Source organism: Silurus aristotelis (assembly GCF_946808225.1).
Source record: "Silurus aristotelis genome assembly, chromosome: 10".
Classification (NCBI taxonomy): Eukaryota; Metazoa; Chordata; class Actinopteri; order Siluriformes; family Siluridae; genus Silurus; species Silurus aristotelis.
In genome coordinates this window covers 19,188,041-19,260,129 of record NC_139583.1, presented here as the reverse complement: position 1 = coordinate 19,260,129, position 72,089 = coordinate 19,188,041, and the positions used below count along the sequence as shown (strand labels likewise).

The window sequence follows — 72,089 nt, the reverse complement described above, 5'->3', positions numbered from 1 at the left end:
ATGTCTAAACAGGAATATCATTAGAGAGAGAAGTTTTGAGAAACTTTGGGCCAGAAAAACCCATCACTTTTTGTGAAGTTATTTAGTATTCAGCAGAGCATCCAATGTATGATTGATTCTGCTTCAGAGGCACTACTGTGGTTTGTATCAATTTTATTTTCCCTACCATCTTTTTAAATATACATCAAAGACCCAAAGTGACCTCTGACCCTCTCACTTGTGTCTCATGACAATGTGCTTTCCAGATGTAAAAACTCTGAGGTGTGTGACCACCGCACTCACCCCCAGGTGGCAGCACTGAAAGTCTTTAAAATGTATATAAAAAAATATAATCGTATGGTTTAAAAAAAAAAAGTATTTTAATGCTTTTAGTATTTCTAAAGGTCCATAAAGTGTAAATGTGTTTTAGTTTTAAGTTTTAGTAACACCAGACAGCACTGTAATATCTTTGAAAGCAAAGTAAGAAATTCTCAAATGCATCTTTCCCATAAAATATAAAGATTATCTGCATTTTCCACAGCCATCAAATTAAGAGAAGAACAGCAGCTATGTTCCTTAAAACTTCATGATTTATTTGCCATCAATTAAAAAAAAGGAAAAAAAAAAGATGACCAACGGTGTCCAGTTCCTGGCCATGAATTTCATTACAGACAAGTGACAATAAATTACATGTTACTTCTCTTCTTTGCCCCTTCATCTCTCTCTCTCTCTCTCTCTCTCTCTCTCTCTCTCTCTCTCTCTCTCTCTCTCTCTCTCCCTCCCCATCTCTCATGTGCACATGCAGTCTGACCACATGTTCAGCATTTGTTTTGTTTTTAAAGATGTAGAAAAAAATAGGAATTCATACCAGTATTCAGAGTGTCTGGCTGTGAGCCAGTCAGCAGCTACTCAAGAAAATATTACATAAATGTTCTTTTTACTAATGTGTTAAAATAAACTTTTTCCACATGGGAACTTCAGATGACTGCTTAGTGATAATAATCACTTTAGCGGCTGACTGTGAATGAAACAGAATACACACACACACACACACACACACACACACACACGCGCACACACACACACACACACACACACACACACACACACACACACACACACACACACACTAGTTTCCCCATACACTGTACACCTATACAGCAGCTACATATAGGAGAGGGGAAATTCTTCTTTATACATTTAGCCTAGTCAACCCCTAAATCAGCTTACATAAGAAGTGCAATTAGAAAGTCTGAATAGTTACATTTTCGACATCTGTGAGAAATACAAATGAGAAAAGAAAAGAAAAGAAAAGAAAAGAAAAGAAAAGAAAAGAAAAGAAAAGAAAAGAAAAGAAAAGAAAAGAAAAGTAAAAGGCTACCTGTATGAATTTCTGTGCATCAAGCTAGCATCTAACTGTGAAGAGTGATACATTTACATCCTCAAAACAGCAAACTGTTAAGTCACTATGGATTTAGCTGTTTAGATGTTAATTAAACAAAAAACGAAAATAATGTTTATATATTATAAAATACAGTATAAATACAGTGCTACTTTGTTTATTTCTTATGCTGTGTGCACAGACATGTGTCCTTGAACTGAGAGGAGCTACTAGATGAGATTATCTAAAGCTCCTGAGTTGGTATTTTGAGTTGAGAGGATGTTTTGGCTGGCTTTTCATGGGTAGATATTGAGAATTACATGATGCTTATTGTAAAGATTTGATGCCACAATCCTGCACATTAAATTGCATGAGTAGGCTGGGGTTGAAAATTCCCAACTGAAATATATTTACTTCTCAGTCACAGTTCAGCTCTCTTTCTACTCATTTAACTGTGACTCTGACTCCAGTCCTAGAGAAAATGAGCTAAAGGAAAGATGGAGCAAGCGATTGATAGAGAAAGAGTCCTCTTCATGAAGCAGGACAAAGCTATGAACAAATCTCATGGAGAAAGAAAACCATTGTAGGGGGCTGGCCTACAGACAAGCTGCCCATTGAGCTTCATCCAGCCGTGTACAATGCCTAAACTAACATCATTGACATTTGGAGCTGCCCAGGCTTTAGAGCATGAGGGCAGGGGGCAGGGAGGTTGGCAAAAGAAAGAATGTTGGAAAGGTGCCTCTGGTAGCTCCAACTACTGATCAGATATTCATCGTGCATGGTCTGAGAAAAGCGACATCTGAACTAGTGTGGCCTTCTGCCATGAGAGAAGAGGCAAGGAATGGAAAAAAGGTGCTCAAGTGCTCAAAAGAGAACAAATGATGCACCGAAGAAAAGAAAATAGAATTAAGCAAAATAGGACGAAACAAAAACAAAGACCACCCCAACATTATGTAGAATTGGAGCCATTTGAACTGGTGACATCTGAGAATGTCAGCCATTCAAAGATCATCCCTAGTATAAGAAGAGTCTAACAAAGCTATAAAAAAGAAACTAGAATTAGTTTAGTGTCACTGTGGCTACTCACTCCGTACTGGAAATAAGATTTGTTTTGCGTATGCATGAAAACGGTAAAGAAACAATAGCACTAGCACTAGCCGCTAACCAGAAAGTGGCTAGCAGCTAACGTTAGAGCTATGGATTCAAGATTTTTTATTTTCACAAACATTAATATGCAGGATACAACTTGCAGTTACATGAAAAGTAAAAAAAGACAAAAAATCTTAAAACTACAACAACTATTCTATAAAAATCAATACTAATCGATAATGACATTCGTTGACGTTATCAATTTGTTGGGCTGCTCAATTTACGTGTTAGCGTGACAGCAAGATAACAGTGACAGTGTAATGCGGGAGAGTACAGGTCAACCAACAGTAGGAAAATGTGTGTCCTATGTCATCCAAGGCATGGGAGTATTTTATATTAAATGCAGCAAAGAAGCCTGGGCACAGAAGTACCACAGTAATGCAAGAACACATAAAAAGAAAACACACTGGTGTCAGGGATGAAGGTGAAACATTAGCACATTAAGCAAAAACTGTATAATTCTCATCATGTAAAAATGGTGTAGTTTAATGAAGTGCTATTGTGTAAACTGTTTGTTTGTAACTTCGGGACAGTCGCACTGGATCTGTTCTGTTGTGACTCGCAAGCATCAGGTTGTGCAATCAGCTCGCTCGCGACACATTGATGGATTCAGTTAAACCGGTGTGAACAAACGCTAAATCTAATGACAGCAAATAACAGGAGCAGTAAACAATAAAAAAAATTGTCACTGATGTGGTTTTCAGCAAATGCTTATGTATTTGTACACCAATGCATATTTTTTTGTTTTTTTTTAATTAAGCCTGTTAGCTTGCTGCGTTTCACCGTTCCATTCTCTTTTTATAGCATTTGTCTAATACAACAGTTAACTATCTGTTTTAAAATGTGATGTACTTTCAAAATAATGTTGGATTATATTTTATATGATTGTAAGCATGCTGTCAACTTGCCATCTGCAATATCATTAAAAACAATACAACACAAATAATTTGTATCCAATCAATCGAGAGAAAATATCATTAGAATAATAGATTATCAAAATAACAGCGCTTTAAATTTTTTGCGTTTGATGTCTAGCTTCAAGAATTTCTCTTAAAAGGAGAAAATCCTGACAATCCTGCTGATCCAGGGAGTGAATGAATGAAGGATGGAAGGAATGAAGACATCTGTTAAAGTATTAGTTGAAGTAAATGTTAAGTAGAACATATCTTTAGAAAATTTTATATTTAAATGTAAAACACACACACACACAAACACACACACACATTTACATACACATCTGTATTAACCAAATGGGGTCTAACAAATGTAAATTATTTCATTTAATTTTTTAATTTATTTAATTTTATTTAATCAATTTAATTTATGCCGATTTCATTGATTACTTAATTTAATCAATATAATAAAAAAGTGTAATGCATTAATTCGATTTATTCTATTATTATAAAATATAATTTTATATATATTTTTAAAAGCATGCATTCTAAAATGATTTTAAAAAGGTGAACTGTTCAAATGTTGAATATCTCAAAATGTTAATGATAATAAACTGCATTAATAAAATATTAATATAATATAATGTAATTTTTATGTTTTGCATTTTTTTCCCCCATAACTGTACCAAAATTAAACCAAAATTAAACCAAAATGTGACTTAAAAACCAAAGTAAGTACCGAACCATAAATATTGTGTACAGGTACACTCATTATATATATATATATATATATATATATATATATATATATATATATATATATATATATATATATATATATATATATATATATATATATATATATATATATACACTACTCTGGTGCCTGCACTACTGCACAGCACCACACACTACCTGATGTACCACACCAGCTCTGCATCACCCCTTCAATTTCAACTTCAGAGCTCCTGGTGTGTGTGAGTGTGTGTGTGTGTGTGTGTGTGTGTGTGTGTGTGTGTGTGTGTGTGTGTGTGTGTGTGTGTGTGTGTGTGTGTGTGTGTCAAAGAGAGAGAGAAAGAGAGAAAGAGAGAGAGGAGGGGATGAAGGGTGTACTTGGGCACTTAACAGCTCCTTGAAGAAACAAACTGAGAACTTGATATATACAAGCAACCAAAAAGAAAGAGACAGAGAGAAGGGGGATAACACATAAGGACGCCGTCTGAAAAGACGAACTTCAGTAATGATCACAGGCACTGAACACATCTGACTCACACTTACACATACACCCTGCTGAGGCCAAGCTCAGGTCACAGGATTTAGACATGCAGAATCTCAGGCTGTTATGTTTGATCTTGTGCCAGGGGTCATGTAGGAATGGCAGTGCTGTCACATATAGGAAATAATAATTTAGTCAAAAGTCTTAGTGTAAAAAAAGTTCTAACACAGCAGAGACACATTAAATAAATAGTATTCAGTAATGTTTATGCTACAGTTATCTATATACTTATACTGTATTCATATATATGCTAAATATTATACTACATTATACAAGTAGTTGCATAGCAATTATACTGTAACAATCAGTTTTCATGTGCATCTGATTCAAGTGATCTGGGTACTTAAGAAATCAGATATTTACCCTCAGACCAAATTCCAAACTATTATTACACTAAACAGGCTGCATACAGAAGATGTTACAATCTTGATTTTATTTGGGTTACTATATTCCACATGACATCTGTTACAATAATGACAAAAATTGTGACAACATAGCAAGAAGTGCAGCTACTCATCATCAACACACAAGCAATATATTTAAGCAAGTAACTTGTATAGTGTTAGCACAGTTGCAAAAATATCATTTTATTATAACAATTTTATTTTAATGCCAGGTAGAATACATATCATGTGCAGGGTTTATATGTATTTATTCCGCATCTGCAACCTTTAAAGCAATTCTGGCAGCACTCATGCGTCTGCACCTGACGAACAGCATGAGAACTCAACTTCTATGATCAACCCTTGCGAGGCCTGTTCTGAGTGGAACCCATCTGGGAAAAGCTCTGTATGACCCTGGATACTCCACTGTAACTCAGTTTCAGGGTGTTACCGATTTTCTTATAGCCTTATAGAGAGTTCTTTGCCATGTTGAACATCCAGTGGTCAGTATGAGAGAATTGTACTCAAAGCACCAAATTTTAAGTACAAGATACACAAATTTCTATGGTCCTGTCAAGCAGACAAAAACATAAACATGATGAATAGGACGTGTGGCTTTGCACGGTTATGTACAGCTGTTATCACTTATGAAGTTCTCACTTTTGTTGCCAGCTATTTTGACAATAATGGCTATATATTGAGTTATTTTTAAAGGCAGTAAATCTATACTGCTATACAAACTGCACACTGACTACTCAAAAATATATCCAAGTTTTATTTTTTTAGTATTGTCCCTTGAGAAGGTTGCCGAAATGTGAAGAGCGTCCTCACTTTTGTGGGATACTGTCACAGATACGCACATCTGCTTTTTTTGTTTTTGCTAATTTATATATATTATTTTAATGCATTGTGAATATTAAAGGCCCTTACCACATTAATGTATTAAAAGCTTTAATTTGAAGACTGCATAAATGAATTTTTGATGCGATAAAAGCATACAGTTCACTTACTGGATTTTGAAATGTAAACACACTATACCATATCTTCTAATCAAATACGTTTACTATGATAAAATGTGAATGTACAGAGGTTACAACTTAATATTATTAGTTGTAATATCTGTTATTACATTTTCTATAAAGAAAAAAAAAATACCATTAAATAAACTTATGGTCACCTGGTGTTGGCTTTCAGATTGCATTGGTCTATTTACACGACCAAGACTGAATATCTATAGCACAGCACATTAGTGTACAACGACTAAAACATAAGCATAAAAAATCCTTGTGTCCCATTTTGTAGCTGATGTTGCATGTTGTTTGGTCACGTTGTGTGACAAAAAGATGCTTGGTGAATATACAATAAAAAGTCTGTATCTATCATAAAAAAATCTACTACGGAAAATGAAATGAGATTTAAGTAACTTTGTGGAATACTGCTATAATTAGAAAAAGAAACAATTTATTAACATTTTAATTCATTTTTTTTAGCTGACTCTGTTGATTTATTTGTGTTTAGATTTATTTGTGAATGATGAATAATGGAAGAAATCTTATTGTAAACTGTCCAATAACTGTATTATATAAAGACAAATGATCTGTCGCAAATAAAAATTTTTTTTTTAAATGCTCAGTATAAATTAGGCAAATAGGATAGATTATAAGAATCCGTCATAAAAAGGGACAGTTTCCACAACAGCATTCCTGTAAACCATTAGCATAAAACATAAAACAGACCCATGAGTTATCTGACTTCAGATTATTTTATTATGAAAGAGAATTTGCCTGGGGAAAAGGAGGAAAATGCCTGATGCATTATTCATTATTTAAACTGGGAGTGCTATATTTCCTTCTTATAATTCTATCCTTATGATGGGTATTGGGAAGGCAGAACCGAGCATAACTACTTTTAATGCCCAGAGGTAATGCCTGTTGTACACAGCAAAATGAGAAAATGAGAAAAGAATAGAAACAGGTATACAGAGGAGGACTTGATCCTCTCTTAGGAGTAACATATGTCTGACCATAATTACATTCTTGAAGCCTTTCTTTGACCTCTGACTTCTACCCTTCATTCCAAAGATGACTGCTTTGAGTGTGTCACATTCAATCACACACACACACACACACACACACACACACACACACACACACACACACACACACGCCCCCCCACACACACACACACACACACACACACACACACACACACACACACACACACACACACACACACACACAAACCCCTCCCAAACTAGTCAAAACCCATTAATTTCATTCCTCCTTCTGCCAGTTCATTCCCTCTAGACCTAAATTTATTTCAATAGTTGCATAATAGATCTGTCTTTTTATACATTGGCAATAAATAACTTTCGAAAACACATCTAAACCACATTATCTTTGTATTTGTTTTCTGCTCTTCTGGATAGGGGTTGAGGCAAGAAAAAAAAGAATTGAAGAGTCCTTGGGGTTTGTTAAAGAGAAAAGAACAGCAAAATTCCCTTAAAGGGATATCCTCTCCTTTTTGCTTTCTACACTGTCACATCAAATAAGAGTCCTCTTCCTGTATAGGCACTGATGAGAACCAAATCAGCTCTCAGTAGAAAAAAGTTTCTTTATTTTGTGCAACAGTTCTCCATACTTGTTAGATCTGCTCTCCCTTCTCACCAATGATGGTCAACTCAGGGTAACTGTCAAATATTTGATCTAAGTCAGCCTTGTTAGAGCATAGAAAATGTAAATAAATAAATAAATAAATAAATAAATAAATAAATAAATAAATAAAAACATAATTAAAAAAAAAAATCTTTCATATGAGGCTTGTTTCTTGTTTTAATATGTATGCTGTAATTCTGCACTTAGTAAATTTCTAGAACACAAATAGACTTTTTTGTCCCTGTTTATGACTTGTGATTAATCCCTAACTACCAGCAATGGAGCAAAATATTGTGTTCATGATTCATATTTTCCGAGAGTCTACAATAAGCTACACTGCATTTTAGTGCTGGGTGTGAATGCTAACTACATTACAGTACACAATTTCACTCCACAAATGTTTAGGAAAATATCCTTGCCTATTTTGAGTTGTGGTTCTAATAGATTCTAGAAATAAGATTTTTGTCAAGTACAGGAACTGGTCTGTTACATGATGCAATTAAATTGTTACATTGTTAATCCTCCTAGAAACCTATTACATATTTTATAAAGGACATAAGATATGGGCTGCGTGTAAACAGAGGATACACCTTCAAAATGTACCTGTTAACTTACTGTATTCTAAATAGTTTTATTATGGGGGCGCTATACTGTTTTTAATACTCCAGCTCTATGAGCTTTTAATAACTGACATTCTCCCAAAGCAACTTTACAGAATCAAAAAAAAAGAAAATATAATTTTCAGCACCCTAAATTTGTCTCTATATTTTGGCTTGCTTATTAGGGATACATTTATAGAGACATAATTAATATGAGAAAGAACCCTTTGAAAGGAACCAGATTTAAAAGAGAGCACTCTCACCCAAATAATAGTGGGAGATGTCAAAGTACTTTATAATTCAGATGTTTCTTTAAAAACTGATATACCTCCAAGGTCAGTCTACAGGTGTAGGTGCTAGAAATGTAGGAAATATGTTCCTGTACTCACTGTTTAATATGTACAGTCCCTATAATATTTCTAGTAGGCAAATTTGTACATATACGATTTTGTGGTAGATCATTGTGGCAATTTATCCCTAAAGCAATGATTGAGTTTACTCTTAAATGCCTTTCAGAGCACACAGACACTACATCATAATAATAATCTCTGGCCAAAGCACCTTGAAGATTCTGAATTGTGTTGACAATCAATAGACTAAATAGACGGGACACACTTGTGCCCAGAATTCAAAAGTTACCTCATGTGTAGAGCTGCCAAGCTAAAGAAGTTTTAAAGTTAAGTCATAATAGAAAAACTGTTTAACCACAATTTTATTTCATTCCTCCTATATTCAACCTTAGCAAAATACTTTGACATATTGTAGCAGTGCATAATGTGAAAGTAGAGAACCACTGAATTTTTCTAAAAAACAAATATCACCAGAGCAATATGTCATAGACAAAGCAATCATGGAAATGAAGAAAGTAAAGACTTCAACTTTTTGACAAGCAGCCTATAAGAGGTTTATCTTTGATCTTCAAGACATAATCTGCTGTTAAGCATAATAACATAATTGTTAAACATAATTACCAATAACAATTGACTGATAATTTATTTCATTTGCATTTACTTTTATTAATATATATTAGAATTATATTTAAAGATTTCCCAATATGACTTTAAGCCAGTGTGAGAGCAGCCCTTTTTAAACTGAATACACAAAACTTAATAAAAAATATTAAAAGTTAATAATTTCGCAACCCACATCAAGACATAAATTAACCAAGCTTGTGAATGTTTGGTTAAGTGAATCCAGCTACCATACTGAAAGCCCAAGTTTGTTGAGCTTTCTTTGTGGTACAGCCCTCAGGCCTTCTCTACCACACATGGTGCTGTGTTTTTAACAGAATAATTTTGTGGGAATTTTCATGAGCTGTACAAGCCCACAGCTGCGGTACAGGTGGAGAGGGGAAGAAAGGAAAAGAAGGATTTGGAATAGCAAAAGAATGATTGGCAAAGGGAGGGATAGAGCGGAACTCTGCACTCCAGGGGAGGAACAGAAGGACAAAGTGACAAAGCACAGCATCAACTATAAGACAATGTAGAGACATTACAAGACACTATAAGGGTGGGAGAAAGCGAGAGAGAGAGAGAGAGAGAGAGAGAGAGAGAGAGAGAGAGAGAGAGAGAGAGAGAGAGAAAGAGAGACAGAGAGAGAATGAGAATGAGAGAGAGAGAGAGAGAGAGAGAGAAAGAGAGAGAGAGAGAGAGAGAGAGAGAGAGAGAGAGAGAGAGAGAGAGATAGAGAGAGAGAGAGGAAAAGAGGGAGAGAGGAAGAACAAGGTCTTACATTCAGTGACTTCAAAATCCAGACATGCACCTGGCACTGGAGGGTTTTTTTCCTTCAGTTTGTACTGGAAAGAAAAAAATAATAATAAATGCCCTGAGTGGCGATTACCTCAGCTCTTGGCAGGGATTCTAATTAAAACCAAATTTGTTTCCTTCAGTGAACAAACATGACAAGCAATGGGCCGCATGGTGTGGAGTGAGGCAAAGATGTCTTCCTTTAGCCAAAACATTAAGTGACTGCAGGTGCCTTAGAAATGCCCAAGAGGGAGGGAGAAAAACCAAAATGATCTTTCTCATTCTGCTGTTCACTTTCTCACTGTTTTCATCATTTCATTCTCTGTCTTTTATTAGCTCTCACCTCACTATTTCTGTTATTCCCACACTTAGCTTTTAATTGTGCCTTTCTATTGAACAGTGTCTTATTTTCTGTTGTGATCAGATTATTATCACATATTTGATGAATAAGGCTAAACTAGTTTCTGTGGGTTTTGTAGTACAAATGATAAGGATCTTTTAAAAATAAATTTTTAGTATACTGGTCACACTCTTTTTAAGCTGAAACTATTAAATAACCGCAGTATAAGACTGTAAACACAATCAAGTTTATTGTATTAGAAATAAAGTTAAAAAAACCCTCTGATGGTTTTTGACAAAGGCTTGGGGGTAAGGATAAGCAAGAACAGATGCAGAACCTCAGACCAAGAGAACCTGACAGTAGAATCAAGAACCCGGTTCAGGCCTCTCTTCTATTCAATACAGGATCCAAAAAGAAGTTAATTTCCTCTCTCATCTCTCAAGACGGACGTACACAGAAAAACAAAAACAGTTTTGTTGGCAAATCTAACTTACTGCTCATGTTCAGGATCCATTGGAATGCATGTTCACTGCAAAGCATATATAGCTCCTTCAGCAAGCTGAGAGAGGAGGGAATGAACGAAAGGTCAACCCAGTCAGGAATTACCTAAGGCTGTCCGCACAACTGGAAAAAAGGCGTATGTGGAGGATATGAGCATGCCTGAGTCATGGCTTGAACTAAAGATTGTAAGGTAAAAGAGTTGTTCACCTTTTCACACATTATCTAATAAGACCCTGCTTTCGGCTTCTGCTGAATTCTTAAAATTTCTGCTTTAAAATTACAATTAATAACATTTAAATATACTGTACTTTAAATTAGGTTGCAGTTCAAATTCCAATTTTGCCCATCGAATATACTAATTTACACAGTACAACATGTAATAAAATTAAATAAAAATTAAGAGTAAAATAATTAAATAGTACATTTTAAAATACCAAAACGTGAAAAAAATCTGGCAGTGATCTGACTGAAGTTAAGCATTATATTTAATGACACTTGAAATAATGCACATGCTATACTGCTGCATTTTATTAGGAAATACGTCTGTGGTGAGACCTGAGATGTTGTATGGATTGGAGACAGTGGCATTGAGTAAAAGACAGGCGGTGGAGCTGGAGGTAGCAGAGAAACATTTTAGTGTCCCTTTAAAGGATGTGGATTCAAAAAAAATAATTGCATGACCTTCAGCTCGCACAGAAGGAGAAATTACAGAAATCGTACATTAAAGGACTTTTGAACTATACTACAAATAATCTCGGAGCGTGCTGATAAAGTATTGTCCACCTCACAGGGCACTTTAGAAAGTGAATTTGGTAATGATGATAGAATAGAGTCTGTTGATGTAAATATATTTAGACGCTTGAACAGCAGATTGGTTCATTTTTTTGTGTATGCAAACTGTGTTGCATGTCTCAAAAAAATTCTACATAGTTGAAGAACTTAAAAGTATTTTGTTATTTTCCAAATTTATGCCCTTCATAATATAGAAAAAAATCTATTAATATTAACATTAAAAGTACCATAATTAAAGAAATTGACTACTGACTATAGATGAAATCTATATTTTAAAGAGAACTTTTATTGTTATTAAACCTACAGAACATCTTTATGAACATTTGCTTGCTTGAAATCTTGTTAAATAATGTAAATAATGATGGTTTTTGTTAGATAAAATCTAATTTACACTAACATTTACATGAACAGTACAGTTCATTTCAAGATGGAAAGTACTACAAGGAGTGTGAATTTGTTTTAGTAAATGAGGGTAAACAAAGTTTGGCCTTTTATCTTCTTCTTCTTCTTTCGGCTGCTCCCATTAGGGGTCGCCACAGCGGATCATCCGTCTCCATACCACCCTGTCCTCTACATCTGCCTCTTTCACACCAACTACCTGCATGTCTTCCCTCACCACATCCATGAACCTCCTCCTTGGCCTTCCTTTTTTTCTCCTACCTGGTGGCTCCATCCTCAGCATTCTTCTACCAATATAATTAATGTCCCTCCTTTGCACATGTCCAAACCATCCCAATCTCGCCTCCCTCACCTTGTCACCAAAACATCCTATATGCGCTGTCCCTCTTATAAACTCATTTCTAATCTTGTCCATCCTCGTCACTCCCAACGAAAACCTTAACATCTTCAGCTCATTCACACACATGTACTCTGTCTTACTCCTACTGATTCTCATTCCCCTTCTCTCCAACGCATATCTCCACCTCTCCAGGCTCTTCTCAACCTGCTCCCTACTCTCACCACAAATGACAATATCATCCGCAAACATCATAGTCCAGGGAGACTCCTGTCTGACCTCGTCCGTCAACCTGTCCATCACCACTGCAAACAGGAAAGGGCTCAGGGCCGATCCTTGATGCAGTCCAACCTTCACCCTGAACCAGTCTGTCGTACCTACTGCACACTTCACTGCCGTCACACTGTCCACATACATGTCCTGCACCACCCTCACATACTTCTCTGACACACCTGACTTCCTCATACAATACCACAACTCCTCTCTTGGCACTCTGTCGTAAGCTTTCTCTAAATCCACAAATACACAATGCAATTTCTTCTGTCGTTCTCTATACTTCTCCATCAACATCCTCAAAGCAAATAAGGCATCTGTGGTGCTCTTCCTCGGCATGAAACCATACTGTTGCTCACAGATTGTCACCTCTTCTCTCAGCCTGGCTTCCACTACTCTTTCCCATAACTTCATGGTTTGACTGATCAACTTAATTCCCCTGTAGTTACTGCAAGACTGCACATCTCCTTTATGCTTAAAGATCGGTACCAGCACACTTCTTCTCCATTCCTCAGGCATCTTCTCACCTTGCAAAATCCTGTTAAACAACCTGGTCAAAAACTCCACTGCCATCTCTCCTAAACATCTCCATGCTTCTACCGGTATGTCATCTGGTCCAACCGACTTTCCACTCTGTATCCTCTTAATCGCTTCTCTCACTTCCTCCTTACTAATCCTATCTACATCCTGCTTCACCAACTCCACATCGTCCAACCTTCTCTCTCTCTCTGATTTTCCTCATTCATCAGCTGCTCAAAATACTCCCTCCACCTTCTCAACACACTCTCCTCACTAGTCAAGACATTTCCCTCTCCATCCTTTACTGCTCTAACTTGCAGTACATCCTTCCCAGCTCGGTCCCTCTGCCTGGCCAATTGGTATAAATCCTTTTCTCCTTCCTTAGTGTCCAACCTCTCATACAGCTCCTCATATGCCTTTTCCTTGGCTTTCGCCACATCCCTCTTTACCTGCTGCCGCATCTCCTTGTACTCCTGTTTACTTTGCTCATCACTCTGTCTATCCCACTTCTGTTTTGCCAATCTCTTTCTCGTTATGCTTTCCTGCACTTCCTCATTCCACCACCACGTCTCCTTGTCTTGTTTTTTATTTCCAGATGTTACACCAAGTACTTTTCTAGCTGCCTCCCTCATCACTCCTGCAGTAGTTGCCCAATCATCCAACACCTCTTCAACACCACCGAGCCTCTGTCTGACCTCTTCCCTGAACCTCACACTACACTCTTCCTCCTTAAGTTTCCACCATCTTATTCTTCTTTCAGTCCTCACTCTCCTCCTCTTCTTCTTCGCCTCCAAAACCATCCTACAGACCACCATCCGATGCTGTCTAGCTACACTGTCCCCTGCCAACACCTTACAGTCTCCAATCTCCTTCAGGTTGCATCTCCTGCATAGAACATAGTCCACCTGTGTGCACCTTCCTCCACTCTTATACGTCACCCTATGATCTTCCTTCTTCTTAAAATAAGTGTTCACCACTGCCATTTCCATCCTTTTAGCAAAATCTACCGCCATTTGCCCTTCCACATTCCTCTCCTTAAAACCATACCTACCCATCACCTCCTCATCACCTCTGTTCCCTTCACCTACATGCCCATTAAAGTCTGCCCCAATCACCAATCGTTCTTTCCTAGGTACACCATCTACTACTTCATCTAACTTACTCCAGAATCTTTCCTTCTCCTCAATCTCACAGCCCACTTGTGGAGCATTAGCACTGATGACATTTATCATCATTCCTTTAACGTCCACCTTCACGATCATCACCCTATCAGAAACTCTCCTCACCTCCACTACACTCTTACTGTACTCTTCCTTCAGAATCACTCCTACACCATTTCTCTTTCCATCCACACCATGATAAAACAGTTTAAACCCACCTCCAATGTTCCTGGCCTTACTCCCTTTCCACTTGGTCTCCTGAACACACAACATATCTACCTTTCTCCTCTCCATCATGTCAGCTACCTCTCTCCCTTTACCAGTCATAGTACCAACATTTAAAGTACCAACCCGAACCTCCACTCTCCTACACTGCTCCTTTCCCTGCCGTCTCCGTAAACGTCTTCCTCCTCTCCTCCTCCTCCTCCTCCTTCAGCCAACAGTAGCCCAATTTCCACCGGTACCCTGTTGGCTAACGATACCTGTGGTGGTCGTTGTTAACCCGGGCCTCGACCGATCCGGTATTGTGATCCGCATATTTGATTTGGCACATGTTTTACGCTGGATGCCCTTCCTAACGCAACCCTCCCCATTTACCCAGGCTTGGGACCGGCATTAAGAGTGCACTGGCTTGTGCATCCATAATGGCTGGGTTAAAGTTTGGCCTTTTATATAGTTTGAAAATTGCAACCCTTTAGGCACCTCTCGAAAAATCACTAAATTTGCTGTTAACTGGGGAATCTTCAATGTACCTGCAAAATATGGATCTTCTTTAACATCAATCCAGTTAGCTGTTTTAGAAAAAAAATTTTGATGTTAAGAAATTTGGTTATGACAAATTTTTGACTTAGAGATTTTATTGTCATTGTAGTGAAACCATTAAATTTGTGTGGTAGCTCTCAGAGACCAGCATCATTAAGAAAGAAAATGTAAGAGTACCAAAAATAAATAAACAAAAGATAAAAGCACTACAATATAATAATATGAAATATGTGATAATGTGTACAATTAAATAATCTGGAACCTTTGATAAAAGAGTTAAAAGCACTGGAATAAGATGGTTTGTTTGTACAAGCTTTAGGCAATTACATAAAGCCAACTGTCTTTTGTGTATGTAATGCAGATAATCTTGAAGCACACAGTCTTGCAGGGTACTAGGTACATTTTAAAATAGATAAGTTCTGTCAGTTCTGTTTAATAATTTGTGATCCGATCGCAACTGTGAAAGCTAGTGACTTTCTTTGGAGAACATTTGATCAGTAGGATTTATTTGTGGACCACCAAAAGCAAAGTGATACTCTCTTGAGTGTTAATGGTATAAAAAGTAAGTGTTCATTGAGATTTTCCGCAGACATTGTAGATGATTTCTTTAAAGGGGTGATACCTGTGGAATAATATTTTTGCCTCAGAGATTTGATTTCAAAAAGTTCATTACTCTTGATGGATTAAATAATTCCATTAAAAGTTTCCTTACAAGTATTCTGACAAGGTCAACAAAGCAAAGTTAATTCTAAAAACATGCCTTGCGTAAAAGATCAATTAGAGAAAATGGGCATGAAAGTTTGACTTTACTACATTTACTTCCTGTCATGATATGGGATTGTATTGCAGAACATGAGCCTTAATGGTATATAATAATTGATCTAAAAGAAATGTTTGAAATTGTTTTGCCAAACAGTCTCTCTGGGGATACTCTGTGTTACTTGGCATTTTACCTGGCTGAACACCGCTTTCTTCTTACTTATACTTTTGAGAATTTATATTAAAGCCAAAGCATCACTTTATCAAGAACTACACAGAGCTAGAACTTTGGAACTTTGGTGACTTTATGGACCATGCGATTTGAGTCTAAGTACTCTTTCTTTAAGAAGGTTGTGCTTAATGTTCAAAACATGAAAAATGTGCTTCTTATCCTTTCTATGAAACACAGGCAAATTATTGTCTACCATTCGGATGCACAAAGGCTTTTAAAACAGACTTGCATGTTGAAAAAAGTGGATGTGGTTAGCATATTGTTGGATGCAACAGTGAGACATGCTGTACAAACTAAGTTCACAAATTTGCATACTGTGTCGTTGTCCAAAGATGGTTTTCTGCATGGAACTCGGTATGCTAAAAACATAATAACTTCTGCAGTACGCTGCAAACGACAGCCTGAGTTCTTCAAGAAAGCATGTTGCTCTGTTCTGCTAAAGTGTTATTTATATCGTAAAGCGCTAAACTCTTCTGGTATATAGAACATTTAAGATGGTATGAACTTGTTGAAAGCAACTATGCTGACATGGTTGTCTTTGATCCTGCTGACTTAAGTATCTATTACCCATTGATTTCATAAATTTATGGAGAAAAAGTGTCCGTACGATCTATTTGTAGCATCAAACGTGCCCTATAATGGTACGCTGGAACCTTGATATTCGCGGACTTGACACTCGCGACTTTGATAGTTTGTGACTTTTTATTTGGAACCGGACTAAGATTTACTTGCAAATAAATAGCTGATAGTAGCCGCGAGTGGTTTGAAAGTTCGGAGTAACATTTCAAAACAGAGTTTGTACTAATAAATTGCATAAAAATGTTTGAAAAACAATTTTATTATTGTATTATTTATTTAAAGTATTAAATATAACATTTAAACCAAGTAATTCACAATTTTTGTTGCGTTTACAGTACAGTACAGTACATGTACAGTTTGAAAAAGGAACCATCAAAAGGAGAGAGTCAAAACCTTGCGATTTTTTGTTACTCCCTGAGGTTGCACTGTATGTACTACATTTGCTTGTTTATTTATTTATTGGTTAAATTAATTAATTGAAACTGGCTTCTGCTTGACTTACAGCCTTTACTACTCTGAGTTGTTATTTCCTTCACTGAAGCCCAGCGAGTCAATTCCAGGACCCTGATTTGGGAAATGCAATCTGCATCCCATCTGAAATTTTAGAACTGTCCAGTGAAAGAGCCTGTCCCATACCAACTCTGTCATTTGATGTAAAGCTTAAGCTACACTGAAGAAATGAAGCATACGAAAAAACTAAAATTGGCATTGATGTGGCTAGAGACATGAAAATCTCTGCGATCCTTGGCAAAACTATGCAGGCTGTTTTTTTAGATAAAGGCATATCCTGACAATCAAGAAATGCAATCCATTTCATCTTTACTGATTTCCAAGTAGCCTTAATGTAGCAGAATGGTCTGATGTCATCTAGTCAGCTGAGGCTGATTATGCTCATTTACCTGCCTATAAAGTCGTTTCGGTTTGTGTTGTGGGTGCGTTTGCTCTTTGTCCGCGAGCGAGCCGCCGTACTTCCGGGTTTACGTGCGGATAGTGGCAAGGGTGGACTGAAGTCGCTAAGTGTTTAGGAAGACGTGCTTAATAAACGTCTGCATCCGTGCCTCGTGAGTTGCCGTACAGGTCCGGGTCAATGTGCAAGGGACGTTACAGTGGGCTGCTGTAGTGGGCTGCTATAGTGGGCTTTTCGCTTGCTGTGTGGCTTTCCTGCGCTATGTGCATCGTTTACACCGCTTTGATGTTGGCTTGACTGTCTGCTTTTTCCGACTGCAGCTGCTCCACGCTACATCATCCATGCTCTGCTTTGCTCGCTTCGCTCTGCGTTGTCTGCTTTGCTGGGTTCAGCTGGACATTGTTAATTTACGTTCCTGTTCTCTGGAGCTCCGTGTTACTTCCATTTGGCACCAGCTGATTAACATTTTGCTGCTCTTGTATGCTAACTTGTATGTTTCTTGTTGCAGCATTTAACTACCTGCAGGATCAGCTGGACCGGGGGCATGGTGCTTATGAATTTGTTGTATAATGTTCTTTTTGTTTTATTAAGAGTAGTGATTTTTCTAATTTCTTTTGTATTTGTGAAGTGCCTTTCCTCTGTTCATGTGCCTCTGTGAGGATCAAGTAACGAGCAGTTTTTGGGCTGTTGACTGTGTCCAAAGCCAGGCTGTTGTAATGCGATGCTTGTTTTAAGTTGTTTTAAATTACTTTTCTGTCTTCTCTTTTGCCTTCAGGAGTGGGGTGGCCAGTGGCAGCAGATTAGCATCTTGTGGTGGTGGGTTCCTTACCTGATTGCAGTGCAGTGTTTACAGTGAGGTGTAATGTGCTGTGGTGCGTGTGTGCACGTGTGAGTGTTCTCTCTGCTTAGGACCCTGTGTGCTCTCTGCTTAGGACATCAGGCCTTCTCCCACCCTGAAGTGTTTGTCTTCTTCTCGGTTTTTACTATTTGATGTAGTGAATAAAATTTGATTATTTTAAATAGTTATTTTTGTTATTTACTCAACTCTGGTCTGATACCTGACCCAGTCGTGACGAACCTGTGTGCTTTAAGGTTAAGGGCAGTCCTGGAAATAGCCCCCGGGTGGCGTAGTCGGTACAAATTATTAGTTGGTAACGCCGCAGTTGGCGTAGCCGGTACAAATTACGAGTTCACAACGCCACATTAAGGAGCCAGGCAAAGGAAAAGTGTTATAAGGGATCAAACAGGAAGCTGCAGGTGCAAGTGGTTGAAAAAGGCAAACCATGGACCGTTGCACTGTTTTTTTCAAAAACAGGTAATTAAGTTTTTTTCTCTCTTATTAGGTGTTGATCACAGCATGTAATGTGTACTAAATATTGTTTACAGTAAGTTTCATTATTGTTAATACAATTAAGTTGTTGGTTATAAACAGATCTTTGAGGAATTTTCCCGCATCACCAACGAAGACCTTCTGGGAGGCTTTAATGGCAGCCATTGACATGCGCACTTAAGCTCCTGTAACTATAGAGATCCAGAAGAGGAGCTTTTGGCCAAGACATGGATGAGCTACTGAAAAGAATTGATGAAAGGGCAAGTTAAGTTTGTTTGTTTCTTTTGTATGTTTTTTAAGAAATTGTACAGAATGGTACAGAAATTGTAAATCACAGAAGGGCGGCTGCTCTTAAAGGTTTGCCGTTGTTTTTTTCGAGAGGAACCAAACAAGCTATTCAAGAAATGTGAAGTATGTATCAAAAACTTCAAAAGGCTCAAACAGGGGTATGCCAGTGTCCTGCAGAGTTCAGCTCCAGATTACCTGGAAAATCTAGTAATAATGAAGACCTTGATTACCTGGTTATAGTGTTTAATGTACGTGTATGTGACAAATAAAATTTTATTTAAAAAAAACGCTAAACGCTGCAGCACAGTGGCCCTTAAAGTGCAGGACTAGACAAACCTAGCTTAACCATTTTCAGTTTATTTACTTGTTCTTGGCCTGTGTTTGTCATTCTTTATGTGTTGTCTATTTTATTGCTGTAGTCACTTTTACTTATTGATTTTACAATGTACAAAGATTAAGTTGAAAACTAATCTTATGCATAGCCAGTCTTATATATTTCTATGCTCAATATATACTTATTGTGTTGTCACAGGACATTGTTTTTTTTATGTTTTCTCAACAGTTTATTTTTTACAGTGTAAGTCTCCTGAGTCTTGTATCAATCACACATTGGAATTTATTAGGATAAGAGAAAACTTAATAAATAAATAGACAACATAATATAACACTTCTGCTTGGAACTTTCTTCACGTATGACTAATCTTGTGTTGCTACAAATGGTCCCACATGGATAGCTGGAAAATTCTCACTGCTATAAAGTGTTTTTTGCACTACTAATGAGTTCTGTATGATATTGTTTGGCGATGTAAATGCTTATGTGAGGGGTGGGGGTGGTTGTAAAATAACACTACAGTGCCAGGTTCCAGATATTAACTTACACACTATCTGTTGTGTCAACCACGGACATTAGTATATGTTCATATCTGTCAGCTGAAATAGAAAAAAAAACTTCTGGCTAATCACATCTAACCTTAGTTTTTGCATGCATGAAAATGCAACCATAAAGTTTTTCTGCTTAATACTAGGTATTCTTGGACACAGCTGCATAGTTGGCCAAGCCCCAAACTATGGACCGCAGCTGCATGTCATTAGTAAAATAGCAAAAGGCCAAAAACTTATTACAGATGAAATCATAAAGCTAGAAATATCACACAGGTTGCTCTTGTAACTTGCAAATTAAGAATCATAGAAATCCCTATAGAAATAACCATTCTAACATGACTCAATATTCTGTGTGAAAATGCTTGTAAAGTATTTTCACAAAGAAAATACCAATGGGATTGTGCTTAATGTTTGTTTCTACATGTTCCACACTGAGTAGACATACTCATATATATTTATCTAGACATGGAACTATTTAATCCTGTTTTACATTGCCACAATGTTGCTGCTCAAAATAATCTAAATTAAAATAATTGATTTTCACTTGTCCTCTAGTGTAGTTAATACAGAATGAATTTTTTACCCCTTATTAATTAAATTCATTTAAAAAATATGACAGAGCAGCACTTCATATTCAGATCATATTTAATTTAGTGAATTTTTATTTCTACATTGCATCAAACTATAAATACTGTCAGAAAGCAGCTATTAAAAAAAAGAGAAATTCAGGGTATAAATTGTGTATTTACATAAAATCACGTTCAAAATAGTTGTTCAAACCTTTGATTAAAATCATACATGAACTCTATAGGCCAGTATCAGACCGCTTTTATCTCCAAGGTTAGAGAAATGAATTTTCCTCAAAATAACTCATTGACAGAACTAGTTACAACAGTAAATATCCTACTATAGGCATTTTATTAGGGTTCTGTTTGCTTTCCTGTATTTAAGTGTAGCTTTTGACACCACAGATTTCATCTAAATATCTTATAAATACTTACTGGAGGCTCTCACTTAATTCTAACAAAAAATTATTTGTACTGATACCACTTTTAAACTTTAAACTTAAGAATGCAATCGTCAACCATTTGAATGGGGAAAATGTGATTGTGACATACATTATAGCATGATTGCAAGTGATAGATGGGCTGGTTTGTGTATATCAATACATGCTGATGTCCTGGAAATTTCAAACACACCAGTCTCTGAATCTTTAAACAGAATTGTACAATAAAAACAACAACAACAAAACATTTAGTGAGCAGTGGCCTTGTGGAACCACCAGACTGTGGCCAGATTGGTTTGAGCTGACAGAAAGGCTATATTCACTAGGGTTACAATAGAAGAAGACCATGTCAAGTTTCATTTATACCAGAAGTGGACACAGACTCATCTAAACTACCTAGACAGTCGATTGGAAAAGCATAGCCTGCTCTGATGAATGGATTTCTGTTTGGTACCAAAAAAACATGTACGCATGGACATAGCCTTGTATCAATAGTCCAGGCTGATAGAGGTGGTAGGAATGTTTTCTTGGAACACTGTGGACCTAACACCAATCTATTCACAGCCTATTTGTTATAACTGTAGCTGACAATGTGCAGTCTTTCATTGCCAAAATGTAGTGTATTAAAGTAATCAAAAATACTGAATAAAGCTCAGTATTAAGAACCTAGGGTTACATTTTGCAATATCTCAGCAATTGCTTGGCATTGTACCTTCAAATTTAATCTCCTTTGTATCAAGCACTGATAGTCCCAGAATGTGATGGTGCCAGAAAGAGTTTAGCTCTCTTATTTATCTAGAAGAAGTAAAATTCTTCACATTACTTTTGTTAACTTCTCCTTTATCACCCCTAATCAGCTTTTAAGTTCTAGGTCAATGCCTATTTATTTCTATGTTTCTAGGTAAAGGTGTAACTGAACAGCACGTTTATTTCTGCATACCTGTACATTGCAAACATTGTCTCATAAGAGTACTGTTTAAGACTGCTATTTCAATCAGTAAATGATCTACTACTTGACCAGGTAGGGCGATGCTTTACATTGTTGCATTGCCAGAGTGGCTAGGCCTAGTGGAGTTGAGAAATAATATTAGCTTAATTGTAGTACATATACATTTATGGCATTTAGCAGACACCCTTGTTCAGAGCGACGTACCAAAGTGCTTTGAGTCTCTATCAATGAATAAATCTAAACTGGTATGCTCAATTACAAACTTAAGATAAATCAGCCTATAACTCTGTTTAGAGGATTTTTTCTTTTTTATGTAAAAGACAAAGCAAACCTGGAAAAGTGCTAGTAGGTGGTTTGGCTCAAAATGATGGTATATAGGACCAGAGGTTAGGGTATGGTTATTGCTTGTAATTATCAAGTGCAAAACTGAATGACAGAACACATCAGGGAAGAAACAAAAATTTTTTTCAAGGGGGACAGGGAAACTAGACATTGGACATTGGCACTGTCAGTCAGGCACCATTGGCACTGTCAATTCCCAAATCAGGATAAAGTGGTTACTGAAAATGGCTAAGTGAGTGATACTATAGATCCCAACATTTATTTAAATACACAAGATTTTGTTAGTGTTAAGTGTATGGCTCTTCCAGACAAAATATTTTTAGTAATATTTCTGTGATGTATCTAAATTAATAAAAGATATGATATATCTAGCCATTAAAATACATTAAACACTGAATACATATTTTTTAATATTCAATTCTGACAAGAGAGAAGTACTCTTACTAGTTTTACAGGTATTATGATAATAATACCTGAAAATAATAAGCTTTAAATCTTAACTGTCTTAACATTATAGAAAGATTGATAATATTAGCATACAAACTTACTATGTTATAAATAAGCCCCAGGTGATATAAAAAGCACCAGCCTGAAGCCTGCAGTGGTCCCCAAAAGACAATGAAATAGTATTGGAATTATTAATTAACTAACACCTCATATAGGCTGTTTTGCTTTGATTTAAATGTAAGCATGCAAAGTAAAAATTACAGGTGAGGTACTTTAGTAGTTTGAAATAATATTGGTATGTTATCCTGTATACTGTATACTTTTTTGGTTGAACATAAAGCCAATTCTAATTACAATTTGAGGATATGCATGCAGTAAGCACATTATAACAATAAAAGACAATAAAAAAAGATTACAAAATGGATTCCTCGGATTTTACATTCTTTAGACAAGTTACCCTACCCAAATTTGTTCAAATAGTTAAAGGCTAAACAAACAGCTTGGCCTCTAGACAAAGATTCTGTCACCCTGTCGCATGCCAGTGAAACCCCCGACACAGGGTCCCCATTCTTTTAAAATCTTTCAGGGCCCAGAGCCTTACACTCATCTATCCACGAGAGAAAGAAGACAAGGAGGAGCAGGAGGGTGTATTGTGACGCCTATTCAGATTCTGTCAGTGCACAAAGCCCCAGGCTTATGCTGACAGTAAATCGGTAGTTAATGGACTTCTTTCTCAGGCCTGCAGAGCACGTTTGGGGTGTCACTGCCTGTTTAAGAATTTACAGTCAACTAATTAATTGTCAGTGTTATTGGCAGCTCTTGTGTAAATTTTTACCTCAAGAATATGGGTACCGTGTACAATCGTATTTAAGCAATACTTTGAAAAGGAATTTTTTTCATTAGGAATTTTCCAGCAATTCTGGAAAAGTTTTTATTTGATAATTGATCTAAGATTGTAAAATGTAAATTGCTTCATTAGCATAATGTACCTATCTAGTCCAGGGCTTGAACCATCTGAGGGCTTAAATGATTCCTGCATTTTCTTTGTGTTTTCTGGTTTGGTTGTTTCCTGTTCTTTGTTGTTTCCCCTTGGATTGTGTGATTGCTGGGTATATATGTGTAGTGTCCTCTGTCTAGGATTCTGACTGTTCATTGTATTCTGCTTTTGGTTCTGTCTCTTTGGACATCCTTCTATTTGACCATGGTTTGCTTATTGATTCAGACTACTGGATTCTGGACATTGCATTTTATAAACCTCATGCAAATGGGCTCTAACTGAAACTCTTAGTACTACTGCCATTACACATAGACAGTGGCACACCAGGCACAGACTGCATTAGCAAATAATCTTTCCTCATGCCCCCTGACCTTATAGTGTTGCCATGAAGTCTTTCCTCCCAAAAATGGCTGAGCATGCTGGGATTTCCCTAAGCAGAAATAAGAAAGAAAACACTAAAGACAAAATGAATATCTCTCTATTCAAACACACATTCTCTCTCTCTCTCTCTCTCTCTCTCTCTCTCTCTCTCTCTCTCTCTCTCTCTCTCTCTCTCTCTCTCTCTCTCTCTCTCTCTCTCTCTCTCTCTCTCTCTCTCTCTCTCTCTCTCTCTCTCTCTCTCTCTCTCTCTCTCTCTCTCTCACACACACACTCACACACACACACACACACACTATGTAATGTCTTCTATGCCACTTGGCAGTGATATTTCTTTCCACAAATTTAATTTAATGTCTTTACAGTACGTCAGCTTTCTTTTTTTATGTTTTCTGAAAGGATTTTGTGTGCTTATTTTTGATCAAAGTGTAGAATAGAATGTCAAATGTTTTTAGTGCATGTGCAGTATTATAGGCAAAAGACATGCAGACACATGTTAATAAATAGACATCTTATGTCCATACAATCATACACTACATTTTTAAATATCACAATAACAAGGCTTTCCAACAAATAACAGATGAACAGACAGCAGATTTTATAGCCAGAAATAAGCTTTGACTATCTATATATGTTTAAATGTGTATGACAAATGACAACAGAAAGCAAGCTATTAAAGAAATACTATTTAATACATTTGATTTTGCCTTAGATCAAAACCAGATTAGTTTGGCCCTGTTAATAGAAGAAGAAGAAAAAGAAGGAGAAGAAGAAGAAGAAGAAGAAGAAGAAAAGAAGAAGAAGAAGAAGAAGAAAAAGAAGAAGAAGAAGAAGAAAAAGAAGAAGTGTGCATTCTTTTTCCAATGTTTGTATGTGTGCCACACACAGTGTGTTATTGCATAATACAGCAATGACTGTGGTAAGATCATCCTAGTGCAAATAATATAAATTCCCATTTCCCATAAAGAAAATAGAGTCACAGTTCATACTCTAATTACTTTTTTAAATCACAAGAAGCTTATTGCTTGAGGCTTGACAGTTACTGAGATATTTATTAATGATTTGTTAGTGTCAAAACTGATATGCTGCCATCTAAAAAAAAAAAAAAAAAGATGTTTGCTATTTTGCAGACTCTGAGAATTCATATTCACCCTACTCCGTAGAGTGAATTTGTCATTGTGGACATCCCAAGTGAGTGTGTAGGCTAGAAAGATGACATTCCCAGGCTAAAAGTCAATCCCACTCTAAAAGTGAGTACAGCTGTACATAAAAGATTTTTAGATTGGAACAAAATCTAAATCTCTTTTGCACTGCATTTCTGCTGAATGCAAACTAAACAATGCAGCTAGCTAATATATACAATAAAAAAATTAAAGAGCTATTATTATAAAGGATGAGCCTATTAGCAAAAGAGCCTAAACACAAATGTGTACACTTTTCATGAGCACTATTTAAACAGATATAAATGGTACATTACATCTCTGATGCCCCTAATTGCTAAATACAATGAATGTTAGTTACTTGTAAATCGGGTGGGTAACAATAAACATGTAAAAAAAAAAAAAGACCATTGACACTTCTCTTCCTCAGATGCCACCCCTCTTCAGCATCACAGTGAGTGATTCAGTGCTGCTAGTCTAACCAAGGAGGATTCACCAAAAACTGTAATTTAAGGTGCCAATGATTGTGTATAGCAGAACAACGAAAAAGTAAAAATTTTAATAAATTTAATATATATTATTTAGGTGACATTAAGCTCAAAGGTTTCAAAGAATGGATTACCTCCATCGACCATGATGGATGGTCTTCATTTGTTCCAAGTCATTTTCTAATGTGCTTAATGTAGACAAGGAATAAAATGTGATTTCATGAATTAAAAACCATTGACCATTGAAAAAAAAAGAAAAGAAAAGTATTAAATTTTAATTCATACGTTTACAAAATGCGCAAATAAGATTTTTTTTTAATTACCCAAAAAAATTCCAAACGAGGTCTCCTCCAGACCACCTGAGGGTGCCATTGTTAACATCACTCATTTCTCATTTCTTATTTGCACACAATCAAATATATATATATATTTCTGTGCACTTTAGGAATAAACAGTATACAGTTACCAAAGAGAAATTATTTACAATTGTACTATTCAGTGCCAGATGAGGATGGGTACACTTTGAGAATGATTCCTCTCAAGGTTTCTTCATCATGTTGTCTTAAAGAGTTTTTCCTTTGGCTTGCTCAATAGGGATGAATGTATGAATTTAAATCCTATACCCAAAATTTGTATATTTCTGTAAAGCTGCTTTGAGCAATATTACTATACACAAAACACTTAATTGATTTTAATTAAAGCATTTTAATTTTTTAATTTCATTTAGAGATGAAATTCATAACTATGCAAACACTGTGCTGTACAGACAGGTAAAGTGATAGAAACAGCTAAAGGATGTGTTTAAAGATAGACAACATAAAGAAAGGGAACAGAAATAAACTAGGAGCAAGAGGGAGGAAAGTGAATGAAAGAGATTGTGAGTAGGAAGGAAAGATGGAAAAAAATGTCTGCTGAGAACATTTTGGACAGGATGGAGGTGTGGTAAGCTCTGGCTTGGACAAAGGTGGTTGTGTGTATGTCCTGGACAAGCGTAACTGTGGAAAATTCCTTCTGTGGTGCCTGTGCCAGGTCTCCAGGGCAGAGAGATGGAATCAACCTGCTCTCATGGTGGGGGGCTGCAGAAAATGCCACAGTGCCTACCTGAGGAAAGAGTGGCACAACTAGAGATAAAAAAAAAATAATAATAAAATAAAACATATGTTTGCAGCTACAAAGTTTCATCTTAGCTATTTCGAAGATTAATAAAAATACATTTTAATAAGATTGTGAACATCGGCACATGTAAAAAAAAATAAAAAATAAAAAATAATAATAATAATAATAATAATAATAATAATAATAATAATAATAAATAATACAACAGCCAGCAATGACCCTAAAGAATGATATCTGGCAACATTTATGTTTATTCAAATCTGAATGTTTTTTTTTAACTCCTTTAAATCCCCAGGTGGGAATAATTTTTGTATTTATTCTCTAGCAATTATTTTCTTTTTGCAACATAAAAACACAACACTTTTTTTTTTTTTTTTTAAGTTTATTTTTTTACCTTGGAAACTGATTCCTTTAATTTCATAGAAATATTTATTTTCTTTTTTAATTAACATCTAGAAATTATCCCAACTCTCTCTTTTTCTCTCTCTCTCTTAACACACAAATAAATTTAGGCATTTGTGTGAATCTGTGTGTAAAGCACACATTCTAATCCTATGAGAAGCCCCCTGGGCATGGGACTAAGCCCACACTTTTTAATTAAAGACCAGCATGATAGAGACAAACAGGTGCAAGTGGACAATCACTAAGGCACTGAGCCAACTGGGGCACTGTTGTGTATCTGCATATATACACTGCCTAGCCAAAAAAGGTCACTGTTTGGATTTAAAAAAAAAGCAAATCATTTGGGAGACTGATTGGCTAATATTGTGGTGATTAATATGTTTGATCTAGCAAAAATAAATTTAACCTTAACCGACACAGTGCATAGCTTCTCATTTAAACAAGCACATCAGGAGACATATCCCATGGAAACATTTTATTGTGTTTAAAAAGGGACAATTAATTAATTAATTTATTAATTTATTTATTTATTTATTTATTTATTTATTTATTTATTTATATAAAGGAAATTGCTGGAATCCCTGCAATTGGGTTAAGAGATGGTCAACACATCATCTAAAAATTGAAGGATAGCACTGTCAAATGGGGTTAGAGAAATTGTAATTGGAGGTCTGAAGTCAAAAGATGGACAGTCAAAGTCACAGCTTGTTTAATAGTGAAATAAGAATGTAATAAGTATAAGGCTGAAAACAAGATACTTCAGTGTGCTAAAGATCTGTTTTTCTGTCTGTTGAGCAATTAGAAAAAGTCAAGTTGTCTGAAGAGATGGGTGTTTCAGTATAAAAAAGGAATTGCGACAAAAAAGTGACAACACCCTTCATACATAGAACTTACTGGATGAACCTCTGAGGGCAATAACATTATGTCACCTGAATGAATGACCAGTTCATAAATAGATTTTTTTCCTTCCCTGAGGAGAAAATAAAGGCATTGGCACATGGATATTCTAGGAGGACAAAAAAGATTTATGGAGTAAAGGATTTATATTTACAAATTAAAATTGGGTTGTACTAAAGAAGAATGGTTAAATTCTTCTATCCTCAACACAAGATCCCAGGAAAAAAGAATGAATGCAACTCTGGAAAGAAAGAAATATTAAATTGGTCTAGATGTGTTGACCACTATATAGGTGAGCCAGCCTAAATCCAGTGACTAAATCCCACACAGGCACTCTAGGTCACACCGAAGGCCTCAACGGCGGACATGTCAACCTTAAGAGTGGAAGGAGACAAACCTTTGGCAAACTGTTCTTGAAGAGATTCCAGTACTAAACCGACAAGGCAGTTAAGTAGGAGCACCTAGGGGGCATAGCCAAAAGCTCTGGGTGGGGGGGAGGATAAGGTGCCCCCTGCCTGAGAGGGGCACTCAAGGAGGGCTACCAGGTCACAAACCACGGTCTGCCCGGCCACCATGGGGCCACCAAGAGGAGATGAACTCCGTCCCAGCAAATTGTCTCCAGAACTCTTGGGAGCAGCGACAGGGGAAAGGGTGTACAGGAGTAGCCTTGGCCACGCCTGCACCATGGTGTCCAGCCCTCCAGAGGCTGAGCGGAAAAAAGTGAGGACCCGAGGGCTCAGGTCTCTTTTGAGTCCCTTCCAAAGACAGAATGAATCAGCCACACATGGCCGCCCCCCATCCTGTAAGAAACGCATCTGTCGTTATCGCTACATGATGACATGAAACTCCCAACACGGGACTTTAAAGGACCCGGGTTATTAATATATATACAGTGAGGAAAATAAGTATTTGAACACCCTGCTATTTTGCAAGTTCTCCCACTTAAAAATCATGGAGGGGTCTGAAATTGTCATCGTAGGTGCATGTCCACTGTGAGAGACATAATCTAAAAAAAAAATAAATCACAATGTATGATTTTTTAACTATTTATTTGTATGATACAGCTGCAAATAAGTATTTGAACACCTGAGAAAGTCAATGTTAATATTTGGTACAGTAGCCTTCGTTTGCAATTACAGAGGTCAAACGTTTCCTGTAGTTTTTCACCAGGTTTGCACACACTGCAGGAGGGATTTTGGCCCACTCCTGGTGCTCTTGGGATGGTACTCATCATTCTTCTTCCTCCAAACACGTTTAGTGGAATTATGACCCAAAAGTTCTATTTTGGTCTCATCTGACCACATGACTTTCTCCCATGACTCCTCTGGATCATCCAAATGGTCATTGGCAAACTTAAGACGTGTCTGGACATGTGCTGGTTTAAGCAGGGGAACCTTCCGTGCCATGCATGATTTCAGACCATATGACGTCTTAGTGTATTACCAACAGTAACCTTGGAAACGGTGGTCCCAGCTCTTTTCAGGTCATTGACCAGCTCCTCCCGTGTAGTTCTGGGCTGATTTCTCACCTTCCTTAGGATCATTGAGACCCCACGAGGTGAGATCTTGCATGGAGCCCCAGTCCGAGGGAGATTGACAGTCATGTTTAGCTTCTTCCATTTTCTAATGATTGCTCCAACAGTGGACCTTTTTTCACCAAGCTGCTTGGCAATTTCCCCGTAGCCCTTTCCAGCCTTGTGGAGGCGTACAATTTTGTCTCTAGTGTCTTTGGACAGCTCTTTGGTCTTGGCCATGTTAGTAGTTGGATTCTTACTGATTGTATGGGGTGGACAGGTGTCGTTATGCAGCTAACAACCTCAAACAGGTGCATCTAATTTAGGATAATAAATGTAGTGGAGGTGGACATTTTAAAGGCAGACTAACAGGTCTTTGAGGGTCAGAATTCTAGCTGATAGACAGGTTTCAAATACTTATTTGCAGCTGTATCATACAAATAAATAGTTTAAAAATCATATATTGTGATTTCTGGTTTTTTTTTTTTAGATTATGTCTCTCACAGTGGACATGCACCTACGAGGACAATTTCAGACCCCTCCATGATTTCTAAGTGGGACAACTTGCAAAATAGCAGGATGTTCAAATACTTATTTTTTATATATATATATATATATATATATATATATATATATATATATATATATATATATATATATATATATACAGTATATAGGCCCATAAGGCTAACCGCTTGACCCTAATTATGTGGAGTGGTTACTACTCAGGGAGAACCCTCTGTTCCTAAGCCCCCACTGGAGGAATCTTATGCAGTATGCCGAGTGATAACATGACGGACACGGCTGCCATCAGACCCAGCAGTTCTCAAACCTGCTTTACAGTAAGCGACTGCATTAGTCCTGCTCCAGTGGCGAGCCCCCTAAGTCCACTAGGGTTCCAGGCCGAAGGCGAAGGGGGGCACTCGGTGTGCCCTGAAGCACCATATGTGGCAGGGTTTACACGGCATTTTCCTGAGGTTGCCGGGGCAGGGCGGGCGTAGGTGGCCTCCTTCCTCAAGAGAGCTTTTACATCTCCTTCCATGATCAGAGCCTGCTTGGTGGGCATACCCCATCGAAACCAGGGCGAATAACTGAACTGGGTAATAAAACCTTTGTCTACAGTCCGCAGGACCCATTGAGGCACGTCCAGCAGGAATTTCAGGCTGCTAGATAGTCTCTTAAGGGAATCAGCTTTTAGAGACTGATCTCTGGTGTTTTTAGAGCAGAGGGGCAAACTCCCTGGCTCTACTTCAGAGGCCTTGTGAGAGGCGGTGAGCCCCCTAAGTCCCCTAGGTTTCCAGGTGGAAGGCGGAAGGTACTATATGTGGCAGGGTTAATGCACTATATGTGGCAGGGTATACCGAGGTGCACAAAGAGGTGCATGTGCTTTTTATAGCTTCCTCTCCATGACATCACCCCGCCTGGTGACGTTGTGCCTTTCCATTAGACTGATTATACAGTGATTCAGAGCGTGGACAATGTGGAAGCAAAAAAAAAAGCGTCCCAAAGCGTTGTTGACGCAACTTGACTTCCTGAAAGGGAACTAAAATATTCTTATGATACAATGTTAAGTGCAACTTATTGCTGCTATACTTGTGCTATGTCTGAGTCCTCCATGTCCATTAGTGAAATGGAAATAACACAAAACCAATCACAATATTTTTTTTACTGGCCACACTGAGGTGGAGTTGTTTGTTATGCTTGTAAATTTTGCAGTATTTTTTTTGTTGTTGTTAGGAATTCTCCTACGTTGTTATAATAACCTCCACTTTTCTGGGAAGGCTTTACACTCTGGGCATTAAGGTCAGACAGTGATGTCATGCCAGAAGGCCTTGGATGCAGCCAGTGGTCAGGGTTTTATAAAAATCACTTGAATTGTTCCACCCAAGCTTTTACAAACCCATGCCTTCGCAGACCCAGATTTGTGCTGGTGAATCGTCATGCTGGAACATGTTTGGGCCCCTTAGTTTGAGTGCAGACAAATTGTAATACCACAGCTTACAAATAACTTTCAGATACTTCGGTCTTTGAAACTTTGCACCAACATTTTGGGGAAGAATGTTGGTGTCCACCAGGTGTCCACCATCTTTTTCAAGTATCCAGAAACCTTTGGCGGTATATTGCACTTTTTTCTAAAAGGTAAATGTTTTTTGTGACTCAAGAAGTTGACAAGCAGATTTCTTAATCTAGTGTTTTAAATATTTAAACATTTTCTTTTCTTTTTTTTTACTGGTGAAGCAGAAGGTGAAGATACAAGTTTAGTGACTGTATCAACTCGAACATTTGATACATTAACCTATAGATAAAATAATGGAGAATATCTGGAAATCTTGTACTTTAATTAATTATTGAGCAGCAAGCATGTACTTTCACAACTCATAAATAAAGCATTTTTACATTCAAAGTCATTTAGAACATTTTGATATACATTACACAATATTATTCACTCATTTCAGGTCAAAGTTCACCTCCGTCGTCTCACCCCGCAAAGCAAGTTTATCATTGAGAATTTTGAGCTGGGTGTGTGTAGGGGTCTTGGATCATGCTCCAAGGAGGTATCTTCATTCGGCAGAGCAATACTGTACACAGGAAGTGATGAGGGATGTGATAAGCAGCTCTGCATGTGTTCCACATCAGATGATTTAATGCTGTTTTTCTCTTGTGACACACTTAGGTCTTGCAGATGCATCTCAAAGGTTTGAGTCTGTTGTGCCAGGGATGTGAAATCCTTGAAGACTTTTTTAAACTGCCAAAGAAAAAATATATATATAAAACTAAGCGAACATGTTACTTTGAAATATTTTGTCTATTATTTGCACTGAATGCTGTCGTTAATGAATTAGACATGTTCACATATGCATTTTCAAGCAGGCATTAGAGTTTTTGAGCCACTCCAATATGAATTATGCACTTTTCATGGCAAATCCACTATTATGTTTGTTTCATTCCAAACACAAGTGTATTTCAAGGAAGCAAGTAAATGTTGGTGTATCGTGATAATTCACTGTACAGTATGTTGTGGATAGACTTATTTCAAACAATCTTAGCTAATGGTAAAAAATGTCCATCACAAAGGAGTAAAAATCTATATTTAAATTAAGGGGTGAGATTCTGGGTTTAGATTTTGAAGCAAAATCCATCAGTATTGATTGTAGGAGAAAGTTTGTTCTAATTACTGATTATTAGCTTTTACAAAGAGTCAGAAACAATGCTGAGCCAATATATTATTTTGATGCTTTAATGTATGATGTGGAAACCATTATCTTGATTAATCTTGAAAAATGTCCATGACAATAGGGAACAAATCTTTATGATGATTTGGGAGGAACTTCTAATTACTTTCCATCAGACTTTCTTAATATCTTAAGCACACATAAAGGGATCCACCAGTGGTTACAGGTAAAATAAAACACTGCAAAATGTTATTTGCAAATTATGATTACGTCACTAGTATAGGAGTATAGGAAAGCATCTGCATTTGATTTCTAATTAGCAATCAAAATCACAACTTAAATTGACCCCCCAAAAATACTAAGTTTAAGGCTAACCAGGTAGCCACCTTAATATTATAATTAGCAAAGAAAAAATGGCTTGCTGCAGTTAATTTAGTGTATGTGTAATGTGAGGCTGTTGTATTGTGATGCCTGAATCAATAAACTTGAGCGCCAACCCTTGGCATTCTAGTTGAGAAACTACATGTGTGCCACCCAGGAGTCGCATGGATGAGTGGATGAGAACGCTGGGCATTGCCACTGGACAAAACTACTACTAATACTGAAACTATAATAAATATCTAAATTTATAAAAAGTAAGTGGGGCAGTGAGTGCACTGCCTCCAGATTACACAACCTATGGAAATGAGAACAATTCTTTTGAACATTTGTTTATTACTGCCAAATAGGGACATTTTCATTATTAGTCACTCAAAACGTGTTGTGAATACGGATTTTATAAAGAATAATATTTGTTGAATTCCTGGCAGGCTCAGCTGTCCCAGTGGATAAGCAAGCACTGCACACAGGCCCAATACTGCTTGCAAAATTTAGACACCCACAGAGGAACATGAAAATATTCTGACACCCTCTTAAGTTCTCATATTACTTCAAGTCCACTAAACATTGCAACCCGTTATGAGCAGTTTGCAGTACCAACTGTAGCAACAGCCAGACCATCTTGGCAGCATGTAAAGTTGTAACACTCAGGTGAGATCCATCCAATACAACATGGCTCACTAAACAACCTGACTAGAAAAATAACCTGAATTTAAAGAAAGACATATTTTTGGTAATCAGATAAGGTTTTTACCATGTTATTAAGTAGGGTGTTATAAACAGAATGTAAGATAAATCTTATGTTTCATTTCCTCATATGCTAATTGACCCTGCCCTCTTGCAGTGTGCGTCACAGGAAAATACAACACTGGTACGTTTGCCATGTTTACACCATCCTGTGCTAGTTTTGGAACAAGGTTGAGTCTGTAAAACCCGGTGGCATTTTAGGGCTGATTTTAAAATCTGTTCAAGGCTGCCAAGAGCTTAATGTAAAGGAAAATAATCTAAATGAAGTTAAATCAATTTAAATTAAATCAATTCTCTAGTGTAGACCGGCATACAATTTAGAGAAATGTCTGTTTTTCTTAGAAGAACCATCATGAGCAACTTTATTCTTGCGATAACAAAAGTTGTTTTCTCAAGAATTTGTTAGCGGTTTTATTTTTACTTTTCAACACTAATTACATTAATTATACTATTATATAAATTATACTAATTATATTAATAATACACTAATTGACCCCATTCATTCCAAATATTTGAAACCTTTTGTATCTACTGTAGTAGATATACTGTACATCTTTCAATTAAATCCTCTTTTTGTGTTCTGATGCACAAAAACACAAAAAAAAGCTAAATGAAAATGTAGGCAGCATGCATAACAATAGCTAGTCTGGTAGACTGCTTAACTACTACTAATGAATTGTGTGCTTACTTCAATTCTTCAATAATTCATAGCAGAAACACATTTAAGCATTTAACAGTTTTACTGATGACAGTGACAATGTGTTATAACTATAAACAAATATAAATAACACTGACACCCACTGACTTGCATTTTTTTACATCTAGCACAGAACTGAAAAAAAGGCCAATGCTAACATCACACATTAACATAGTTAAGCACACATTCAGAGGGTGGGGTCAAAATGTTCTATATAAATCCTTTGATATCTATAGTCAATACATATGTGATGCAAAGGCCAAACTAATATGGCATCTGAAATTGCTCAACATTAGATTTAGAGGGTAGTGTACCTGTTGAGTGTTACACTGCAAAAGATCTTTCGTCCAAGCAGACTTCTGCGTTAGGCCCATAGTCTGAGCCAGAGCCTGTAACCTATTTTCCAACTCCTGTTGAAAAGGTTTTAGAAATCAGAAAAAAAATAAGTTAACAAATGGATGATAGTTTGTGTGAGTATAAAATAAAGCGAAGAAGAGAATAATTTTTTTAACACTTGTACATATATAAGGACATTTTTCACCTCGAGTAGATGTGTGCTTGTGCTCAGGAGCATCTGACATTCATGAATCCTACTCTGAAACAGGCCCAGCTTTGTGTATAAACCCTTAAGGACAGATATGCAAACATACAATAGAGAAATTTATTGACAAGCAAATTTACTTGTTCTTTAGATTACATTCATTTATAATTCTACCTCAGTGTCAGTGAGGACAGTGTGAGGATCCTCTGGACCCTGGCACTTTTCTGGCTGCAGAGTTACTTTAGTGTGCAAATCCTCTAGTAGCTCCCAGTACTCCTGCAACTCCTGCTGAACATTAGCTATGCATAACCCATACTGATCCTGGGTCTGAAGGAGAAAATGCAGAGCGCTCACTCTAAGCAAAGGAGAAAAGGATAGGAAAGAGAGTAATAAAGTAAGAAAGTATGGGTTTACTCTCTGAAGTATGCTCATACTTTACTATCTGCCAATGACTAAATAAGTAAAGGAAGCTATACAATTTGCATTGTTATTCTAAGTCTATTTTTAAGAATATACAGGTAATAAAAAAAGAATACAAATGCAGTTTGTTGGCATAAGCTTTACCTCTCCTGCAGGTAAGTGCAAATATATTTCACTCTGTCTTCTACTTTATTCTTAATCACTTTGTCCTCCTCATTATCGGTCTGCCGCAGTTGCTCTTCAGTAGGGACACTATTGTTTACTGCCCCTGTTAATACTTGAGACACTGCCTAAAAAAGGTGCATGCAGATTAGAGCTCACCTGAAAAAAAGCACTTCCTTGAGTCATACAGTTTTTTCAGTCAGATAAGTAAAGATGGTGACTTGGTAATACGTTATATGGATATATACATATCACCAAGTTATGTTTATATATCTATATAATATATAGAAGGCAGCAGTGTTTCTGAATCAAGTTCACATATGGCTTCATTTTTGCATGATATAGCTTTAACCTGTATTTGTGGATGACAAGGTGAACTGTGTTCATGAACACTGCTTTCTAGAGGCGTTTCTGAGTCCATGCAGTCATTTCCATTACAGAATCAAGTCTGGTTTTAATGCACTGGCATACAATATTGATTTTTTTAAATGCCCCTTGTGCACAGTTATTCTCAGAATTTTCATATTTTGATGTAGTGTAGATGAGAAACATTATTCTGAAATTGTTCAATAATTTGTAGATGCAAAATTCCACAGATTAGCGAGTCTCTGTCCATCTTTACTTCTGAGGGTTTGCAATTTTTGTTTAATCGTTAATTTATTATTATTATTTATGCCATGATCTGTCTCCCTTAAGTTATGCCTTACTTATAGACAGATACACTAGATGGCCAAAAGGTTGGAAGCAGGCAATTGTATAGAATGTCTCAATGCTGTAGGGCTTCTTTCAAAGTAAGATCTATAAAAAACATAGTTTGCCACTAGAAGTGAAAGAAACCGATTTGCCCGTACAGAGCATAGCATAAAAAGAGTTCTTATTACACCTAGTGGCCAGAATGGGAAGTACAACAACCTCTGTCATAGTAACATTGAGCTGACCCACGTTAATTACACTTAGTGATCAAGATCATTTGTAATCCACTAGTATTGGCAAAAAAAAGGAGGGTGTGAGAAAGATGAGAAAAATTATTTTCCCTTGACACCAGCCAGAGTTTTTAGAGCTAGTTTCTGGTCTTTCTGGTTTCTGTATTTCTTAAGATGTTGTTGGCCTGGAAGTTTTTGCTAGAACCTTGTTTAAACCACCAGTTTAATGATATAACTTGAACAGTTGAACAATAGCATATTTAATACTGCTCAAAACAAGCAGCTAAACTGTGTGTTAGACTAGGCCTCTAACATCCTATTACAGAGTAATCAAACTTTGCTTGAAACTATGTCATTTATTTATTGTCATCCCTCACCTGACTCACCAAAATCTATGGTCACAAGCAGCTACTGAAAATATGGATATGGATTTGACAGCAACAGCATTACTCCACTCCATTTTGCCCATAAAAACCATGACAGTGAGAACTTTACCAAAATGTATAATACAGCTAGATATCCCACTGACCTCCAGTTTGGAGAGAAGGCCTTGTATCTGGGAAACCCTTGGATCTGACACTTGTTCCTGGAGAAGGGAGACCACCAAGCCATCCAGTAAAGCCCTCGCCATTAATAGCATATGACCTGCATCTTGCTGATTGATGTAACTGTAGATAAGGAAGAAAAAAATACATTATACTACAGACCAAAAGGATATTTTTAAAGGCAAACCACACCCTGTGGTATGAGGAGTGCCTGTAGCCTTGTAATACAAAAAGGAAGGGAACTTTAAGAACTTGAAATGGACTTCCTGGTGATTACTAATTTTGTTTCTGGAAGTCTGGCCTTGCCCCTGAAGAGAGTGCAGGGGAATGTAAAAGAGGTGAGAATGAGAAATTAAGTTACAGCAACCTGAATGGACAGATTCAGAATAAACAATAGGTTGGCTCATTATGATTGGTTATTTCATAATTCCATTTTGCCAGTTAGTAATATAAGAACTAAATGTAGAAGTGTAAGAAGGGGGTTGGAGTTTTAAGTTGATCCTGCATTGCCTTTAAAGCAGAACATAAAGTTAATTATAAGTTGCTCATACACATTATGTAGATTGTAATTTGTACTTTGTCAGTTATACATTATGAAGACATAAATAATTTTTAGGTAATGTGTAAAAATAAATAAATAAATAAAATTCTACCAACAATGCGTTGGGTCAAATGTGTTGTTACAAACAGTCAGTTTAGATTTCTAAAGATTTCTAAGATTTCTTAAAGCTTGATAGCCAATAGTCTGCTTTTGGATAGCCACTTGTTACAGAAATATGGTGATAGTCAATATGCATCATTATACTCTCTAAATAGATAAATGTTGACAAAGTAAAAAAATGTTTTGAATGACTAAGTGAAAAGGTTTTTAATGTAGCCAACAAAGCAGCTGCCTAACACATTTATCGAATTATTATGTCCCTGCCAGTTTCACAGCAGAGGAGTAAAGAACCAATAGTGAGGTTCTTGTATAAATGCCATGACTAACTTTCACTTCATTTTCCCATTCTAAATAAATAAGTCTTAAAAATATGTCTGTAAAGTTTTTATGAATGAAAATTTGGTTACAAATGTAGAGAAACAATTTTGTGAATAATTTACATTTCTCTGTATTTCTAGAGATATCTAGGTTGATAATCATGAATATTAAATGAAATGTGAACCAAAGACCAGATAAAGAAAATCCAACTCAAATAAATATGCTAAATATAATTACTTTTACAGTTATGAAAAATCAGGTGTATTAATCAAGGAGCTGGCATTCAGGCATGAGTAGAGCAAACTCTCCCAAGTTTTAAGGACAGGTTTTAAGAACTGTGTCATGGATTGAGAAGAATTAATTAATAAATTACTTTAGAAAAAGAGTTGACTCTTACATGGCTTGGAAAAGTTTACAAAACAATTTTTAAAGACTTTGGTGTCTCCTGTCACTGTGAGGCAGCTGATATACAAATTTGTAAAAATCTGCATCACTGTTACTTTCCCAAAGAATAGGAATTCAGCAATTACTCCAATGGTGTGGCAAATTATATTATGAGAAGCCACAAAGAAGCCCAGAGTAACATCTAAGGATTAAGTAATGTGAGTGTTTAATGTGGATCATCAAGCAAAACATATGATGAATAACCAAGTCAATATGCATCACATTTCCAGTTACATTTATGCAGAAATACAGAAAAATCTTAGAGGCAGTAAAAACAAGAAAAAATTACAATATGAAGGGTTTTCTCTGGTTGACACACATATAGGAGTGTCCTAATTAGAGTAGCAACAATTAAATAAATAATATTTCATACCACGCCTGATTAGGTTGGACAGTGCTTTTCCTGACAGTCTCACTGTTCTCTGAGAATTTCTTCTTCTAAAAAAGTTGTTTAACAATAAAAATAATAACTATTAGAACATATCATCTTGAGAAAAGCTGTGTGTATGTATGGGACATTAACCTACCTGCTTATATTGCATACCACATTGGTAAAGGAACTTTAATAGAGAAACACAGAGGCCCTTCCACAGCATCCAAACCAGCATCAGCCAGCCTCCAATCTGGAGAATCTGTATCTCTTTCTGAATCACTGACCACAAGGATGCTACAAGAGCCAGATATTGAATCCATCTAGTACGATGCACCAACTGCAAACTATTGAAAAAATAATATCAACGTTAAAGATTCTCTACTTATAACAGTTTAACTGTTTAACGACAGAGTAGTAACAAAAAAAGGAGCCATCTCCAAGCCTTAGGGGCTTTGGACCAATCACAAGCTACTGGAATTATATTTGTTCTTATTTTGTGGGTGTCCTCCTAGTTCCAAAAAACCTGCCCCTAGATTTTAATGAATATATGAAAATGTATGTGCCTTAGTCAGTGTTCCAAAGATCAGGAGTAAGCACTCAGTGAAGATAAAATTGAAAGAACTGTGTTTTGGTTTAAATCCGGAAGATCACAGATTGTTCCTCATTCAGGAGCCATAAATGCTAAAGTATATATACTGTAGTCACAGTAGTGCTTATATTCATTATCAAAAACAATCTAATCCACAAACACATACATACTTACTTCTTCCAGGACCACTTCTGCTCATTAACCCCACCATTCTTTGCCTCACCATCATCCCCTCCTTTTCGTCCTTCTCTTTCCCCCTTCCTGTAACCATTCAGGTCCCTCACATCCAGCGTTGCCAGCTGAGGCATTGGCGTTGAAGCTTTGATTGGCACACTGTATGACTGTACATGTGCTCTCCATGGGTTTAATAAGAGCTAAAAGACTTGTCTGTCCTGTAACACCAGCTTAGCAGCTGTGTCTTCTAGCTCCTTTTGTTTTGAATTTTTGTTCAGGCTACAGAAAAATGTGTGGAATGCAGTGTGACTGAGCCCAAACGTACTCGTTCAATCAGCCCTACGAGACAATGAAATGGAAGCACCCTTTAACCACTCTCGTCTCTAGCATCAATTGAGTTCTAAAATAAACACTTCATTTTTCATACATGCCATTTTGATAAAAAAAAAAAAAAAAAATACTATTTAAATACAACCTGCATTACACAATCTCTTATACTGGCATCTATTAACTCCTTTTATTCATTGAAAATGAAAACTGTATAAGAGGAATCATTTATACCTGCACATGCAGCGGCTCTACGTTTCCACAAAATCTCTTCATTCGTTTATTATTCAAAATAATAGATTGTTCAGTGATAATACCTTTGCCGGAAACCTCGTAACATTTTCCACAACAAAGACACAAAAGAAGAACTACACAAGTGTCTAGCTGCAAAAATTGTTATTAAGAAAGAAGAAAAAAAAAAAAAGGGATAATTATTTTTCACTGCAGTGCTCATAAGTGTGTGTCAACCTCGGTGTCCCAGGTCACCCGCACCAAAATTTGGGATACACAAGTGTTTACAAAGAAAATAATAAATTCGTGTCAGTATTAGAGACATGATAATATTTTCTTGAGACAAGGTGCTTACACATGTTAATCTCTAACAATACGAATGAAAAAGCTAATCTTTACATTGAACATCTCTTCCTCTTTAAATTGTGGCTTGATTTAGCCTTTTTGATTTGTGATTTTTTTTGGTTATAAATATCCAGCTCACTGTAAGCAAAAGCCATATGCCAAATAAATACTAAACATCCATGAATCAGAAAATTCATTAGTTGCACAGTGTAAGCAGCTTTAGTACATATTCACACAAACCAAATGTAACGCTACAAACCAAAAACCACAAGTCAACATTTTAAAACATACATGAATAACAGGAAAACAAAAAAAAAAAGGGATGTAGAAATGAATTCAAGAGATTTGATTATTCTATACATTTTATACATTCAGTGTCAGATTAATCAGAGATTGTTAATCTAGCCTGAAAGCAAGACTCTAAAATGTCATATTGAGCAAAATTACAGATAAACCAAAAATAAAATCTGCTCAAAGTCAGACTCAAAGAAATCTCTCATGTAAAGTAGTATCTCAACATAAAAATAAAGATTCATTTAAATAAAATGATGAATAAACAGTGAGTTAAAATCATGACAGGCTAATAAAGGCAACAGGACACATACAGATTTAAGGTTTTGTAATCTGCACTTCACTCGCTCCAGATCCATTAGTTGTGGTTTTGATTATATACTGGGTGGTAGACTGTTGACTGGCAGATGGCTGCTCCAGTGGGTCACCGTTTACCTCAGTGGTAGTGGGTGGGGCATTATCTTGTTTATTATCCAACTCTGTCTGCCCCTCAGAAATCACATAATGAGTCTGTAAGATAAGCAAAATGATTTAAACATCAATTGCAAACATTACAACAATTACAATTTCAACATGAACTGCTTCTGAATTTCAGCCATTTAGGAAAACATTGAGTGTTCATAGTATTTCAAAACAGATGATTATATTTTTTTGTCAAACTCACTACAACATAACATTTTGCTATCATACGTGTTAGAACAGTCAGTCAAAGCTCTGTAAGATTTTGTCAAAATTACTCACTCTCGTGCCTGTTTTCTAATATTGTGTGTAGATAAAATACACTATATTCTCTGTAAGTCCAACGTATTTATTTATATATAAATACACACACGCACGCACGCACGCACGCACGCACGCACGCTCACACACTGCCATTTTGCCCATTAGGCAGACTTTGCTGCTTTACCTAATTTTTTTTTTTTTCTAGCAAAATTTAATTAAATTGGATTTTTACAATGTGTTGGCTTTTATATAATGTCTATTATACAAAACTGTTTAATAGAATATATTTCACACTATACAGGAGGTCTTCTCATCTATAGATATTAAATATTTCCTATTTTTATATGAGCTAAGTCATATTAACTAAAGATAAAATTGTGTTAACAGAGTAAACTTTGACTCAAAATAATGACCTAAAATATTTCTTTAATTTGATTTCTGCCGAACATTTGCATTTGCAAAACAAAACTCTAAGGGATCCAGATTGCTCACTTGTATATGTTGAAACAACAAATAGTTTTAAATTGTAGTCTGCAAAATCTATCAGGTTTATATGGTATAAGGCTTATGTCCTAAAGTTTAACTGATTAAAGTAAATGCATAAGCAGAATTCTGACAAAGGTAATATAAGCCTTGCTCATTTCAGTGTCTCACCGTTTTAACTTGGCTGCTGTTAGCAGCTGCAGTGACAGGTGTGCCAGCATCCGCCAGTACGTACTGAGCATGAGGCAAAGCCATCATCTGTATCTCTGAGGCTAAAACAGAAATACAAAATAAAAGTTGGAACATTTATAGTTGCTCTAAAAATTATTCAACCTTTCCTGAGACAGTAACAGTTTAGAAATGTAGGCTTTTACAAAGAACTAGTATGTGTTACAATCATCTGTGTATCAGGTGAGTCACCTATACAAATTGATAATGAAAACATATGATGTGAACCCCTATATTGGATATAAGGCAAGAAAGCACTTAAACTTCCAAAAGACACAGTGGGTAGTAATATATCAGATAATCAAAAACACATTATACAGCAGTAAACATTCATTACGTATAGCTGGAAGAAAAACAAAAAAAAAAAAAACAGCAAAAACAAACTGATATTCAAACAGAACAGAACATGAGCTAATGAAGGCAACACCTGACCACACTCCACTCTTGAACAATGAGCCGACCTGAATATGCAAGAAGAAATTTAGCATATTAATTGAGATATTATTCTCAATGTAGTGCGTTCAGGCCCCAAATCAAATACTCAAATTGGGAAGCAGCAGTATGGGTCAGTGTTGACGGCAGATAATTGCATCCAAGCTACAATGGCAACGGCAATGTTTACTGTTGGATGGAAGGCCTGAATTTATAGAATCAGCTTCTGTATGCTGCCATGAAAACGAGTGCAACTGTCCACAGTCACCAGTGACTTGGACTGTTAACATGGACCTTGGTTAGAGATTTGGTAGACTGTTTGAGTGATGCAACTAAAGAACTATCTTGAACCCACAGATCAGAAGCATGTCTGATATAGGAAAGGCAAGGCTTTATCCCTTGATAAAGGGATAGCACGAGGTGGGTCAGTCATCTCAGGGTGGGGAACACGTTTCAGGATGGGTCCTGGAATATTCTTTAGTGGCCATGTCAGTCCCCAGATTTAAATGTAAAATGTATGGTGGTATTTAAAGAAAGCTGGGACGGCACTGAAACCAAAGAACATGGTTTCCAATAAATTGGAAGCTTTTGCAAATAAGGAATAGGCAAAGACTACAGTAAAGTGACAAAAGCTGGTGAGCACCAAGCAAAACATTTGTTTAATTATATTAAGTGTAAAAAAAAAAAGCTCCACAAAATATAAACATAGAGAGTTGAATAATTTTGGACAGGAACATTTTGGGGGGAGAAATATTTCTTTTAAACTGTTTCTTTTGGAATGTAGTAAACCCTACTTTCAGTCTCAAAGAAATCACTTGAACATAGAGTAATTCCTTCAACTGCTTTCGGAAGCCTTTGCGGATAATATTTCACTACATTTTATTAATATTGCCAGACTTGTTTGCATTTTAAGGGACAAATGAATATCAACCACATCCAGATTTACTATAAACCCTCTACTGAAACCTGCAAGGAGCACATTAAAAGCAAATATGCAAACTTACGGTAATTCCGATAGTTCCAGTTGCTAGGCAAGTAAGCATGCTGAACTGTCCCTTGTGTTTGACCGGTTGATGTTTGTAGGCGACCTGAATTTAAGTCCTGTGCTGCTTGTTGAGAAGAAGGGCTTAAAGGTTGGCCAGTGACCTAATTGGGAAGATTTAATAAATGAGCAACAATGATAGGTTAAAAAAATAACCAAAGACATTTATTTATGATGGTGACAAACACCAAATGAAACCAATCCAAGCCGGGTTCAGTGTTTCCCTGAAATCATTTGATACAGTTTGATATTGTTCAGTCTCAATATCAATATCAAAATCATACACAACATGCTTGGTCAGAAAAATGACTATAAGGATCCGTGGTATTAAATCATCTGTGTGCAAAGCAGCAAAAACAATTATTAGTGCATGCAAACCTGCGCACTGGCCTGCACAGTCCCCACAGCTTCAGAAACCTGGATGTGTTGTACCTGAATGGAGTGCTGAGTAAAGCCATGAGGATCCTGCAGCTGGGTCATATCAACTGTTGAGTGCTGGGACTGGGATGTTGATGGCTGAAGAGAAGAAAGCACAAGATTTTAAAGATGTTATAAAAACACATAGCATGTTTCTTACAAGCATGTACATTCATGGAAGAAAGAAAATACACCCTTAACCAATTCTATGTTTATATTTTTCAGGGCCTAAGAGAAAAAATGTGCAGTGTTAACCAGCATCTATAACGAAGAGGAGAATGGGAGAATGGAATAGAATATCCTCTAATAACTAATAACCGCAAGTGACCCAAAAAAATAAATCATTGCACAACAGATCTTTCAGCAGCAAAGAAAGAAAAACTAATTACACCCTGTTGGTAAGTAAAACATAGAACCTTCTAGTAAAGAGGTAAATATTTTCTAAAGAAGTTTATGTCATCATTTTGGAAAGAAATTGAGTCACTCACTGCTTTATAACATTTCTTAAGTTTGTCTAATGTTAAAGGGCATTTATTTATCTGAATCCATTTGTAAACATTGCACACTGTAGAATAATTATTTTGAGATGGCCTTATAATCCTTCACATTTATGAGCAACCACAATTGCTCCTCATGACTGATGCACCTTTTATTTTGGCATGATTGAGACGCATTTGAGTGCTCCAAAACACAAATATAAATAAAGAACAATAAATAAATACAAATTCTGCTTCAAGAAAGTAGTGACGCTTTTCTTGAACTAATCTAGCGCATTTCGTTGGTAACGCATGGCTGCTAATTACACTTTCAATGTTTGTGCATGTAGAAAAGGGCATTCTTTTTTCCCCACCTGGTTTCTTATTGTAGGTTTAGTTTTTGGGCAAAAAAAAAAACCTAAATCACCTAAAAGCCCTGACTATTTTTGGCCCTATTAAATAAAAACATCTAAAACAAGGTGAACTTTTTGAACCCAATGAATTTTACTGGCTGTGCTCTTACCGGAGCAACCTGCACCACTTGCAACTGGATGTGCTGCGACTGGCTCAAACCCCCTCCAGCCTGAGTCACAGGTATATACTGGATCCTCTGGAAGTCTCCCTGCACTGTGCGGTAGTCTGTAGTCAAAGTTTGAGACAGCTCTGTCATTGCCTGTGTCAAAAGGTCTGTTGTCTAGGGAACAAAAGAAAGAGCATGAAGGGCACATGAATATGGATACACAAAATGCCATATCAAAAAGTGTACTATCGGGCAAGACTTAGTGATCACATGAAAGTGTGTATATAACCATTACCCATCTGATTTTATAAAGATATTGTGGGTTCTTACCACTACAGCCTCAGAAGTGGTACCATCGGTAGCGATGACTGCGGGAGTGCTGTTGATGACGGTTGTAGCTAAAGGAGGCTGAATGTTGTTGGTAAGTTGTGCAAATTCTGGATGTTTCTTACGGATGTGCTGCACCATCTTAGTCTGAACACAAGGAAACACATTTTAATAGGCCATTTTTTGAAAATATATGTACTTCTTTATTGCAAACCCAAAACCAAGCTTCCTTTCTCACTACCATAGAGGGACAATATTATGCTAAATTGACCTCAGGAATTTGTGTTTAGTATAAAAAAATTCATTATTGAAATGAAAAATTAATTGTACTGTAAATATGCCTTTTTGGCCTGGGAGTAAGAAATTCTGAGAAAGACCATGCTTAACCAAGCACACCTACCTTACTGCTATACTGCTTTGCACAGTGTGGGCAACAGACAGGGGCTGTGGCAATGGTGCCTGTTAGCTGAGTGTGGGTGCTCAGCATGGGATCTGGCTCCCCCGGCCTGGCAGGGCGCAGCTTCCGGATACTAGGTGGTAATTCGGCACCAGGGTGATTCTTTAGGATGTGAGCTTTGCGCTTACTTGCACTTTTATAAACCTGAAAAAGTGCAAAAATCAAGAAAGCAGCTACTGCAATATCTCAGAACAGGTTCCTCTTCATTCCAAATATAAAGCTTTCTCTGATATAGCTGTTGGCGATATTTTCGAAAGACAAATACATTGCTACCATTGCACATTTCATGGTGTTCAAAGTAGTAGTTCACTGGTGACATCTGATTAAGCTATATTTTACAAAAAGTATCCAATCCAGTGCTTACCTTATCACAATATTGACAAAAGTAATCTCTATTGGGTTTAATGATGGGGAGCGTCAGCTCAGGGACCTCCTCTATTCGCATGTCAGGGTGGCGCTTTGAAATGTGATTAACCTGCAATTAATTAAGCAATTAACACAATGATTCCTGAAAGAAGCATTAGGAAAATTGGATGCATTATATTAGGCAAGATCTTTAATAAACACAAAATGATATTTGTTTAAGAAAGAGAAGGTTGTCACCAGCATTCCTCTCCGACGGAAGCCCATCATGCAGAGCCGGCACTTAAACATAAAGCTCTCAAAGTCAGTGGTGGGCTCCTTTTGCTTCAGAGACTTTGTGCGGTGGATGCGATCGGCTTTCTTGGCCTCGCGCTCTGGGTTGTGCATGCGTTGCATGTGCTCCCGCAATTTATCTTTTCTCTGTGTAATAAATGTTGGTTTTACATTTATTTTTTTATAGATATTAAGCAAACTTACTAATAAGACAGAACTTAAGAATTTTAGTTACTTCAATTTCAATATGTCATTATTATGACATGTACAGAATTTATAGAAATAAAACCATAATAATTCATAATTATTATTATTATCATCAATGCAAGACAGCTGCAACAGAGGCAAGACAGATGTCCCTCAGATGGCATGAGAAAAAAAATTATTGAGGGCTGTGAAACTGACTGACCAAATAAAGCAGTCAGATAACGATAAAAGCAAGTTTACCTTGAACTGCTTGCCACATGTTGAACAAAGGAAGTCTTTGCGATCCGAGTGGCGCAGCATGTGCAGCCGAAGCTTGTCTGGACGGCAGAAGGCTTTATCACATTCCATACACTGGAATATTTTTTCTGAGTGGAAGCTCCGCACATGCTTTTTTACCTGCTCATATTAACAATAATGATGAAACATGCAGGAAAACAAGTGATTAAAGCTAAACTGTCTACAATAATCAAGTCAACATGTGCTGTACAATACCTGTATAAAATCTGTGAAAGTCTTTTTGCAGGAGGGACAAGAGAAGCAGCCATTGACTAAATGAACACTGACATGCTCTTTGAGCAGCTCCAGCCTGTCATAGGACTCGGTACAAAATAGGCACGCGTAGTTGCGCTGTTCCAAGTGCATTTGAAGATGCTCCTCCAGTACTGAACTACTCAAAAATCCTTTGCTACATTGGTGACAGGTGTATCGGCATCCTTCCCTGCTGTGGTAGCGCATGTGTTGCTCTAGTTTATCCTTTTCCCGAAAGGCTTTTCCACAAAGTGTACACTTGAAGGGGCGGAAGGACTTCCTTATGAAGAGGTGCTGAAGGGCAGCATTCTAAAAGAAAGAAGTTTTGAGAAAAGAGGTGACTATAATACAAAGACAAGACAAGGACACAAAGTCTTAATCTGTGACAAATTTTGTAATAATGATCAGAACAATTGTATCTTATGCTAGTTAAAAAAAATAATAATAATTTTTATATTTTATATATATATATATATATATATATATATATATATATATATATATATATATATATATATATATATATATATATATATATGCAGAAGATGCAGAAGTTCTGCACGTCCAATGTGTCATTCACAACACTATGTAGATGGTCCTTCCCCCTAGCCTACATTAGACCTACCTGCAAGTCCACCTTAATATGCAGCATTCAGTGAATGAGAGACAAAGACACAAGCTAATGTCAATCAGCACCACTCTTATGTTAAAGCATTACATTTCACAGATTAGGTTGATGTAAGCACTTTCAGGGCATGCTCTTACCCGAATCCTCCGGGCACGCCTCATATCCTGGGGAGTGAGATGGGAATCTGTAGTAACTGGTGTATTTTGGTCCTCTTTTTCAGCCTGTGTATCATTAGTAGGTGAGGTTTGGGATTCAGCAGCATTCACTTCATTTAGCGTTTCAGTCTGTCCTACTCGGGTCTCTAATGTACCACTTGTAACAGTTTCCACAGTGTCTTCTCCCAGCTCGTCCACCTTTAGACCGTTTATAACCCTTCCTGCCTGTTCCTCGTAGGGGAGTTTTGAAAATGCCAGAAAATCCTATAACCACAGGAGGTACCAGCTAAGTAATACATAAAAAGTGTAATAAAAAAAACAAAAGTGTTAAAAATGAATAATAACAACACTATCTGATCATACCTGGCTTTTATCTGCTCCCTCTGCTGGAGTTTCCAGACGGATAAATTTCGGTCGTCTGCCTGGCCGCCTCCCGGTACTGAACCGTTTCCTGCCCCGTCCTCGCCTACGTGCTTTTGGCCTACACAACAAAGAAATTCTAAATCTATCCCCACGCTATAATGTTAACTGTAAAACAAAAAGGTTTGCACCTTTGTATGAGGTCCAGTTTGTCATCATGCATATTAAGATGTTGTTGGAGCTGCTCTGAGCTCATGAAACGCCGGTTACACTCATAACATGGCCAGTTCTTCTCCTGCTCTCGTAGAACTAAGTAAAGAACATTGTGTTTTTCATCACAAAAAAAAAAAAAAAAAAAAAAAAACACACGAAGTATAAAATTATGAGTTCTTGGGGAGTTCACTTTGACATTTTCACTTTGGTTAACAGTACCTACATTACCCACAATGCTGTTTAACTGTTGCTGATGGTGCCGCTAGTTAGAAAATGGCTCTTGCTTAATTTCTACCTCAAGCAACAAGCACAGCAGTGCTTCAGTAATGTAGTCTATCCAGCTTACTCATCTTTTCATCCGTGCACTCTGCTCCAACAGAACAGCTAAACAACCAACTAAACATCGGCACGGCTGAACTGCATTGTGGAATTGCACTGCAATCTGACGGTTATCATTCATTTTTGAGACCTTTGTTACCCACATATTGGGCACTTTCCAATAGGAGTAATGGAAATACAGCAACAACAAATATCCATTAGAATCACTATTATATACAATCAGAAACAGAAGTAATAGTAAAAACTATTTTGACCAGTAATAATAAAATAATAATAACTACCTTTCCTCTCTTCTTCTGTGATTTCATGAATCTTTTTATTCACAAACTCTGCATATGATGCAGCATACCAGACCTGAAAAAGACATGAATGTTCACTTCAGCAAAGTTACAGGGGGAGGAAAAAAGACATTTATTTTAATATTCTTAATACAACATACTCACTGCTGATGCTTACCTTAAGCTCCTGTTTTGGTGGAATGTTTCTGATGGTGGTGTAGAAGATGTCTGAGCCATACTGGTAGGCCACCAGGTTCTGTTCCATGTGGTTTTCCGCAGGACGGACAAACATCATCCAGTTACAGCGATCTTCATCAGACAGGTTTATCCACATGTCCTCTGATTGTTCTATGTCTTTTTGTGGGTCTGACATGCATAACTGCAGAGGATCCATATGAACAGTCAGAAACCAAAACTATAAACACTGTTTTTTTATTGACTTATTCCCAGTAGACCAGTTTAAGAACAAAAACATACAACAAAACAACATCATTTAAATATAGTATCTCATACTTTAAGCTGAAATTGGGTGCCCGGCAGTTCACTGTGTGGCATCAGTGGCCCCTCCACGGGTCCAAACTGTGTACGCTTGGGAATGCGCCTTTTAGAGAAGACACCCCCCTGAAAGTGGTCAATGTAGAGGATGAGAGGGAGGCTAGCACGAGCTTTGGACATCACAGGTCTGTTAACAACTGGGTAGAGGGGACCATGCTTCAAGCACTCGCCTGGGTTGGCATTATTACATTCCTCACACCCTGTAATAGAATATAGTTACACACAGTGCAGATGTTAGAATGAAAGACAAACTTAATATCGATCTGTGACTTGACATTTGACAACAATATTATATCGTCAACTCAATAATGCATCCAGGATAATAATTTGTTGTTAATGCAGCAGTTTAGTGCAGACTACACGTTCACAATATATTAATAATGGTCCCTTTACACTACTGCATAGGATGGCAATTACTTAAGAGCAGTTTAGTGTTATACATAATACATGCAATCAATTGCAGACAAGGCTCACACACTACACAAATGCAAGAACCTTCAATTGTTTGTCACTATTTCATACTGAAATAAAAAAAGGGCAGACTGAGAAGAAAGAACGGAGAAACCCCAGTAGTGCTGTTTTTATACTGTTTGGGTAAGGGAACTCTTAAAAGCATACCAAGATATTCTAGACAACTGTATGCTTTCAAGATATAGTTGAATTATGTATAGAAACATAATTTATTTTCTTTTTATTTCTTTTTTATTGCGCATTTTATCTTGTCATCACACTAATAAATGGATGATGAATAAGGTTTGCAGATGTGCTGCACATTAAAACAGGGATTCACACTACTTGATACAATGCTGACAAAATTAAACACACTTTTAGGGGAAAGTTTTTGAGATTGCAAATAGATATGAAGTCACAACACTGACCAATTCAAACAAACAGTGAGTGTACAGTTTGTTATAGTTTTACATAATATGTGGACTGAAACATGTTTGTTCCTAAAGTTGGAATAAAAGTACATGCCTTTAAACAAATGACACAAAACACTGACGTAAAACTGTCCAACACTAAATTGTCTTTGGCGGAAAAAGTATATGAACCTCTAGTAATATAAATTTATTTAAAGAGCCAATTGAACATCTGTCAGGGGTTTCAATCAAATTAATAGCAAACAAGCCAGATTTTAGAAAGCCCTTTAATGTTTGAAGAACAAAATAGAAAGTCCACCATTAAGTCTGGTCTTCACCATACAGGTTTATTAATGCGAACCATGACATGTTCAAAAGAGAATTCTAAAAGTAAACTAAGAATAAACAATGCATTTCAAAATTAGAAATTGTTTCCAAACATGAAGCATTTCTTGATATTGTTGATAGACTTATAAATCCTAGATGAGTAAATACTTACAGGAGAAAGTCAGGGCATGTGTCCATTAACTGAAGCTTAACCATAAGACAATGACCGTAAGCACACAAAAGTGTACAAGCAAATGCTTAAAGCATCCATTTAGTCCAGATGTTAACGGAGTAGAAATGTTGAGAATGGACTTAAAATAAGCGTACGAAATATGTATCTTTATCCCAGAGTTTAAGGCCAAAAGGGCAAAATACCTCCAACCTGGAGAACAGAACTGTCCAAGAGTTAATATTAACTCGATAATATGGATTTGCTTTTTTGAGTGTAAATATCAGTTACTTAAACTGAAATTCACTTTTTTTTCAACAAAGATATTTTTGGTTAAATCAATAAATATAGAAACTATCATTTGTTTATACCATTCTTAAACTGGGTTTATCAAGTTTCAGGAGTTTAAGATGAAAATCTGATCGCATTTCATAAATCAGGTTACACAATCATCACAAACCATCATTTATTAATACTCTATCAAGAAAGCATTGATACATTCACACTAAAATTCATCACTAATGAAATTCTGCCCTTACACAGATGCTGAGGGGTAAACGGTTGAGGTGGCCTGGGTTCCCAATCGTCCAAATCTGAATCATCTCTATTATCATCGTCATCATCTTCTTCATCCTCAGAGTCCACAGTAGAGTCTGTAGCTGCGAAGGGACTGACTGAGGGCTCTGTGATCGTAGGGAGAGTATTGTCGGAGAGCTGATTCTAAGTGGGGAAGGGAAACATTTTTTGTTATGTTAATTATATGACAATTTGACATTCGTCAATTACAGAATCCCGTATATTTGAGCAGTCAGCACAAATTCAAAGTTTGTTTGCTAATGTATTTAGTCCTTAAACTACATACAGCATTTATTGTAACAATGTTGTAGGTCTCATGGAAACAATATATCTTACTATAAACTATTAAAATACATCAAAAACATGTATATAAATAATAATAAAAATAAATAAATAAATTATGGAGCCTGGTCCAGCCAGCAGGCACTCCAGCATCACCCACAGTGGCAGGTTAAGCCATACCCCACATCACAGCACAGAATCAGCAAACCTGGACATCACACATTTTGTAATTGGTCTTCGGGATCTTAAGAGAAACCCTCAATCTAGTGTTTAACCCAGTAAAAATTACTCTGTGTGATAGTTGCATGTTATGTACAGCATGTTTTGCTATCCACCAGGAAAAAATAACTAAAAAAATAAATAAATAAATAAAAATAAAAATTATCCTTTCATTAATTGAGTTCCCCTTGAAAATTATTGGTATGGACTGCATGGGGGCATCACTTTGTGTTTGCCCTGGTGGATTAGTGCAATACCCAGAAGCCCTTCCTCTGCACAATATTACAACATGCAGCATTGTGTAGGCACTCTTCAATTAATCCCCCAGTTCAAAATCCAGTTATTATCGATCCAATATATTTGTTTGTCATATATGGAGTGTGAGACTACTAAACATTTGGCATGTCTGGTAATAATATCTGCATTAAAATATACTGTATTGTGGTAATGTATTACCATGTAGGGATGGCAATATATTGCTAATATGTCACACAAGCCTATTGTTTAAAACACTGCAAATAGCAGTTTCTTGATGTGGAAGAAAAAAAAAAAAACCACTGTTACTTTGAAACAATATGCTTCCTGACTCATTTACAATTGATAGTTCAAATATTAAGAGCAACATCTACATTCATAACCAATTGTTACGCTTGTCTACTGTAGCCATCAGATGCAATGATTATAATGACACGACTGCTTAGACCTCCCTGTTGATTATGCCCTTTACCTTACCTGTGACACAGGTTCCAGTATAGCTTGTGGGGCATCTGCTACATTGCTGAGTACATGTAGATTTGCAGCATTCATGTTCTGGCCACCTGGCAATAACACTGTGACCTGTGTCAGAAAAGATACAATAATTACTTATTTACTGACAATTACTGATAATTACAGACCTATAAACCAGGAGTTGTTTTTATGGGGATGCTATTAACTGTAAAACTAATTGATCAAACTTACATAAAACATTTTATGATCATAATCTAGGTGTGCCTACTATTTGAAATGTATGAATCAGTATTTTAGCTATAAAGCACAAACAGATTCTTATCTTTGAATCTTCACTGAACACAGGGTTCAAGGATATGAAGGGTACACAGGGTACGATTTCCACCTTTGCATTTATTAAAAAATAAATAAAATTACCACAAACCCTGTGGTTATGCTTCATGTCTCTCTGGGGTCCCATAACCCAGTTAAAGAAACATTGTTAAAAACAAAAGAATCTCGATGAATTCAAACAAAGCTTGCATACCTGTTGAGTTGTGCCATCCTGCTGAATGTATGCCACTTGGGGCTGGTCTGTAAACACGGCCTAAACAAAGAGACAGGACTCCCTTAAGTAATCTCAAGTAATCTCTAAACACATGCATGCTCATTTATCAGTATGTAGTTTTGTTTTGAAATACAAAACATGAATTTGATCAAGTGAATTTATTATAAACATGCATTTGAGGTGATATATAAGAAACCCAGCTTTAACTTTCTGATAATTAGAGCTATATGAATTAAACAACACCCATTTTACTAGTGATCATAAATACTGGAACACGCAGCCAACAGCTCTGTCTAGATGACAATATGTGCCCTTTTATACTTATTATTTTAAAAATAACCACCTCGATTTTAGGTATTTATGAACCACTTGAAAGACTTAGAGTAGAAATGCAGAGGCCATACTAGAAAATGAATCACGAAAAAGTTCTGAAACTCAAGCACAGTGGAGGTCATGGCTGGGGTAAGAAAGGCTGCTTCTGGAACAGGCTCAGCAATCTTTGTAGATGATGCAACCCATGATCATAGCATGATCATCAAAAAAATTAATTCAGAAGGGTGCAGAAACATTCTGACTGGATATTTACAGAGAAATGCAGCCAATCTAATAAAGAGGAACTTTAACAAACAAAAAAAAAGGAATGTATTGAGGTAAAAATGTGAAATGCCCTAAAATTGAGAACTAAAATTGAGTGGTCTGCAATGAGAGGTGGCATGCTTTATGTTGTTTTACACATCTAAAGAAAAATATTAGTTAATGAACATATTTTTTGTTTAATATGCTATTATAGTATATTGCATATATATGTGTCTACATATACAAATCTAATTGTGTGTATGCATGTGTGAGTGAGGAAAAAAAGAGAGAGAGATAGAGAGAGATCTAAGAAAGTTGGGCTATATCACCTGTGCTCCATCAGCAGGGTGTATGTAGACCAGTGTGTGTTCGGCAGTCTCCACTGAGGTGTAGGAACTTCCATCAGCAGTGTATACAACCTGCTGTTGCCCTCTGTCTGGTTGTTCTCCACTGTATACAATTTGAGCCACAGTTCCACCCTCAAAATGAACCTATGAATGACCAGGAGAGCATACAGTTACAAACCTAAAAACTCAGCAAGAGTACCTACATTAAGTGTTATAAGGATTAGAAGGGTTATAGGAAGAAAAAAAAACACATTGAAACTATATGAACATTATCAAAAATTTAAACAAAAATGACAATGATCTATCCAGATAAAATATTGTTTTAACAAGTTCTAAAACAACAACAATAAGTGTCTGTGCTAGCATGATTATAAGACAGTATAGTCAACACATTTTGCACTAGATTTTCCAAACAAAGTAGTTTAGTGTCCTACTACTGTGATTTATAGATTTCTTTTTACTATTTTCCATAATGCTCCACGAGCTTCATGACTTATTTTTTAAAGCCAAAACAATAAGAGCAGGGAATAAAACCAGAAATGTTTTTACCAATTTATTTAATCAAAAACACTAAACTTCATGTTCTGTTGTCTGATCTTTCATGTAATTTAAATATAGATTATAATATGAGATATATGGATGTGTATATACTTGCGTATACTTGCGTACAGTATTTTCCTCAATAGACATTATCCAAAGGAAAACTATGACAGAATAAATAATCCAACAAGATTTTCCTCAACTTCAGCATCAGAACATGAAGGCTGATGACACTTAGATGACTAATGCAAATTGGCTGGGTGAAAACAGGGTGTTTTAGTGTTAGACTCAGTCACCCATCATATATTTTATGACATCTGATATTGCCGTTGTTCTCATTTTACAAAATGACAAATATACTTCTTCAATAAATCTGTTCTATGTTCAATTTATCTGATCTGAATGCACCAAGATTGTACATCTGCTACCCCACTATATGATATGAGACACCCTTGAATTTGTAGACTAGCTGTAAGCCAAGAGACACAAGCTCACAATAAATTAGAGTTCTACAAAAAGTCGTCAAGATTTGATTAAAAAAAAAATTGTTTTTGTCTCTTCTTTAGGGTCAAAACCAACTCATCTCCATGGTCCTAGTGAAAAAATGAATAATTTTGAAATAATGTGTCTTGATGGGAGCGAAGTTCCTTCGATTTGCTTCTGATATATCCCATCTAATCCCATGGTCATACCTGTGGGAGGAATTTCTAAAAAAATTCTCATGCACAACAGCAGATGGAGCAATTTTGTACATTTGTATAGATGGGAGGACAGAATGAACATGCCTGTCAGGGTATCAGTCTAAGGTAAAGAAAAGTATTTTGAAACCTTTGTTTTTGATATTTAATATAGTTCCCAGTGAATATATCCGCTTTAAATTTGCACACAATGCATTGTGACTTTTTTCAGTAAAATTTCAGTACAAATGTTTACACGCCCCTTTTTTTTTTTTATTAAAAATAAAACGAAATCAAAGTAAATGATGTAAGATTTTTCCACCTCTAATTTGATAGTACGACCATGCAAAAATTAAAATGACCCCCTCTCTGGTGTCTTTTATATAGGATTGAACTAAACACTGATAACTACTTATGGAAAAAAAAAAATGTTCTCACCATTTGGTCATGTTAGTTAGCCATTTTATAAGAGGTTGTTCAAAATAATAAACATGCGTTTACCTGTATCAAACAAATACAGCTGGAATTTATAAAGTACCTGTGCTGGATTGTTGGTTTCATTACTGGGGTTTTGATTCCACACCGAGGATGATTCCTGGTCCTCCATTGCCATCTTTTAAGGATAGCCTCAAATCCAGCACTGCATCCACTCAGCCAATAACAAGCAGCTGTGCCATGAACTAAAAAGAGAACCAAAATTTACAACAATAACAAAATCATTTGGATCACATTATGTCACACTGTGCCACACAACAAAATAATAGCATATTAAGATATAAACAGCTGGGTCCATAAGTGTTTGGACATCATTTTCATAATGTTATCACATCAAATAATGCAATCAAAATGTGATTAAAGTTTAGACATTCAGCTTTTTATTTTGGACCATTAAGCCTTTAGAAATGACACGCTTTTTTTTTCTTTTTTTAGTCAACTGGCCTAAAACAGTGTGAAAGAAACCCAAAAGCTTCTCAAGGCAGAAATGAAAATGTTCTGGGATGCTGAGACAGCACAACATCACCTGACACAAAGTTTTTCAATTACTGAAGAAAAAAATGAAATTGGAAAGTCTAAAACTCCAAGCAGCAACTGAAGGCTGCTGCAGTAACGGCGTAAAAGAAGAATCAGCATTTGGTAATGACCATGATTTCCAATTACTGACTGCAACTTAGTTGCATGCAAGTATATAAATAAAACATAGTTATAGGAATATGCTGAGTAAGTAAAAGAAATGGCTATAATTGAAACAGTAAAGGCTTTTTATCAGAAAATTATTTTAACTTTAATTTCACACACACACACACACACACACACACACACACACACACACACACACACACACACAAACACTTCATTATTTTCCTTAAAATTCTACAAACAATACCCCATAATGAAGACATGAAATAATTATGTTTAAAATCTTTGCAAGTTTATTACAAAAATAAATCACATGTGCATACACAGCCTTTGCTCAATAATTTGTTGAAGCATCTTTGGCACAAATTAAAGTCTTGTCTTTTGAGTATGATTTGGCACCTATTTTTGGGCAGTTTCTCTCATTCTTCTTTGCAGAACCTCTTAAGCCAATCATGTTGGACGGGGATTGTTGGCGCACAGCCATTTTCAGATCTCTCCAGAGATGCTCATTTGGGTTCAAGTCTGGGCTCCGGCTGGGCCACTCAAGGATATTCACAAAAGTCGTCCCGTAGCCACTCCTTTGTTATCTTGGCTGTTTGCTTAGGGTCGTTGTCCTGTTGAAGATGAACCATTACCCAAGTCTGAGCTCCAGAGTGCTCTGGAGCAGGTTCTCATCAAGGATCTCTATGTACATTGATGCATTTATCTTTCCCTTGATCCTGACTACTCTCCCAGTTCCTGCTGCTGAAAAAAAACATCCTCACAGCATGATGCTGCCACCACCATGCTTTACTGTAGGGATGCTATTGGCCAGGTAATGAGCGGTGCCTGGTTTCCTCCAGACATGACGCTCGGCATTCCGGCCAAAGAGTTAAAATCATGGTCTAAGAGTCCTTCAGATGCCTTTTGGCAAACTCCAGACAGACTGTCACGCCTTTTACTGAGGAATGGCTTCCGTCTGGCCACTCTACCATACAGGCCTGATTGGTGGAGTGCTGCAGAGATGATTCTGGAAGGTTCTCTCTCCACAAAGAAATGCTGTAGCTCTTTCATGTTCTTGTCAGCTCCCTGACTAAGGTGCTTCTACCATGATCGCTCAGTCTGGCCAAGCGGCCTGCTCTAGTCAGAGTCCTGGTGATGGGAACTTCTTCCATTTACGTATGATGGAGGACACTGTGCTCATTGGGACCTTAAATGCAGCAGAAGTTTTTCTATTCCCTTCCCCAGGTCTGTGCCTCAATACAATGCTGTCTCAGAGGTTTTTTATTGTTTATTGGTATTATGGGTTATTGTTTATAGAATTTTGAGATAAATAATAAATTTAATCCATTTTGGAATAAGGCTGAAACATAACAAAATGTGAACAAAGTGAAAGCACTTTGAATATTTCCGGTTGCACTGTGTGTATATTAATATATAAATAATATGTAATAATATGTAAATAAAATATATATATATATATATATATATACACATACATACATACATACACACACACACACACACACACACACACACACACACACACACACACACACACACACACACACACACACACACACACAGTACAGACCAAAAGTTTGGACACACCTTCTCATTCAAAGAGTTTTCTTTATTTTCATGTCTATGAAAATTGTAGATTCACACTGAAGGCATCAAAAATATGAATTAACACATGTGGAATTATATACATAACAAAAAAGTGTGAAACAACTGAAAATATGTCATATTGTAGTAAGTAGCCACCTTTTGCTTTGATTACTGCTTTGCACACTCTTGGCATTCTCTTGATGAGCTTCAAGAGGTAGTCACCTGAAATGGTCTTCCAACAGTCTTGAAGGAGTTCCCCGAGATGCTTAGCACTTGTTGGCCCTTTTGCCTTCACTCTGCGGTCCAGCTCACCCCAAACCATCTCGATTGGGTTCAGGTCCGGTGACTGTGGAGGCCAGGTCATCTGGCGCAGCACCCCATCACTCTCCTTCTTGGTCAAATAGCCCTTACACAGCCTGGAGGTGTGTTTGGGGTCATTGTCCTGTTGAAAAATAAATTATGGTCCAACTAAACGCAAACCGGATGGAATAGCATGCCGCTGCAAGATGCTGTGGTAGCCATGCTGGTTCAGTATGCCTTCAATTTTGAATAAAACAGTGTCACCAGCAAAGCACCCCCACACCATCACACCTCCTCCTCCATGCTTCACGGTGGGAACCAGGCATGTAGAGTCCATCCGTTCACCTTTTCTGCGTCGCACAAAGACACGGTGGTTGGAACCAAAGATCTCAAATTTGGACTCATCAGACCAAAGCACAGATTTCCACTGGTCTAATGTCCATTCCCTGTGTTCTTTAGCCCAAACAAGTCTCTTCTGCTTGTTGCCTTTCTTTAGCAGTGGTTTCCTAGCAGATATTCTACCATGAAGGCCTGATTCACACAGTCTCCTCTTAACAGTTGTTGTAGAGATGTGTCTGCTGCTAGAACTCTGTGTGCCATTGCCCTGGTCTCTAATCTGAGCTGCTGTTAACCTGCGATTTCTGAGGCTGGTGACTCGGATGAACTAATCCTCCGCAGCAGAGGTGACTCTTGGTCTTCCTTTCCTGGGGTGGTCCGCATGTGAGCCAGTTTCTTTGTAGCACTTGATGGTTTTTGTGACTGCACTTGGGGACACTTTCAAAGTTTTCCCAATTTTTCAGACTGACTGACCTTCATTTCTTAAAGTAATGATGGCCACTCGTTTTTCTGTACTTAGCTGCTTTTTTCTTGCCATAATACAAATTCTAACAGTCTATTCAGTAGGACTATCAGCTGTGTATCCACCTGACTTCTGCACAGCACAACTGATGGTCCCAACCCCATTTATAAGGCAAGAAATCACACTTATTAAACCTGACAGGGCACACCTGTGAAGTGAAAACCATTTCAGGTGACTACCTCTTGAAGCTCATCAAGAGAATGCCAAAAGTGTACAAAGCAGTAATCAAAGCAAAAGGTGGCTACTTTGAAGAACCTACAATATAACATTTTCAGTTGTTTCACACTTTTTTGTTATGTATATAATTCCACACGTGTTAATTCATAGTTTTGAAGCCTTCAGTGTGACTCTACAATTTTCATAGTCATGAAAATAAAGAAAACTCTTTGAATGAGGTGTGTCCAAACTTTTGGTCTATATATATATATATATATATATATATATACACACATATAGCTAGTTGTTATTTAAAAGAATATTAGGATGATGGTTAGCTGGTTGGGCCTAGAAATATCCTAGAAGTAACCTGGTCAGCGAACAAGCTATATGCTTGAATATTATCCCTTACACTACACACTCCTAGGTGTTCAGATATCTGAATAGAATCGTTTTAATGACTGTTAATGGAGAATATAAACGTGTAGCTCTAGCTAGCTGAACCATTTACAAGCTGGCAAACTGTAAATGCTTTATAGTGGTCCAAGTTTGAACTTTATCCTCTCCTACCATTTCCCTGCAGCTAAAATACACTGACCAGAACCTAGTAGTTACACTGCAAATGTGAGGAACGGTCAAATCTATTATGTCTCTGGGGTAGAAGGGGAAAGCGCGTTCAGTTCTGCGGGGAATTGGACGCAAATGTGCAGAAGCCTGCTTAAATCGGTGAACCTTGTGCTTAAATAAGACCAGGATGATTATCAAATATCTCATTCCGATACGCTGATTTTATTAATATTTGCACTCTTTCCCCCCTGTTTCGACCCGTCAGATTCAGTGATCCAGCCGGACCATACCACAAAAATCATAACGGCAGAAACACGGGTTTTTACTGCCCCGCGCTAGCATCATAATTGAAGATAACTACAGAGAGGCAGCCATTAACGTTACAGAGACACGGAGGCGGTCGTGTCTCTTCTCCTACATACCTTCGCCATCATTTTCACCAAACCGAGTGGAATTTTAAACGAGTTTAAATATAGGTAATAGACCTTTCGCTCCCTGCTTATAGTTGAGCCCATCCCAGTTTCTTCAGTAGAACAAGGAAGGAGAGTCTCCATTTTGGGTGGGACTAAACAACAATCCCGTCAAACAGACTTTTAAGATTTGTAGTGGACAATCAAAAGACGGTATGGAGTGAATCTTAAAAAAAAAAATAGAAACAGGTAGAAAAAAAGGTATAAGATTCTAAATTGACCGCACAATTAGGATTATTTAAACAAAACAATTCATGTTGGTCTTACCTCGGAATGGTAGCTGCAGAGATGGCCGCGCATTACCATAATCTGCCTAGCAACAAGGGGACAAGTGAAATAATGATTTTATTTATATGGGAAAAATAAATGCCAAAAATAGATATTTTTGCGGTTTGTTTTTTTAAACACAAATTTGTATATATTATTCTACTTGGATAGAGTTTATTTTCTTATCAACGCATTTAGCATGGCGTTGGAGTCGCATTGCAAACTCGGTACAGGGCCAATAGGAATGTGCCGCCATTTCTCTTAACCAATGAATAAAAAGTCTGTTTTAACCAATGAAGAGTCTCAGAAGCCCTGCGCGTCCTTAAAATATTTAAACCGTACAATAAATACAGTTTATGCCTTTTGGATAAAAAAAACACTAGAATTTAAGTTCAGAAAGTTAACTCATTCAGTCTCAAAAATATGTCTCATTTTGGACATATAAAGTATTCAGAAAGCATTAATATTTTCACATTTTTAATGTTACATCCTCCTGAAAAAAAGAAGCTTCTATTGTTTTGGATTTTCATCCAATTCTCCATTCCCCAATGACAAAGCAAATACAGATTTGTGATAACTTTACAAATGTCTTTTGGCACAGGTGGATTCCTCTATAGAAACATCTTAAAGATCATCCGAAGAAATTCGATGCACCCGAGCGAGTGTTGTAATCTGAATACTTGTTTATGTGATTAAAAAAAAACAAATGTACCTATGATTTATTTATTTATTTCTGTTTTGGGTTTGGGGTGTAGATTCATTAAAAAACAAATGTGAAAATATGAAGGATTTGTATAAAAAAAACAGTAGAATTTGACTGCAATAACTTTGAAGCAACATAAGTAAATAAAGAGTGGTTATAATGCTGAAAACAATAATGTGATAGCTTTTATATCTACAATTATGATATATTGTTTGCTTCAGACGGGATGCATTTCCATCTTTACAGCATAAAAGCGACAAAATATTGAATTTGGTGAATCTAGTCAACCTCATTACCTGTAGATATTGAACAGAGAAGTACAAATCTATTGGTTATTGGTTTCCGATAGATTTGTGTATTTTGTCATTTAATTTTCAGTAAGATTTTGTGGAAAATGGAAATTTATTTATAAATGAGAGCTTTTTTTTTGCACGTCATCTTTGAGTTGGCAAAGACAAGGGATGTTTTTATTGCTGCTTCACAATTAAAATAACCTTCAATATGTTTTAAAAATAAATTTCAATATTAAATTACTGTCATACTTATTAATACAATTGGGATACAAATCGCACAGCATTTATGAACCCATTAAAGCATTAAAAAGTGTTTTTACTAAGAAAAAAAGTCCATCCCTATTTTAATGAACTATTTAAAACTTTTAAACTATTTAATAAATTGAGTCAGTTGTGTATAACCATCCAGGCTTTGGAGTATATCTTGTTAAAAATGAAAATAGACAGTTCTGTTAGTGTTTACAATTACCTCAAGAATATAAACAAGTATTTTTACAATTTGCATAATTTAAACTTTACAATTTATCCACACAATGTAACCACAATTACCATATATTGAAGTGTAAAAATATTTGCACACACCAAGCAAAAATATCCTCCCTGAATTAGAATAATTTTGGAAATTGCCCCTTTTTTCCTTTGTATTTGCGTGAGATGAATATATTAGGTGAAATAGAAGAGGACACGCATACATGCATGATATTAGTGTGAAAAAGAGAAAAAAGAATTTACAGAGATTAAAAGTGAAAGCAATTTTGACTTATAGTCAATGCAAGAAAAGGCATGTCAATTAGCAGCAACTGAAAAGGTTCAGATCTTCAAATTGCCCTGGCCAGATTCAACAGATTTTGTAAACATTTTCTAAAGACTCCATGTATACTGAATACAAATATCACATATATACGGTGCACAAACCTGATCTGCTTGGAAAAGTCATCAGAAGGTAATCTTAGTATTTACTTCTTCTTCTTCTTCATTCGACTTCTCCTATTAGAGGGCGCCACAGTGGATCATCTGTCTCCATAACCCCTGTCCTCTACATCTGCATCTTTCAACCCAACTACCTGCATGTCGTCTCTCACCACATCCATAAACCTCCTCCTTGGTCTTCCTCTTTTCCTTCTTCCTGGTGGTTCCATCCTCAGCATTCTCCTACCGATATACCCCATGTCCCTCCTCTGCACATGTCCAAACCATCTCAATCTCGCCTCCCTCACCTTGTCTCCAAAAATGTCCTACATGCGCTGTCCCTCTAATTAACTAATTTCAAATCCTGTCCATTTTCGTCACTCCCAACAAAAATCTCAACATCTTCAGCTCTGCTACCTCCAGCTTCACCTCCTGTCTTTTACTCAATGCCACTGTTTCTAAACTCATACAACATCGCAGGTCTTACCACAGTCCTATAAACTTTCCCTTTCACTCTTGCAGATACTCTTTTATCACAAATCACTCCTGTTATCACTCTACTCCACCCACTCCACCCTGCCTGCACTCTTTTCTTCACTTCCCTAACACACTCTCCATTACTTTACAATGAGTTTGTTAACTACAGTAGTGCTTAGTAGCACTACTGTAGTTAACAAACTCATTAACTGTAAATATGTAACAGCTTTTAAAGTACAAGGGCCCCTGTTCATTAGTTTCCAATAGATTGAAATTTGTCTATCTTGTTATTTAATTTTTAGTTAAGTTTTGGGGAAATTGGTAGGCCGTGGAAGCTCATTAATTATTGTTGGACATACTACAAGGTGGTTGACTGTTTCTGTTATGTTAATGTTTTGTTGTTATGTCATTATTCTGTAGTAACCCAGAGAATTAGACAAGCAAACTAAATACAATAACACATCATTACTAAAAAGATAAAGATCTTCTAAAACAAATCATACAGATTTGATGTCCAGGAACTCGTTCATCTTAATATTTATTTAAGAATAATTTGTGTTTATGTTTCTTACACGTGAATTTAGACAGAACATTTCGTGGTGTTTTTTCTTCCTCACCATTGAATGTAAGATAATTAGCAGAACCTTCTGTTACATATAATTAATTATTGTGCTGACAAATACACGTGTATAACTAGATTCAAATATAATATTATTTGTATTTGAATTATGTAATATCTGAAATATGACGTGTTTCCTGTTTCCAAGTTGTTGAATGTGTACTCTTGGCTTAATCTCTGAGTTTTTTCTAAAAAATTAAAAAAAAAAAAGTGAGTCATTTTGTAGATAGGAAAAGATAATAAACTCATCAAAACCATTGCTGATGTGGGTGGTTTGTTGGCTTGATGCAAGAGATAAATATATATTCATAGATTACTAAGTTTTTTCTGTTCCAAAATTTTGGGTTGTCTGCCACTAAAGGTGCCAATGTATAAAGTTGTCAAACTTTATTGTAAATGTAAATCCCTGGAAATAAATGATAAATTTCGGATCTATCATCAGAACTTTGTTCTCAAACACAAATATCTTCGGTGTATTAAAGGCAACAGAATTTCAGAGGGTACTGTATACATGAAGAACAGCACCATAACAAGATACTTATGTGTTCAAAACGTTCCAAACATGTCTGCCAAATGAAAAAAGGACATTTTTGTAATATTAAAATCATTCAGATGTTATGATAATGTTAAGAATTTAAAGTAATGGTCTGTTGGAGATTAAAGAAACATTAATGATCACATAAGGACTATTTTGACTTTCAGTTCCAACAAAAAAAAAAAAAACATCTGGCTTATCTTTAGATTTATAAAATTCTTATTGGCTTATCCATGGCTAAGTGGGCAGCAGCACAGCAATAGAGAATATCTGGAACTTGAATAGACCACTTAATTCATGAAAATGTATAGTTTTAGGAAGAATTAACATCAATAGAAAAATGTGACAATCAGGAAAGTTATTAACACATTTTATTAACCGTATGAGCAATTAATGATGACAGATTATGGTACAGCAAGTACACTATAACAGTATCTCAGCATTTACATGGGTCAAAATTGTATTCTATTATAACAGTATCACAATAATAACAGAATAACAGTAAATCAAGTATAACTGAAAATGATTTAGAAAATATTAACAAAGTGAGTATTTAATTTGTAGCATAATATCATCAACCAAAACATGTGTGTGCATGTTATAATACAAAATCTATTAACTTTTTTGTACTATAAATGACATTTATTATATGAAATATAAAACATGATGGGACTTCAAATGGCTGTTTCATGACTAAGTATATCGAAATAATCAAAACATCCAAAGCTTAGCCATCAAAACTCACATTTTAATATTGATGAGATTAATAATGTGTGATGACGAAAAAGCTATAATTATCAAAGCTATTTGTGTAGCAGTTATAATTATAGTTATCATCATTGACGCATGTGGATGAGTTGGCAGTCACTGTTGGCTCCACTCTGGCAAAATTGGAAAAGTCCACACGATATCGTCCCTCCTTGCTGTGGGAGATAATGGGGAGAAACTTGTAACCCCACATAATTTCCTGAGGTAAGTAAGAAGTTCTGACCTGGCAAGAAGAGCTGGTGGACTCAGCTATTCCATCCAAAAATACCACCAGCTCAAACTCCTGTTGATTTAAAGTCTCCACTGATATCCCAAAGAATGGACTTGACATGTCAATTACATGATATAAAGTCAAGGGACATACAAAAAACAAGTTATCCTTTCCAACATCTACCAGGAAGTCAACATTGACCTGGTCCAGGATGATTGTTTCTCCATTAGGTGTTGCTGTTGTTCTCAGCAGCTTTCCATAGATCTGGCTGCTGATCATCAAAGATTTACGCAAGTTAGCCACTCTTATCTGCAAACAGAGGTCTCCTCCTTTCGGACAGACAACTGCCATCTCACTAAATGCTATGGTTTTGACCCTTTTCTTGGGAAGAGAAATTTTGGTCATAACTACTCCACACCAGAAGCAGTTAATGATCGTCCCCAAAAGAATCTGGATAATAATGAGAGCAATAGCACTAGGGCAGTATGGGGTGATATCGCGTCCACCAAACCCCACGGTTGTCTGCGTTTCCATAGAGAAGAGGAATGCAGTGGTCAGTCCATCAACATTACGTAAACATACTTTGTGTTTAGCTGGTGGATTTTGCCATGCCAAGTCTCCATTATTGTGAGCAATCCAATACCACAGAAGTCCAAATATGAACCAGCTGAGAGCAAAGGAGGCCACAAAGAAAACAAAAATGAAGCACCAACGAATCTCCACAATGGTGGTCCAGAAGTCCAGCACATAGGCAAAGCAATTGCTGTACCTCACATTGCCATATTCAATGTTACAGTGTCCATCCTTGGTTATCAAGCGTTTTTGACAAAGTCTGCGTTTGGTCAGGTAGTTTCTGAACATCTCTTTCAGGTAACACATCATTTTCAAATGACATGAGGCTCAACCTAGAAAAAAGATGATATAAGTTTTGTCATATATAGTATATCACTGAAAAAGATAATTTCATAGTTTTGTATACATTTTTACAGAACATCTGCATGAAATAATTAATTACTGTACTTAAATATTTAAGATTTTCCTGGTATCAGTACTTACTTAACTATTTATTTTTCTGACAACTTTTTTTATTTTTTATTTTTTTTTTTTTACTTTCACTCATTACATTTTTACACAAATATCTGTTCTTTCTACTTCTTTCATTTTTAAACCAGCCTCGTTACTTTAGTTTTAATCTATTTGGTGACATGATCAATATTTTTTCTTTTTACTTAAATACATCTCAGAACCTAAACTTGTTTTCTTTAACTTAGGTAAAAAGGTGTAGTCAGTACTTCAACTTGTACCAGAGTCTTTTAAACATGAGTATCTGTACTTCTACTTAAATAAAGGACGTGTGTACTGTTACTTTGATAAAATATAATTCTACCTTTAACTAAAAATTCTGGACTCTGAGAAAAAAGTGTTTATAGACATGTGCGTTCAAATTAAGTATTCTGATTCTGATCTAGACAGAGTAATGTAATGTTTTGTATTGTATCAGTATCGATATTAAAATCTATTCTATTTCAGTATAAACAGAATAGAATATTATTTTAACAGAATAAAAAAGAATGTTATGGGAACAAAGCGGTAAACTGGAATATGGTGTGGTGCATATGCCAATTCTGAACTTTGGTCATGAGCTGTGGTCAAGTTGTTACAGTTCTTCACCACAAGGTGGCACATTCAAGAAACTTCGTCGGTACATCCATTTCCTGGTCCTGAAGACTCAAGTTTCATGAATTGACAAAGGTGCATTGCTAAGTGTGTTACAGGAGAACAGTCTTAAATAATAATGGACACCTAATAATACTAATAATAGTTTTTGTAGTAGTAATCATGAATAAATAAATAAATAAATAAATAAATATTGGAGGTAAACAAGCAGCGGGAACCATTCCAGTGATGTGAATACTACACTATAGTGTTTAAATAAAGTAACAAGCATGTTAAAACCAGTGGCAGCGTATTTACCATTCAGAGTAGCAACCTGGTTTAACCTAAATGCTTTTCTTCGGGAATTCTAGCAAGCAGTCTTCTGAGTCTTATGCAGCATTTAATGCTAATCACATGGAAAGATATCAACTATGACAATCTGCTGTCTAAAAAGATATAAGCTAATGATTCTGCTCAAATATTTCGTCATGCTCTATTAATAATAACAATATTAACAAAGCAACAAAGAGCTTTTTTTTAGACTTAATATATTAAAAAAAACGTACCGACTAGTTTATCAGCTGTGAAGAACATCTTTAACTGTATATTTGCTGAGCACTTGCAGATATATGTGAGTCCTACATGAATGTCCCATGTGCAAATTAGTTGTAGGACACTGGAGAAATATAAATGTATTTCTAATTTGTCTAACAATAAAATACACATGTAGCTAAATTTTGAGTAGTGCATCATCTACTGCTCAAAAACCTAATCTAGCCAGGCTCATAAATATTACTTAAGTAAAAAAAAAAAAATACCAAACTCTGTTCTAGGTATTGTCTTTCTTTTATCTTTCTTTAATTTTGAAGAGCAATTCATGTTGTGTAGCAAAGTAGTCACTATGGCACTTACCTGTTAAAGTTCTTTAGTAGATATGAAAGTGAAAATTGGTGATTTCTCTCTTTCTCTCTCTCTCTCTCTCTCTCTTTTAGGTAATTAATTTTGAACTTTTATTTTAATCTGTAAAATAGGTCCCCTGGTGGTCTAGTGGTTAAGATGCAGCGCTCCCACCGCTGCGACCCGGGTTCGATTCCCGGTCAGGGAACCATCCCCAGCCACTCTTAGTGCCGGTCCCAAGCCCGGATAAATTGGGGAGGGTTGCGTTAGGAAGGGCATCCAGCGTAAAACATGTGCCAAATCAAACGTGCGGAGGATCCGCTGTGGCGACCCCTAACGGGAGAAGCCGAAAAGAAACTATTTTAATCTGTAAAATCTTGAACTCAATGAGAGATCGCAATATACTGAATCAGCCATTGAGAGCAATATACTCACAACAGTCACTCCCTTGTCTTTTCACACACTTCTGCTCTCACCTTGTTTGTGTGGTATGTGACTGCCCTGCCCTGTTCATCCACCCTCCTCCTTATAAGATACTAAGGGGCTACTTTTCATTGTAAACACAATTCATTAGGGATGTCCTTCAAAGATTTATCTCAAAACATGCATTTACATAAGAAAATTGTTTCATAATGTTAAATAATTATTAGGGCTGTCAAAATGAAAGTGTTAATTTACGTGCACATTTACTCACAATGTCCTTTCTTTGCTCAGATATTTAAAAAAAAATAATAAACTCCACCGGAAAATAATCTTAATCAATTAATATTTATTTTACTGATGCACCAAGTCTCAAATCAAGCACCAAAAACCGCCATGGTGCACACATCCGGCAATTAAAACCGTCCGTGTGGAAACATAGCAAAAGTTCTGTTTGGTGTCCTGGTGATTTACATCTCTTTAAACATCATAAATACTTAAAAACATTTACAAGAATATTTTGTCTTCATGCTCTAGTTAATTATGGTTACACTAATCATAAACATGCATTTGCATAAAGCATCCATATTTGTCCATGTCCAAAAAAATTATATTTTAATTGATTGACAGCAATTATAAATTTTGCATTGATTTTTAACACCAAGTACATTTTATAATAAAAAAGATATTTGTTTATAAAATGTAGGTATGACTAAGAATAACCATAGAATCATATTATATCATAAATTATAACATTAAAATATCCTCACTCACCCTGGACTTACTTTATAATGTACAGTTGTGTTTTAAACATTAATTTAATCAATCATTATTATATTATATTAATGGATGTATATTTATTATATAATAAATAATTATTAGACATTTATTCATGTCAAACTCTTTTTGACACTGACCTATTTAAAACATTTTAAAAGGAACTGAGCGTCGAAAAAGTTCGAAAAAAAAAGTAATTGCATTACCAGTTACATGTACAGGCGTTTACAAGAAGCTGCATTTATCATTCACAAGTGCTCTTCTGAAAACAGGAAACTATTAGTATTAATTAATTAAGGCAAACAATAGGATCCTTTCCCCATCTCGTAAGTTCCTCATCCGATAAACCTGTACACTAGCTCTGAGCATAAAATATTTAAAATGCTTTTGCGATTATGTATTAACACTGAAATATTTCTTATATCTCCTGAAGCCATGTTCAATATATTATATACATACTGATCACCGGCCCCCCAACATGTTTTATAGGCACCATCTATATTCCAAATATTCCAGATATACATAAAATATCTATATGCAATATGTAAAAAATTACATTCATGCTACATAAACAAGCCAAAAGAATGTGAATGTCAAATGTGTTTATGTTTATGTTTATGTTGGATTTCTCACTTCATCAATGTTACATTGTTACATTGTTACAATGTTACAATGTTACATGAAAAATGCTGTAACTTTTTTAGTTCTGTAAAAAAAATATATAATATTATATTAATATAATATTATTATGAAATTAATATATATAAAAGACTTAAAAACCCACAAACACATAAACCAGTAAATTTGCTGCTAATTTAGCTGAAAATATCAATAGCAATGGTTAAGCGACTTACCTCCTTCCTTTACACTCTTGCGCTTTCTCTCTGTCTCTCGCAGATTACAAGGTCACATGTTCAAATCCCATTGCTGTCTTGATTGGGACTGTCTTGAGCTACACTGATGTATTGTGCATCGAGCACTCGTTTATGTAGTACAAAACTTTGTTTCACATTCATTTTACAACACTTCATAGGCAACCAAGTTTGCGAATAAATTACTGTGGAATTTCCAGTCTAGGTATCTTACAGTTATGAGCCACATTAGTATTGCATCTCACCTCCACTAAGGTAACTTGAGACACAAGGGCTGGGTACATGATGTGTAAAGAAATGAGAGCCAAATAAAATTTTATTTTCACCTAATGGATTAAACATACCTTTTACATTAAAGTTACACAACACAAATAATCTAGCAATTACTCACCCACAGAGTCATTCACTTAATAACATACAAAAATCTATTTTATTAATACGACACGAGAGGCATGCTTGCTGCATGTAAAAAAAAAAAAAAAAAAGAAAGTGATTTATGACTTTATGTGCCTATTTAGATACATTATATAGACAAAAGATTGAGTACACCTTACCATAAGATTCATATGTGCTTTTTAAACATATCATCACGTTTGTTTCCTATTTGCTGCTATTATAACTTCAACACTTCCTCGAAGTCAGGTACTGATTTAGGGTGAGGAGGCCTGTGGTGCAGACAGTGTTCAAATTCATTCACTATAAAAGTGTATAATAGAGTTGTAGTCTGAGCTCTATAGACAACCACTGGCTTGCACTCCAAACCATGTAAACCATATCTTCATGAAGCTTGCATTGTGAACAGGGGCATTGTGATGCTGGAACAGGTTCGGTTTCCTGTTCAGGTGAAGGGAAAATGTAATGTAAAATGTACTACATAAAATGTAAAATGTACTACATACAATTTACAATTGTGTGCCTCCAACTTTGTAGTAATAGTCTGAGGAAGAACCACATGTGGCTAGAAAAGTCAGGTGTCCCAATAACATATTGTGTATATGATAGGAGTAGTAATAAATGTAATTCACAATGTGAACTACAGTTAAGTAGATTTAAGATATGCCGTTAACATCTCCAAAGATATATAATTTCAGATTACATATGAGAATATAATACAATAACATATTACAATTTAAGACTAGCATTAGTTCTTCTTCTTCTTCTTCTTCTTCTTCTTCTTCTTCTTCTTCTTCTTCTTCTTCTTCTTCTTTCGGCCGCTACCATTAGGGGTCGCCACTGCGGATCATCTGTCTCCATACTACTCTGTCTTCTACATCTGCCTCTTTCAAACCAATTTCTTGTCTTTCCTCACCACATCCATAAACCTTCTACTTATTCTTCCTCTTTTACTCCTTCCTGGTGGCTCCATCCTCAGCATTCTCCTACCGATATACCCCATGTCCCTCCTCTGCTCATGTCCAAACCATCTTAGTCGTTTCTAATCCTGTCCTTCCTCGTCACTTCCAACAAAAATCTCAACATCTTCAGCTCTGCTACCTTCAGCTCCACCTCCTGTCTTTTACTCAATGCCACTGTGTCTAAAACATACAACATCGCAGGTCTCACCACAGTCCTAGAATCTTTCCCTTTCTCTCTCACAGAT

General features: G+C 36.3%; 2 protein-coding genes, 1 long non-coding RNA gene and 1 pseudogene across 10 annotated transcripts; 1 reads left to right on the top strand and 3 right to left on the bottom strand.

Annotated features, from left to right (window-relative positions):
• The first annotated feature begins 17,216 nt into the window (after positions 1–17,216).
• LOC310732354 lies at positions 17,217–19,904 on the top strand. The gene is made up of 3 exons (XR_014535454.1): positions 17,217–17,556; positions 18,828–18,934; positions 19,052–19,904. It is a non-coding gene; the product is annotated as an uncharacterized lncRNA (long non-coding RNA).
• A 12,232-nt stretch (positions 19,905–32,136) lies between these two features.
• LOC310732313 (uncharacterized protein) lies at positions 32,137–40,095 on the bottom strand. The gene is made up of 9 exons (XM_083552697.1): positions 39,960–40,095; positions 39,351–39,540; positions 39,197–39,261; positions 37,385–37,523; positions 35,915–36,060; positions 35,525–35,705; positions 35,351–35,434; positions 35,124–35,219; positions 32,137–32,560 (listed from the first exon to the last, which is right to left on the bottom strand). The coding sequence occupies exons 1-9, from the start codon at positions 40,091–40,093 to the stop codon at positions 32,279–32,281; spliced, it is 1,317 nt and encodes a 438-aa protein (XP_083408823.1). The 5' UTR covers positions 40,094–40,095; the 3' UTR covers positions 32,137–32,278.
• A 367-nt stretch (positions 40,096–40,462) lies between these two features.
• prdm10 (PR domain containing 10) lies at positions 40,463–61,998 on the bottom strand. 7 transcript variants are annotated; one of them, XM_083552621.1, is made up of 23 exons: positions 61,101–61,998; positions 56,545–56,686; positions 54,772–54,933; positions 53,846–53,905; positions 53,323–53,427; positions 52,053–52,233; positions 50,116–50,357; positions 49,781–49,981; positions 49,606–49,678; positions 48,964–49,081; positions 48,776–48,893; positions 48,395–48,676; positions 47,594–47,938; positions 47,342–47,497; positions 46,862–47,041; positions 46,623–46,733; positions 46,202–46,402; positions 45,805–45,948; positions 45,478–45,648; positions 44,494–44,577; positions 44,024–44,165; positions 42,531–42,631; positions 40,463–41,663 (listed from the first exon to the last, which is right to left on the bottom strand). In XM_083552621.1, the coding sequence occupies exons 2-23, from the start codon at positions 56,617–56,619 to the stop codon at positions 41,472–41,474; spliced, it is 3,444 nt and encodes a 1,147-aa protein (XP_083408747.1). In that variant the 5' UTR covers positions 56,620–56,686; positions 61,101–61,998; the 3' UTR covers positions 40,463–41,471. The 7 variants fall into 7 exon arrangements, with proteins under 7 accessions (XP_083408747.1, XP_083408742.1, XP_083408746.1 ...); XM_083552616.1 differs by having other exon boundaries at positions 44,440–44,577; positions 61,038–61,997; XM_083552620.1 differs by having other exon boundaries at positions 61,038–61,997.
• A 3,280-nt stretch (positions 61,999–65,278) lies between these two features.
• Positions 65,279–68,510, bottom strand: LOC310732323 (ATP-sensitive inward rectifier potassium channel 1 pseudogene; annotated as a pseudogene). Its single transcript, XR_014538159.1, has 2 exons — positions 68,436–68,510; positions 65,279–66,772 (listed from the first exon to the last, which is right to left on the bottom strand). The product of XR_014538159.1 is annotated as an ATP-sensitive inward rectifier potassium channel 1 pseudogene (transcript).
• Between the last annotated feature and the right edge of the window lie 3,579 nt (positions 68,511–72,089).

Excerpts from the sequence above, each read along its gene's own strand:
- prdm10 (XM_083552616.1), bottom strand. The coding sequence starts at position 56,619 with ATGGCAATGGAGGACCAGGAATCATCCTCGGTGTGGAATCAAAACCCC. Across the intron at positions 49,679-49,780 it reads CACCAAAACAGGAGCTTAAG|GTCTGGTATGCTGCATCATA; the intron begins GTAAGCATCAGC and ends TGTCTTTTTCAG. Across the intron at positions 46,403-46,622 it reads TTTGTCAATATTGTGATAAG|GTTTATAAAAGTGCAAGTAA; the intron begins GTAAGCACTGGA and ends GCACTTTTTCAG.
- LOC310732313 (XM_083552697.1), bottom strand. The coding sequence starts at position 40,093 with ATGCCTCAGCTGGCAACGCTGGATGTGAGGGACCTGAATGGTTACAGG. Across the intron at positions 39,541-39,959 it reads CAGAAGTGGTCCTGGAAGAA|TTTGCAGTTGGTGCATCGTA; the intron begins GTAAGTATGTAT and ends TTTTTTCAATAG. Across the intron at positions 36,061-37,384 it reads GCCTTCTCTCCAAACTGGAG|GCAGTGTCTCAAGTATTAAC; the intron begins GTCAGTGGGATA and ends CACCTTTTTTAG.